The sequence below is a fragment of the Rhinolophus hipposideros genome (genome assembly GCF_964194185.1).
Source record: "Rhinolophus hipposideros genome assembly, chromosome: 17".
Classification (NCBI taxonomy): Eukaryota; Metazoa; Chordata; class Mammalia; order Chiroptera; family Rhinolophidae; genus Rhinolophus; species Rhinolophus hipposideros.
The window spans coordinates 7,000,707-7,072,795 of NC_138063.1; positions in this window are offsets into that span (position 1 = coordinate 7,000,707).

Genomic DNA, 72,089 nt, shown 5'->3' on the forward strand with positions numbered 1-72,089 from the left:
GAAAGATAATGTGTCTCTCCTTTTTGGGATAATTTCACTGGTTCTATTATATTTATAGGAGGTCTCAAGCTTTATTAAAATTTGTACACATTTCTTTCCAGGTTCATAGTTATAGGTTTGTTTCAATTGAGCCTATGGCTGAGAGTATTTCCTGGAATGAGCTCCATAAACAAGTTATGCCTTGAAAAATAAATAATAATACATTTTTTCTTCTAAATGTTTTTGAAAGCATGCGTGAGAAAATACCAAATATATTTAAACTGGATTTTTTTTTTGTTTGTTTTTTTTTGTTTGGATAATGTTTGTTTAGGAAATGATATACCTTACACAAGGATGCTAATTCTTAACATAAAAGTTTAACTGGTACTTCTGCACATTATATTTGATCTATGCATTCAGCAGGTACCAACTAAACACTGGCATAGGTTAAGTTTCTTAACCATTGCTATTGAACTCAGTGCAAAACATTGATGTTCATCTGATATATTTGGGTTCCCTGAGGTCAAGTACTACTGAGGTGTCAGGATACATCCCTTGGAGTGAATTCATGTAGGCTGGCACAAAAATGGAATCTCAGGAAATTTCTTTGAATGCATAACTATATGTATGGGGTGGAAATGGCTGGCCCTGAGATGAGAATGTAAGACCCCTGGGGCCCAAGTAATAGTTTCAGCAATCAAAAATACAAATTAGGGACCTTCAGAAACTCCCCCTGTGCCTTAACCTTATGAAGTTCATGAGACATTGCAGACCCAGTGAGATGCCCACACTTAATAGGACTCTCAGAAAGGCAGATGGGCTCTGACAGTCCTTGGTAGATTGTGGGATGGGACCTGGATTAGACATTTCTTCAACCTGGATATGAAGACAGCACATTGCATCAAGATAGCAAACTGAGGAAACTGTTTTGCAAAAGGTGAAATCAAAATTTGGTCAGAAACCGGAATCAAATGTCTAGACTTAAAACCCAAGTTCTAGTGCTAGGCCGAGCAGGGGAATCCATCTAGGAACTAACATTATGAGACTAGACACATAGACTAGAAGGTATGTTTGAAGAAAGGAGTAGGAAGAAATCTTGTTAAGTCTTTAGTTCAGACTCAAAGAATGATTTATGTTGATAAACAGATGAAGAACAACTTACAATGTATGGGATGGCAAGTTATAAATAAAAATTAATACAAATTCAAATGTGTTCATAGTTATCCCACCCTAATTCCCTTTTGTATCTCCTTCTCTCATTTTCTTCTCTCTCTTACCAGATACTCTGCATCTAATTTGGGGTCACTCAGCTTTGTCTCCCTTTCCCCTTAGACCTACCTCCATCCTTTTGGTGTCTTTCTCTTTGTTGAAGGATCAGCCACTGCTAACATGATCATGACTCAGACAAGCTTACAAAAGTTAACTCTCCGAGTCAAATAAGTTTATACTACAGAAGTGACTTACTAGAGTTCAAATGTATTGAATACATTTGGGAGATAATGATAAAGAAGGGATGATTTTCCTACCACCTGGCTTATGGCAGAAATACTGAGATTTACAGGAAATTCTTCAATAGTACATCAGAGATGCACAACTATGTAGCTTTAGAAAATTACAATAATAATAAGATAACAGGTCAGTATAGCATATTCATTTTCTTTTTCTTTTATGGACACAGGTACTATGTATTGAATTAATATGTCCCAGATATTCATTATGTTTACATAGTATAGCCCTCATGCTAAACAAAATATTTGCCCTCAAATGAATTCCGTTCAACTGCTATTTGACATTTTGACTTTGTTAATAATATATCATTGATGTCACCTTTATGCTGGCAATTAAATACAATTTTTTTTATTTTTATTAGTATATTGGAGTTTACTAGGGAGGGAATGGGAAAAATATCTTTTGTTATTTCTTGCTGTAGTCTACCCTTTCTTGTAAGAGGTTTTCAAAGCTATTGTCTAGTTGACTTATTCTTCACTTGGTAATACCAAATACATCATACATTTAGTATATTCCCTACGCTTTCAGAAATGTGTACACCAAAGAACAGGCTATTACTAATATATTGATGTGGCTTTTATATAGAGAGGTAAATAAAAATTCACAGGTTTGTTATGGTTGGATATGATTGCTATGGTTCTACTCTAAGATGATGGAATTTGGTAAAAACAAATTGAGGATTGGGCCTATTTGAATAATATGTTGCCCAGTGTTACGATTTTGCCTGGTTGATCTTCGTTTGGGAAAAGAATCAATAAAGCACATTTATGAATGAAGACACTATTTTAGTAAGGATACGTAACTGACGAATTAAAAAGGCCAATGGCTCATTACTTAACATTATAAAAGTCTATTTCTTACACCAATGCCAGTCCAGATCTGACAGCTTTCGAACTGGAACTGAGCTGAGAAATAAGGACTTACTCTGAGTTTTCCCTTGGTCAGGAAGAAGAATGAAGTCAGCTTGGGGTGAGTGGTTGGCAAGGAAAAGGTCAGAAAACTGTAACCTATTCTTTCTCTGTTTCTGAGAAACCTAGAAAGAAGGAGTCAGATATTGTTATAATCATTCTCGTAAGCGGACCTTCTAAAAAACTCATAAATGGTATGAGTTTATTACCATTTATAAACTCATGATATATATTTTGACAAAAGTATTTCCTTTTGTCAAAATATGTCAGGTCTGTTTTGGTTATTTATTTGGTTAATTCTTTGGTTATTTGGTTAAATTTGGTTATTTATTTGGATTTATGGTTATAACTGGCTGGGAATCAGGGTATAGTCACATAAGTCATGTAATTAATATGATGAAAGATGAAGATGGTCCTATCAACACAGCAGTCATTGAGCATTCATTGCTCAGAATAGCCCTTGCAGATAGGCTAAACCAGAATGCATGTGGAAGCCAGAGGGAAATGACTGTACTGTGCCCATGTTTCAGATAATCTGAGTGTTTCCAAGAGAATAATTTGGTGTGTCCTATATTGCTTGTATCCTTTGATTCACTAGGAGAATGAATGAAAGCTTTGTTACCGAATAAAGTCTACGATTCCCATGAGTCTGATTTGACAATTCAATACTCTAGGTCATCACAGTGGTATAACATGAGTGAAGAAGAGAAAATGTAGAGCTAATACATATCTAAATTATCTTCCTCTTCTTTGTGGGAAAAATAGCCATACGTAAAAATTGGATCAAAAGTTGAGGTGATAATATCCAAGTTTAGTCAGAAAATGGCAAGTGACTATATAGATTTTCTACATGAATTGCTGTCTTTTGGTCTCAGTAAGTGTATCAGTTAGGGTTCCACTTGGCTGCAAGTAACATGTTTTAACCATATATGTATATATATATATATACACACACTCACACACACATATATATACATATATATGTATATATACATACCACATATACATATTTTAAACCATTCTTGAGAAGAAATCAGAAAGAAGACATCAGATCTGCTTCCAAGTGTTCAAGGATGCCACTAAAGTTCCAGCTTCCCACACTTTGCCATCTGGGTAACTCTCAGCAGGTGGCTTCACCCTCATGGCCACAAGATGGCATCAAACCTTTGCCCCCTTTGGAGGAAGATGAAGACGGGGAGAGGAAGATGCAGTGAGCAAAATAAATACAGAAATTACTAGCCAGCTTTCATTATGTCTCATTGACTAGGACTTTGTCACATGACTACCCTTGGTGAAATAATGTCTGTGAAGTTAATTAGTTTAAGCTGTGCATATTGCCACATCAGATGAAATTACAGACCTCTTATTAACAGAGGAGGAAAGGGTAGCATTTGGAAAAGCAATTATCGGAGTTTACACTGTCAAAATACAAAAAAATAAGTTTTTTCTAGACAATACCATGGAATCACAGTGGATAAAATTGCATTGTTATCACAAGTAGTTTTTGAAAGCAGTTAAATATAGATTGCAGACTAGAAGATTGTGGATGTTTCACAAAGGTTTTTGGATCTAAAGGGTGACATGATATGATCACTAATGTACCTCCCAATGCTGAGATTTGATGAGCCTATTGTTTTCCTTTTGTGCATCTCTCCATCAATATTGTTTCATTCCAATCAAAAATGAAAGTGAGTTTCTTTTCATTTAGACTCATCATAAGTTCATTAATTTGAAATGAACTTATGACGAACCATTTCAAATAAGTACCCTGCATGACTTCTAATCGGCTATTATAGACACACTAAATTAGAATTTATGAAGTCTATAAATTTGAAGACTTTGAAAGTTGTCTTTGATTAAAATAGGCAGCTAGTACTGGAAATTGTGTCTCCTGTTGTAATGACCTTTCCATTTGTCTCTCTTTTTCTTGACTCTTTATTAGGTTACTCAGTGTTCTTCAATCTACCTCTTATTTTCCTGACTCTGTCATTGTGTGTGTGTGTGTGTGTGTTTCCCTGTTTTTCAGTATGATGGCTCCCAATAATCCACCAACCGGTTTTTATTCTGTTTCTTATTTCAAGGTTCCCTTAGTGGCCATCTCATTCAGGAATATTTCTTGTTTCTTCCAGTTAGTAATATTTCCTGCTTTGAACATAAATACTATTTTTTTGTGTATATTTTGTCTTGAAATACTGTGTCTTTTAGTAAAATTTTGAAATATCACAATCTTATTTTTTTATTTTTTTGCCTTTGGACATTTTAGGAAAAGAACTTTCATACTGAGTGTAATATAAATTCAATAAAGGATTGCTGATTTTTTCAGAAAAGGAACCTGAAAGATAATCAGAGAAAAGGAAAATTGAAATTTATAGACGATTTCAAATAAGTTATATTCATTATTAGGCTATGCTTATTGTTGTTATAAGTCACATCCCATTGAGATGAATGTGTGCTATATAATTTGTAACAAAGTAAGTATATTTTGTATGTTTATATTTTCTTATCAAAAAAGCATATGATTAAAGTCCAAATACTAGTATACTTTTTAATGAAGTTTTATATATATATAAATCACTTTTGACCCTCAAACCAGCGTCTGCTTCCCCTCACCGTCTCAATGTGTGTTTGTGTGTCTGTGTGTACACGTGTTTGTGCATGTAAATAGCTACATAGCTAAATAGATGTATACATACACACAACATTTTATTGCCTAATTGTGATGCATTGTGTAATATAATATTTCATGCTATATGTTCATGTTGTGAGCTCTTTTATAAAAAGGCATTTTCCTTTTGAATTTAGCGTAGTCATTAGAAAAATGTAAGTAGAAGAGCTCAATGTCAAAAGGAACATTCACAGTTGTAATGATCATAATGGATGGAAAGAGAGCCTTGGAAATGAAAAGCATTGTCAGCTTTCACAATTTTTTTTTCCATTCGCATTTTTTTTCTGTGTCTGAGGTCTGAGATAAGTGTAAATTAAGAAATCCAAAATGACACTAAGCTTGATGATTAACTACTGGGATGTAAAGTAATCAGTATGCAAAATCAGTGGGGCTGAACAAAATATATTTTCAACCTTCAAGAGTATTGTTTTGTTATCATAACCCTAGCAAAATGAAAATGTGCAATAGAAAAAGGATTTGTACTGTATAATTAATGAAAACCTTGGATACCAATTGTAAAGATAAAATGACAGAACTCTTCTGAGTGAACTGAAATACAAGTAGAGAGCCTCTCCATTTGGTCCCCAAGAGAAAGCTGAAAACATATGTGAAATTGTAGATTGTAGCAGTGCCCCTGCCAAGTTTCCCACTGGACATGCTTTACTGGTGTCTTTTCTTAGGTGCATTCTACTTTCCCTTTCACAGTTTTCAGTAAAGAAACTGGAAAAGCCCTGGGTCTTTTGGTCATCTCCCTTTCTGCCTCCCCCCTTAAATCAGTTCTCAATAGGGTTCCATGGAAATGTATCTGAAATTCAACACATTAACACTTTTCTCAACTCTTTATTGCCTCCTAAAACCTAAATTCCTTGACAAGTCTAAAAGGGTCCTCTGTAATCTGCCCTGCATCCTCTCTAGTGTCACCTCTTCAAGCTGTTTCTTGCAAGTGTTTTCTAGCACCTCCTTGGAAACAACTGCTTGTGGTTCTCTCCCCATCTACATGCAGTTCTCTCTAATGCACATCCTTACATTCCAACTCTATGTGGCCACCCCCACCCCTTTAAAACTCATTTCAGGCATTACTTCCTCCAGGAAGCTTTTTCAGCCACCAAGACTTGGTCAGGTGTCTCTCTTCTGTGCCTTCATAATATCACATTTTAAAGTAACCTTTTTATTGAAGCATAACATGTATACAGAGAAAGGCAAGCCCTACTAAGTGCATGCCTTGATGATGTTAACCGTTGTAACCAGTATTCAGGATAATTGTCTGTGCCCTAGAAGCCTACTTAGCCACCTGCAGTCACGGCTTCACTCAAAGACAGTTACTATCCTCACTTCTTGCACCATATGTTAGTTCCATCTTTTTTGAATAATATAATGTATATGATTTTGTGTAGTGAGCAAAATTTACCTTTACATAAGGATCTTATCTTTGTATAGCTTAGTTAAGTGATGAATGAGTGTATCTCATCTTTCCCCCAAGACAGACAGATTTTCTCTATATAAATAAATTGAAGTAGTTTAACATACTGTAATACATTTTAATATGTAGCAATAGGAAGACTTATGGTTGTCTACAGTACTGATAATGTTTTTCTATGTTACTTACGCTACATTCTTTATGTTTCTAAAACACATTTTGCATACCGAAGCCTCCAAGTTTAGTTTACTTAACTGTACATTTCCATAAAGTATACTGTTCTTGTAAGAAAAAAAAATAGATATTAAAGACAAAGTATTAGATAACTCTGCATGCATTGATTTAGATGGTATTAGAATGATAGTGTGCAAAAGGACAGGATTAATGTCATCTGCCTTAAAAATGTAAAGAAATGTAGGTAGGAAACATAAGTTATGTGTGGATCAGGTTATAGTGGTCGTCAAGAACTATTGAGAGTATGAAATTTAGCTTTAGTTGCAAACTATGAAGTCAGCCTCCACAGTTTCATGGATGCTGACAGAAGACACGAGACTTGATCAGAGACAAAGGACTTCATTATTCTCAGGAACAATAGCCAGAGTGTCAGCATTTTCTTACACTGGTTCCCGGAGCTCAGTTATGGCAGTGTTATAAGAAGAGGGCCAGCTGAAATCTGCACACACAGTAGATGGCACTGCAGGAGGAGAATTTGGAGCTCAAGGAACCCAATTTTTTTGTGATGGACATTCAACATGACCTCTGCTTCAGGGTAAGGTACTGTCTCCATCCTCTGTGACATTTAGCAGACCTGCACTTTGCTGTAGAGGGACCCACTCTCTCTATCTTTCAAGTATTTTGTTACACCAACATCCTAGAAAAGATATTCTGGAACAAAGGCCATCAGTGCCTCTGCTTACAAGACATGGAGAAATGTGAAAAAGCCGTAGGTAATTTTCTCCCCAACATATCTATCCCTAGTTTGTGCATTGTTTTGGATTCTGGAGAATTTCCCCCACAAGAGCACCACCCTGCCAACCATTCTGATTAATCTGAAAGAGGCCAGAACCACATCTGTTTGTTGTGTCTCATACAGAATTTACTAAGACTGCTGCCAACACAGTGCCAAGCTGTAGGATGGGGCCAAACTCTGGTACTGATTTCAACCATGACCCCCAGGGTCCATGACCCAGGCAGCTGACAAACCCCTTTAACCACTAAGGTCTGTCTTAGAAAGTCAAATAGCTTTCTCAGCTATTTGACTTCAGCTACTGAAGTTTCCACTTGACCTGAGGAATGAACCAAGTCCAGCAGGAAGTTTTAGCGATTTCAGAGCTCCTCGATGGCCCCTAAGTGGAAGTCTAGGGCCATTCTATCATCTATGATGACACTGGCTAATGAGTTCAAGCTGGCCTGTTCCCCTTCAGAGGTGGTGTCATTGATAACTGCAGACAAAATCAGGGGCATAATTCATACCACCTTTTATCACTGATGACTCTGATTATAAGTGTAACTACACACAGGGAAGCTCTCGGCTGTAACCAAGAGGAGTTTCATTTTGGGGAGATCACTGCAGTCAGCTGAGGTTTTACATGATCCACTAGCGGTATTTCCCTGATAGTGAAAGGTCTCTTAGGACCTTACAGACAATGCAGTTCACTGTGTTTTGGGAAGGGAAGCTGCTACATTTAAAGTCCCCGATTTCTTGGAAAGTATTTTTCATAATTTTGAGGGGCTCCTTTGAGTGTACAGGTTTACAGTGCCTCCCACAGATCCTCTCAGCTGGCTAATAAGCCTGGGGGTTCCAGGTCAGTGTCAATAATTAAGGCGGTTCCTTGTTTTGAGAGAGATTTCCTGATCCCCTCTGTCCTCACCACCAGCCAGGTGGCATTCCTGCCTCCTAGTGAATAACTGAATGAAGACTAAGGCAGTGGGAGTGAGGAGACCTGTGGAGGGATGGACAGAATGTTTTGCATGGGATGTCCAGGAACTGGAGCCAACCTTGGCTGTTTCAGATGGAGAGAGACCACTTGGTAAAATAGAAGCAATGGTGGTGAAATGATGCTCAGAGCCTGAAATTTGGCCGGAAATGCCAGATCCAGTAGTCCATTAAATTTAAGGCATTTGCAACCATTTGGGAGAGCTGTAGCTCTCCCAAGGAACTTTTCCTTCCTTATAAAGGTTGCACTGAGACGCTCTGAAGGAGAAACGGTTATTAATGTTCTACTTTCACCTGTACTTCCCGGAATTGAAGTTGTGCTCCCTGTAGATGGTGGGGTTATTGTTCTTTCCCTCCAACCACAAAATCAGTGGGACACATTCTAATAGGAAATGCTTACCCTCTGTTCTGTTCCTTTCCGACCCACGGCCAGATCTTTTGATCAGAAAATCATGTGCGATAAGGACACAGGATATACTTATCAAATGTGATCAAACTTTGGATTGGATGTCCCAGGCCCTGTTTTGGCCAGACTGCCACCTGGAGGGTGTGTCTTTGGTTTTTAACAGTTTGTCTATGATTTGTCTATGTGTGGTTTTTATTTTTATATCCTCCTTGGGGTTTATTGTTTATCTTATATCAATAATTTAGTCTTCCATGAGCGGGAAGGATTTGGACATTATTTTTTCAAATATTTCTTCTGTCCCTTTTCTCTCTTCTCTCTTGTGACTCCATTTACATATGGTTGGATCTCATGATATTGTCCCACAGTCCTATGAGGCTTTGTTAAATTTTTTAAAACAAATTCTTCAATGAATTGTTTGATAATTTAAACATTTACATGTTTGGGTTTCCTACTTAATAGCTTTATTGGCAAAATTGTCAAAATAGTGTTCTTTTAGGAGTACTGTTTGAACATTTTTAATCTTTCTATGTAGCCCTGTAAGTTCTTCCACAGCCCAGTTATGTATAGACCGTTATCCTATAGGGAGGGATTCCTCACACCCCTTTACAGGGCCATTTCCAAAGAGCCCAAGTGCTTTGTTCTGACACAGCTTTTCTTCTTACAAAGAGGAAAACCACCTGTTTGACTTCTCATTTTCTCCGTTACTACTCACTTTCTTTAGTTACTACATCTTGTCACACTTAATACCATAATCCCTTCCTTTGTTTAGAGTTATCCTAAGGGCCCATTTTCTTTTTCAGGAAAAAAACAAAATAGGTTAATGAAATCAAAATATTTACACTCTTTTGAGTCCTTTCAGAGGTGAAATGATTTACAAGCTAATGAATATTACTTTAAAAAAGCAAAATATTTTTTTTTCCAAATCTGAATGTTTTGGGTTTATGTATTAGTAAGCACAAGTCTCTTGGCAAATTATTTCAGTGTTTATCTAGCATTGCGCCCCCCAGAAAAGATGCAATCTGTTTGAATTGTCTATATTTGTCCAAGTATAGTTTTGTCGATAGCGATTTTATACATAAATATGGGAGAGGTGGATTAAGAATATTGAGCTGTTATGCTATACAGATTTAGCCAGCTGAACTCAACAGGATTTGTGTGGGGTGGGGGAGGAGGAGCTAAGGTTTTGATCACATGATAGAAATCGTTTCTAGTCCTTCCTACTAGTTGAAAATGAAAACTGATCTAATATAATACTTGTTACCTTACAGTTTTTATTTCCATTTCTTTTCAATTTTTTTTCAGATATAATAGATTTTAGTCTTAAGGACATGGGTTCACACTCGTATATAAGACATACTTTTTTAAATGTTTCATTATTTTTTTCTGAGTCTTCCAATAAAACTCCACTCTTAAACCCATTGACATATCTATAATGCTTTTAAGACTGACATTTAGAGTTTCATTATTGTTTAATTTTCCCTACTTCTTGCCTCTTTTTTGAGAGAATGCATGTTTTTATTCAGTGTGTTCATTACATAAATTGTCTTTGTTTATGAAAGTGTAATTATTTGGAAATAAAAATTGGATTTAAAATATAAGTGCTAAAAACTCACAATGGTCAAGTTTATAATTAACAGCACTTTTGTATTATGTACCCCAAAAAATCTGTTTGCCATTTTATTTAAATATTCTTTTCTTGTTTGTGTCCTAGAGTCTTCCTGTCAGATAGCCATAATTAAAAAAATTGATTCTGTGAAAAGATCCAGCAGTGTAATGCTTAACAGTCCATATCAAAAAGGTCAGACACCAATTACTGTAATTTTGCATAAAATGAAATAAAAAAAGCTTCCCCTTTCACTCCAAGTGAAAAATGTTAGAATATAATCAGAATTCTCACGAGGCTTTTTCAATCAATAAGTGCTTCAGTGAGCGACTGCAGCCCCCAAACTGAAAGACCATTCTATTCAGGCCTACAATTATGGTCACACAGAATATAAGTCCTTGGGAAGGACTTTTTTTCTGCTTGAAAAGATTGATTTTGGTTGTCCATAATCCTCATGTTTTCTCTGGCACTGTGTTTTGTATGTGTTCTGTGGTCAGTCTCTTTTGTGAATGTTTGCATTCACTGATTGACTTCTTCCTGAAATGCTTGTGACTCTTTCCAGCAAGGGTACCTTTTCTATTTAGACTTTCTGGGCTATAACAATGAGACGTAAAAATTTTAGGGGAATGTATTACTGCAACCTTGAGGATACTTCTAAACTCAGCATACAGAAAACATCATTCACATTAAAACAGCTCTTTGAGTCTGCATAAATCCATTTTTTTTCCCCAGTAGAATATCATTGCTTTTTTTCTTGTGGAGCTGACTACTCAGAAGCTAAGTTAGAAAGAAAATATTTAAAGGGTAATTTTTTTAGGTGAAAAATGAGAACTTCCAATAAATACATAATGTACATGAATAAGTAAATGTTAGTGGGGGACATTTTGTTGGGTGCTTAAGGCACAAGACCTGCCTCTAGAGATCGCTCTCCTCATCCAAATACTCTTGTTGGAAATGGTAAAGCACAGAACTAAGTTGGCATAAGAAATTTATTTAAGGTATGGAGTAAGAATGTATAGAATATGAAAGTATGGAATAAGAAGATTTATTCAAGGTAAGGCAAAATAGCTTATTGTGTTCACCTGCTGACAGTTTCTTTTCAACATTCCATTTCACTCGGGTCTACAATAGGAAAGTGTAAGTTGTTAGAGAATAACATAACACTTTATGTTGGGGAAATAATTGTGCTAGAATTGTGGATTCATCCAGAATCATTTCAGATGGGTCCAGGAGGAAAAAATAAGTTACCTTATACAGAAGTCCAGGTGTCGACAGGATTGCTGGTTCCAGAGACGGTGAAGGAGTGTAAGGCCTCTTCCAGCTTCTGGTGGTTGCCTGCACTCCTTGGTGTCCTTTGGCTCATACCTGTGTCTGTGCCTCTGATGTCACATGGCTTTCTTCACTGTCTCTCTGTGTCTCTTCTTCTTTTCCTGTGAGTGTATCTGTTTAATTGGATTTAGGCCCCATGCTAATCTAGTATACATTGATTCTGAGATCAATTCCAGTATAGGGGAGGTGGCCATTCTCAGACACCAGTAGATAATATCAGACTCCACAGGTTGTGTTCAATCCTACAAGACTGCCCCCCAACCCCACTTCAGATGGCATTTGCAAATCCAGCTTGTCATCTGTGCTTCTGACCCAGCAGCTATAGATCGAAGGTTCCAATGACTCCCTCTTGGGTTTGATGAATTTGCTAGAGCAGTTCACCGAACTCAGAGAAATGTTTTACTTACTAGATGACTGGTTGATTGCAAAAGGCTAGAACTCAGGAAGAGCTAGTTGGAAGAGCTGCATAGAGCAAGGTGTGGGAAAAGGACCGCAGTTTCCATGCTCACTCCAGGTTTGTCACTGTCCCATCTCCACCTGTGCACCAACTCGGAAGCTCTCTTAACCTTTTCCTTTTGGGTTGTTATGGAGGCTTTTTTACATAGACTTGATTGATTAATTCATTGGCTATCGGTGATGATTCAACCTCCAGCCCTTCTCCCTTCCCCATTACCTGGAGGTCAGGGTACGGGACTGAAAGATATAACCCTCTCATCACAAGTTCGGGTCCAATGGCAAGCAGCCCCCATCGTCTGGTGCTTTCCAAGGCTCTTTATTAACATAGCAAAAAAACACATTTCTCACTCTCAATACTTGGAAAATTCCAAGGATTCTGGGAGCTGTCAGCCAGAAACTGGGAATGAGGAACAAATATGTATGAGAAATTTGTTTTGGTCATCTGAATGACCAAATGTGTATTTTTTATACATCACCATGTTGCAAGTACTATGCCTCATCTTAACTTGATTACATCTGCAAAGACACTATCACCAGATGTTGCATTCACAGTCTCCGAGTGGACATGACATTTTAGGGCATACTCTTCAATCCAGTGCACTATAAATAAATACATAAATAAATAAACAAATAAATAAATAAAAATAACTGTAAAAAAAAACCCTCATGTGCCCTGGGTGACCCAGCCAGTAAGTGAAATAGATAAAATTAAACTTTGATCTGTTTGGTACCACACATAGTTATCAAGCTACTTTCACCTGAGTATGTATTTTATACTTTATGAAGAGCTCAAAGCTACTCAAAGCTCTGTATTCCCAACACCAAACTTCTAACCCAGACATGTACACCAACGCTCTTTAATTTCAAGGCAACATGTTCTGATATGGGTAGAGCACATAAACATAGTGCGTTTGATATTTTCGACACATAAAAAAGGAATATAGAATATGTAGTGGGGCTGACTGTATCTGGGTCTGAAGTTTATTAAGGGCATTCTCTCCTTTTCTGCATGCTTTCAATTGAATTGGGTACTGCAGGATTCAGAGGCCCAGTTCCACAGGGAGCCCTTTAAGAACTGGAAGCCTGGTCGCTGTGCCAAGAGCTTCCCCAGGGCATTACTAGGAATGCAAATCCTCATGCCCAGCAAATTGGTATTTTGATAAGCCTTGTGGTGACCGTGAAGGACACTAACGTGTAAGAACTATTGTTTTAGTAAGAATGAACTTTTCCTCTCCTCTTGGGCATCTGTTAGAAGAGTGAGACAAATTCTTGTTGTCTCACCTGGGCAAGTTATATTTACCAGGGTCAGGAACTGGAACTGCATTTGTCCTTGAGGCTCAGCCAATGACACAAAAGTTTGTGGTCTTGCTTTGTCTCCTCTACATCTATCTGCAACACCCTGGTTAGGTGGTGTTGTCCCTTTAGGGAGTGCTTGGGTTGTGAAATCACAAAGAACTTTATAGATCATACTCCACATACATCTTCATTTCAGTTCTACTTCATAGTGTAGATATTTGGTACATGCTTTATCTTTCTTATTTGAATATAAACTCTTCTAGGACAGTGAGATACACTGCTATGCTTCCACCCTTCCACAGTGCCAACAAATGATAAACTTGCCTTGTACAGAGTGACACTCAATACATTTTTTGAAGGGGAGGGGAATTGAATTAAACAAATAATCTTAGAAAATGTAATTCACAAAGCAATTTTTATGCCTTACATAGTTAATCATATTGACATTTCATAGTATTTATCTGTACATTTCAAAGCTAATGTCTTTCAATGGAAACAGGATAAAATTATCCACTAAATCCATTTCTATAGTGGGGGAGAAAAAAAAGCAACATGAATCAAAATGCCCTTTTGAATACAAAGTACAGTGACAGTAATAATTGAAGTTCCTAGCAGCAGTGTAGCTGTAATGAGCTCCTGCCACAGCTGTCATACACTTACTTATTAAACACAGAGGAGCTTCGTATGCTGCTGTGGATAAAAAGAGCTGGACTCCTTGATCATTTGCTTAACTCGCTTTAGATAAAGTCTTTAGAAAATAATCTTCCATTAAGGAGAATTCTTTAAAACTACTTAAGGGTCCCCACCTTCTATTGAATGTTTAAGATGTTAAATGAGTATGCTTTTTTAGGAAGTTCTACGGCTAATTCATTTCTATAGAATATGCTATACTTCTACCTCACAGAAAAAGATACAGCATTCTTGCCCCATCATGTAACTTAAAAGGTGTCTTTTTCCCCCTCTAAATTAACACACACACACACACACACACACATTTCTAATTCCATTCTATTTTTGCTTATCTAAATTCATCCTTAAAAGTAGTAATTCTTTTAAATGCTAGATATTATCTTTGTTTAAATAGTAGCATATTTTGGAAATTATTTAGACTATAATATCCAAGAAACTAGAATTTAGAATTTTGTTCATGTATTGGGTACCAGACTAGAACATGGGCACTTGGTAAATATTCAAAAAATTAAATGAATCCATTTTACTATGGAATCAAATTTCAATTTGAAATACCCTGTCCGAAAGGTAATGTAGTCTGGAAATGTGCAGTGCAGAAGAGCATAGCTCTGTCTTAGAACCTGACTGAGTCCGAATATCCAATACCAGATGTGTGGAGGGAAAGCTACCCAGTAATTGTACAGTGTCTCTGGGTAGGTGGATGTGGTTGAAGGGACGTCAATAATTTATTATAAATCTAGTCACTTTGGGGTTGATAACTGAGAATTGCCATAGAGTATTATGGAATTTTAAAAAAGCTGTTATAAACAATAACAGGCAATGTCAATATGTGATGATGGAAAAAAAAATGCTACTGGCTTTCTAGAGAGTAACTTTTATCCCAAAAAGCAGAGTAAGCTATTTATGCTGATAATTCATGCATAATTTATACTTTTCTCATTCTTAGAAGTCATCTGATTCTTCAGGTTATCAACTGCCAAAAGCAGGTATAATGTAGTTCATTTAGGGCCGAACTGAAGGAAATCACCCAAAAGACATGGAAACAACTTCTGGGCATAAAAAGATGCTTATCTTCTGATACGTCTGCTGAACAGCGATTCAGCCAGAGTGAAGGATACCTTGATTACGAGTACCTCATGCGTACACACTGGCTTGTTGGGTTCTTATTCTCTTTTCCTCAGTCCACCAGGCTGAGGATTTTCTTCTTATTCCTTCCCTCTTCCCTCTTATCTCATCTACTGTGACAGTTAATCAGAGTAGAGTGAACAGTTCCTCCTGGGCAGCAGACATGTTGTGTGAACTAATGATTTACTTACCACCGATTTCATTCATTTTCAGATAATCAATTATCCCTCACTTTATTGTGCCCCAATCTTGTCTTACATTTTGTCAAACTTTTACTCATGAATACTTTGTTCGAAGTCCATTCTTCACAAACTTACCCTACTTCCTACTTCAGAAATCTCTCTCCTTTTCACGTTCTCCCTTCTTTCTATATGTGGGCCAAAATTGACCAAATCATGACTAAGTATAGGAAATGTGCTAGAGACATACCTGAATTGATAAAAATAGAATATATTTTGAAGAGAAATTGGATTTAAGAGAGAATGATTGTCATCCATCAGTAAAGTCCTTGACGTGTCACAGAATTCTTCAAAACAAGCACATTTTTTGTCTCCTTACAATCTAAATAACTTTGATCTTCTTTGAACTATCACTTGATTAACTGAAAACATGCTTAATTCCTAGTATTATCAAATTTTCGGCATTTTCCTGTAACATTGTTGTCCTGCATATTTCATTAAAAATGGTACAGAACATTCTGGAGATTCGGTTTGGGAAGCAACCATTCTTTATATTCCACTGTTCTCACAGGAAAACACATCCCCAGATTAGGCAAATAAATTGCAAATGGAAGATAGGAGTATCAGCAAGTGACTGCTATTTGAGGAGTATTTGCTGATTCTGAATAGCTACTCAGAAATCTTTTTGTACAAGAAATACTTTTATTGTATTCACAGACTTTCTTAAGGTATATTTGTAAGCCATTTAGGAAGGAAGGAAGAAGGTGTGAAAATTATGGCCCAGGCTACCTAGTCATTCAGAGTGGGCAGTGGGTCCCAGCGTTTGTACGTCACCATCAGCAAAAGGTTTGTTACTAGTACACAGGTAGCTGAACCCCATCCCGGAATTTATTGTCAGTTGTCACTGGTTGAGTTTATTTATAAAGTGTATTATGTGGAAATCTGTTTCTGCATATAAAATAATACGCACCATAATTTAATTGAGTCGTAACATGTTTTCATAAGGAAATTCAAATTCTCAACATCACTACTTTGAGTGCTACACCTTCCCAACACTATGGTGCTAAATATTGTCCTCTGGATTTTTGATTTTTAACCCATTCTTAGAAGTCCTTTGTTAAAATCATTCTGCCTTGTATGCCTGAGTATAAAGACTATATGGGAAAATAGAAAACAAAGGCAGGAATGTTTATGACTTAAATAGACATTACATGCCGCTTATAACTTAAAGAAAGCAGTCTGGAAGTAGGTTGTAGTGGGGCTCAGTAGAGCATTACTTATAGCAGAAATTTGGGAAATCAATTGTATTTTACCTACAGAGCTCTGGCCTCAATGAATATCTCATCAAAATGAGTCCGATTTCATTGATCAGATTAAATTGTCCCCCCTCCACTTCTCTATGCCAGCCATAAAGGATTAACGGGGGAATGGGGACATTTTGGGAATGGTTCTATATCTAATTCCTTCCTCGGTTCTCTCATTCATCTGCCTGTCCTCTTTCTACCATGCTCTCTACGTCCTGTCTCTTCCCACTTGGATGAATCCCTTATGTGTCATCATCTTTTTATTCTGGACTCAGCTTCATGTAACCCGTTTAGGAAAGCATCTCTGTCCTTATTCAGAGGTGAGTTCTCCTGTCTCATCTGCAGTAAACAGCATAAGTGTCCTTCCCAACATTTGTGCTCTTCTAGTGTTTAATTAACAGTTTAGTTAACATCCTGGTTATAATATCCTAGGTTATAAGCTCTGTGTGGGCAGACAATCTGTTACAGTCAGCACTGTAACTTTAGTATTTAACAAAAGTGCTACTGTGTTTATACGTGCTCAGTACATAGTAGGCATTAAGTGTCTTCATAGATTGAAAGTTATTTTACCACCAAGTATGCAATTGTAATTAAATGTAAACATCTCTACTGCATTTATAATGGAGACTATCAGATCAGTCAATTAATTCATTAAACAATGATATGGAATTCTTGATTTAATGGAGACCTGTATCCATTGATCCAATGGAGACCTGTAGTTAATTACAAATACATTCTACATTAAGAACCACAATGTTTTCCAGCAAAAGAGGACATAGAGATATGAACAGGCTTTGGAGGTAAATAAGTTTGAGTTTGAATTACAGCTTTTCCAGTTTCGTATATGAGGCAAGTTATTTGAATTGTATAAACCTTGGTTTTCTCATATATAAAGTGTGGTTAGTGTTATTCACTTGGAAAAATTCTGACTATTTTAAAAATCATAAAATATTTGTTACGTAATTGGTACTACTTATTTTATGCATGCTAAGTTAAATCATGAAAAACAAAAACATTTCATCAAAAAGAACATTTTTATTTTATTTTTAAATTAATTAAAAACAACAAAAAATATTTATCCAGTTCTTTCTATATGCCAAGCAATAAACACACAATTTGCCTAATAATTGCCTCTAGCTCTTAGGATGTACAATACCTTGTCACTTAAAATTTCCCTGTACATTAGATACAGTTTCAGTTTGAGCAATATTTTAATTCATTCTATAAGGAAACATTGAATAACTCTGTGAAATTATATTAAGCTAAGTGAATAGAGTAAATCATTGTACAGTGCAACACTACTATGTCAATCCCTTAGATCAATGTATTAATACTTAATGTTATGGTATTAAGAAAGGATTCATATGAGGCCTGCAGCAACTGTGCTGTAGTGAAAGGTGATCTTCAGGTCTCAAAAGTAGCTTCATGGTTTTACCAGTCTTCAGACCGCAGAAATGACCCCTACAATTCCTGTGTGGACTGAGCGCATGTATCTAATTGTATTCTCTCCCGGAACCCCAGTGAAAGGTATTTCATTTTTCTTTTTATGGTTGGTTGTTGCTGTTTTAAGAAACGAAGTTACCAAGTCAGAGAGAATTAGAGAGGAAGGAACAGCAACAGAGAGTCGGGAATAGAGTAAAAGATGGATAATGAACTTAGCTGAATCCCAAACACAGTGAAGAGTAGTGGAAAACCAAGAATCAACATATTTACAGCGAAGACGACTCAAAAGAATCACAAAAACTGGTGGTAACTATTACCTTTGTAAAAGGGTGGTCAAGAGGAGTGTCTCAAATAGGGAGGATGAGACACAGTCATCGGAGTCGGTTGGAGCTCCAGCACCTCCCTTATACCAGACATCTGGAAGCCAGTCCTTCCACCCTTACTTCAGACCTTTGGAGATCTGGTCTCTGGAGGGAATAAAAAACAAAGTTTCTAGACTGAGGGATTTCAAACATAGTTGCAAGAGTGAGAGCCACACCAAAAAAGGCAAGATTGAGGAACCATGATCTTTTAATTCTGAGACCATTTTGTCTAAGTCACTTCTAGAAGGCCAACGACCCTTCAATTAGGAGATTCAATGACCTAAAGAGACTGACAGTTGAGATTCCCCAAGAGATTGCCCACATTAGGTTTGTGATGGCTTTTTGACATCCAAATCGAACTTGACTGTTCTAGTCTGAAGGTCAGTGACAGGGTTAGGAAGGATATATTCATTTAAGAGTCATTTGTGTACAGGAATCAGAAAAAGCAGCCGATGCAGACTTCCCAGAACATGTGGTTTGTTGGATATCATATCAAGATAAAAATATATTCAAAAGAGAAAAGTTGATCAATTGTATCACAAATTGTTGAAAGATCAAGTAAATTAGAACTGAAGGTAGATCATTGGATTTCAAGATGTGAAGATTAGGAGAGATACGAGGTAATATGGAGAGAGTAGACTAAAATAATATTTGAGAAGTTTTTCTGTAAACGACAATAACACAATGTGGTGGTTTGCTGTAAAGGAAAGATGAGGTGGCAGTTATTATTTTGTTTATTTTTTTATAGACTTGTGTGCTAGCTTAAGGGAAGATATTGTAAAGATGAGAGAGTGATAATAATTCTTCGCTAAAATTATCCTTGACAACGTGAGGAAAAAATAATCAGGACACATAAATGGAGGGTTTAATTTTCATTGGGGTGCTCATAATTTATTAACAGTAATAGCAGAAAAGCAAACACAGAGATCCGGGTGTAATTTTTGACATTGAGATCTTGTGAAATATTCTTCAATCTTATTTCTCCATGTAAGGGCACTTGGAGGAAAACTTTGGTGTTGGGATTACAGTTGTTTTGAGGTTAATGCTAATAACAAAGTGTAAGGTATAGTTATGGAAGTGACTGGTTAAGGAGGACTGAGGCAAAAAAAAAAAAAAAGCGTACATGCCAGGGTTTGGAAAGATCACGGAAATGTATATGAAAGAATTAAAAAGCACTTGTATTATTGAGGAATCCAATGAGCAGGGAGATAAAGATTCAAGGGAAAAAGGGGGTGAAGCTGGGTCAGTGAGATCTGCAACCAGAAGGGGTGTCCTCCTGAGATGAGACTCAAAGCTGAGGTATTTTAGTGAGAGAGAATGCTCTAGAAGAAGCAATACAAAGGAAGTCACTAGTCACTGTCAAACCAAGATGTATGAGAAGTGTGGGGAAAAAAACATACTTGTATAGGCTGCTGGGAAAGCAGCGTCCTTAGGGGACATTCCGGTTTCAATTAGAGCAAGAAGGTAGAGAGCACCCTGAGAAACAGATCATGCTAGAAAGACTCTGTTTGATTTCTCAGGAATTGCTCTCACTACACATTACACAATAATTTCTTAACTCATTCATGTTTGGAGAAAATAAAATGTGATCAATTTCAAGGAAAATGAAATTTTAGATTTTCAAGATATACTTTATAAATACATAACATGACTATTCAACAATATGTTGTAAGCAGAAGAACTGGCTGATATAAAAGTATATATTATATATAATATATATACAAGGGGTGCCAAACATGTATACACATTTTAGGAAAGGAAGAAACTGTACTAAAATTGTACTACTCAATATATACCGATAGCAAAGGATAAATACAAGTCACGTCTGACTTCTGCAATTACAAGAGATGCTCAAAGCGGTTACCATCAGTGTCCAGACACTTCTAACTCTGGCAAACAACTGTTTGAGCAACGCTGACCAAAGTATCCACTTGTATACATTTTTTGGCACCCCATTATATGATATGCCTCTAATTTTACGTTTATATATAATATGTATAACACATCACAGATCCCCTAAATGTTCCTATACACTTTCATCTGATGTGGCAAACTACTGCATTCAATTAGTTACTTAATGATTAGAAAATATTATATTTTGAGGAAGTTCAGAGTCTCCCAGTCTTTGATATAATTTTTAAAAGACTTCTCTAAGGCGTTAATCACTTGATCGTTCTAAGTTCAGTAACTTCCTTTTCCACTATTCTTCATCATGTTTCAAATTGGTTGTGAGGTGATTCAAAATGTAAGAGCTTATGGCTGTGTAAAAATAACAATAGTATTTACCTAAAGGAAGAACTTTCTCCCACTCACCATTGCCAGGCCTAAGTAACCGCTGCAGTTATCAGGATCTGTGGTTCTTTTGAATAATCACTGCAGTGAGGTCTGTAATAGCTCTTTCCTCCAGGCTGTACCAACAACGTAAAACAGAATACCCACAAGCTATCACATGCAACCATGTCCTTTAAATACTCATCAGAAATAGAACAGTCCTTGGCAACTTAACACTCTAGGAATGACTTCAATTTCCATGAAACAGCTAAACATTAAACTATGAGCGAATACTATTTCCTAGACACTAGCAAATGCGTGGCAAGAAAAAGAATCACAATAAACAAGCAAAACATATTCCTCAAAATCTGTTGGTAAGTTCTGAAACTAATGGTTTTTCCCAAGTACTAGTGTCTGGTTGTCAATCAAATCGAGAAGTAGGTTTTTCAATGCCTTTGTTTATTTATTTTTTAAATCTACATAGCAGTATTTTACTCCTCTTTCTGAACAAGGAGAATTGTTCTAGCTCAGCTCTAATCACTTTATAAATTAAAAAAAAAAAGATATTCTATATTAGAAAAACATTAAGTAAATAAAAGAAGTTGAAACAAATACATTTCAAAGGATATTCAGGTGAATCTAACATCAGTTTTTATCTTTAAGTGTAAATGTATATTTGCAAACATTAATATGTAAAAAAGTACGTTAATGTCTACCTGAGTTAAATTTTATCCTAAAATGTAAAGGAAAAGTAGTATATATTTTTGAATTGCCTTAGAGAAAATAAGTTGGATAATATAGAAAATGAGAAATAGTAGGTGAAAAATTAAAGCTGTTTCTTCATCCCAACCAAACTTCTGCTCCTTCTAATGACCTATCTTTTATATTACTGGCAAAAGTGTAAGCTTTTTCCTAATGGGTGTGAATTCGCAGTTATCACTGGTCTAAAAATGTCCCTGAGAGTCTATTTACTTAAATTCTCCTTTGCTATAATGACATTGGTTGAGACATTATGCCCACAGAACCCCCTAGAAGGTGTTAAATGTGTTATTGGAGTTCGCCATGACCATTATATCATTTCCTAACGTAGTTCCATGAGCGTTATTATACATATGAGTATTATTTAAACTTCGAAAAATTTTAATAAGCCAGGCCTTATTCAATATCCAAAGAGAATTTAACAAGCAGGGCCTTTAAAAAAAGTAAACTTTTACACAACAGATGCAATTAGAGATACACCGATTTGATTAATGGAAGAAACCATGAACCTCATCAACTGTCTTTCTCTTATCCAACAGCCTCCCAGGGACGCTTGAACCAATTCCTGGAGAGGGATGAAATAAGGTTTGCCAACTACTAGATTAGCTATTTGGATTAGATGGTTGTTACTTACAGCTCAGCAGACCCGTCTAGGGACATTGGAGACATAAACCGTGCCTTGTCTGAGATTCTTGTTAAACGTGGGCCTTAACAGTCCTCCTGAGAGACAGAGCGCTCTCAGGACATTTGGGAGAAATGTGTTTGCAGTTCTTCTGACCTAGACAGCGGCTGACTCTTTTTGCCATTTGCTTTCCAGCCAACCTCTTGTTGACATAAGAAATGCCAAAAGCTGTAGAGAATTTTCCTAAGAGTTTATCTGAACCAAACTGACAACATATGCTGGGGAGCAAGACCTCAGATGCTCCACAGAATAAGTTTTGTGGCTTCTTTTATACATTTGAGGTTAAGGAGGGAATGTAAAGAATATTGCTTGGAGGTGGGAGAGAGCAAGGCAGAGATTAGATTAAAGGATAGTGAACAAAATTCTATGCTTTCTTGAGAGTAGTTATTTCAAAGATGTGAACCTAGATGCATAGAAACAATGGACAGGGCTTGCTTAAGGCAAAGAAAAATATTTTACTAACAATTTATATGGCTGGGATGTGACCACCCAACATGACCTACCTGGGTAGGAATTTATGGCCAGATCACCCTGTAAGGTTACTTTCCATAGAACCCCTTTTTAGTCCACTCTCCTCCTCCTGTCCACTCCAAATCGTGCTCAGTTATAAAGAGAGGATCTTCAGAGAATTAGCCACATAATCTTTTTGACTGCATAGTAGGACTGGGTTAGAAGACTGCCTTTAACTAAGGAAAAGTATATTGCAGAAAAAATGCAATATAGTTGTGTAGTATGTATGGACTTTATATAAAATTATCCCATGTAGATAAATAATGCGTTTTTAAATTTTCCCTAAATCGTAATTATATTTTTGACCTCCTGCCACCCATACTTGCATACTTCAATGGAAGGACATTTAATATCAGTTTTATTGGGGCTAGGCTCCACCTCATGGACAGATTTACAAACCCAATTCTTAAATGAAATCAAGAAACCATTACATGGGTTTAGTCCTTGGTCTATAGAGATTGTTGTCTTCAGATTTGCTCCTTTAGACTCAAGATGTTGCTGTTGAAACTTGTGCTCTGCATGTCCGTAGGGGATTCGACTGGGAGAACTCAAGAAGCCCTTATGGTGGGCCATCCACTTATTGCAATGATTTCACAGAGTCCCACATGCATCTGTCCTGAAAATGCATTGATGTTAACTTCATGGTGTGCAGGGTGCATGTCTCTCTCTAATCTGTGCACCAAACCTACTTCTTGAGGACTTGTTAACACACAGATTCCTAGGACCTAGCCCCAAATATTCAAATTCGGTAGGATGGAGCAAGACCTGAGATGGCATTTCTAACAATCTCCCAATAGTTCTGATGCTGTGGGTGTGTGGACCATATTCTGAGCAGGCCTGCTCTAGAAGGTTCCTCCTATACTTCTCCATCTCGGATGAGGCATGAAGGTAGGATAGGGTTTCCTCCATGTGTGAAACCTTTTCTTTGGTGTTTTCTTGATCTCCATCACTCCAGTATATTCTCGTCTTCGAACACCAAGCAGTCAACATCATCTCCTTGAATTTTAAAATGTACCCCCTGTTCCGTCAACTTAATCCTCCTAGATGGTCTGAAACACAGTTCTTTATCTGTTCATGGATGAGGAGTTTTAAGGACCTTTAGAAATAAATTTCTGAGCTCATGTTTCTGTAATGTGAGTAGAAAAAGGATATGGTGACATTAACTAAATGTTCCTTAATAAGCAAAACTGTGGGATATAGAAAATGTAAAACTTGCGTGGAAGTCAAAGTTGGAATTTGAAAAACAAAGTGCAGGAAAAAGAATTTCTCTTGACATAAAACTTTATATAAATTTATCTAAAACTGTAGGGCATTAAAGAGATGGTATGAGGACAGAAAAAGTAAATCATTTCAGAAATGTGAAATAGTTTATAAGAAGTAATATGTAGGATCAATATTTTTTGAAGAAAATGACTATATATACATACATATATATATATATATATATATATATATATATATATATATATATATATATATATCATGAAAGAAGTAAAGTATGGAATACACTGGAATAGAATAAAGAAATAAAACTGATAAAGAAATTAACCATAAGTTCAACAAATATTTTGTGTAACAACTATTCTAATAAAGAACACAGTGAAAATTCATCATGAACTAAATATGATTATTTTTATATAGAAGAAAAAAATCATGAACACAGCTATATTGTTCATTCTTCCAATAAAACAGACTGAGTTCCTAATATTAAAAATAAAAACTAAACTTTTAGTAAAAAACAGCTGTACCTTAACATTTATCAAAGCAGAATAAATACGTTTCCTAAAGGAGGTGGAAAATGAGACTGGCCACAGAATTCTCATAATACCAGATGACAGAAGATAGGCGTAATGGAAATTTTTCCAGAGTTTTAAAGGCGAATAATATGTTTAAAATTCTCTACTTAGCCAGGATATCATCCAAGTTAAAAGGAGAAAAATACTGTCCATACACACACACACACAAGCACTGAGGATTTATATATAATATTCACTACTTGAAAATTTTACTCGAATCTGTGCTTTAGGAAACAACTGCGTTGAAATAAAAATTTATGAGTTAAGTAATCATGAAAGAGCTGGCTACTCTTTTAAACAACATTTTCTTTAAATAGTTGTGCCAATTACACTTACAAACTGAGGCCTAAAGTCCATTAAGTCAATGGTAGGAAATACATGTTTTAAAAATCATACCTATGAAAATGCACTGAAGAGTACAGAGCACTTATTGAAACAACCATATTTATTCTTATGAAAATCCATACATTAACTGGAAGAGAAACCGTTACATCTTCTCCCTGGAGCCTATGAGAAACTATTTAAGTAAACCATCATTTTAACCTACATGAGTCAATTTGAACTTCTTGATTAAAACCAGAAGAGTTTTAACAAGACACATGGACTTTAGGGTACCTGAGGGCTTGGTAAATAACACCCTATTTCTATTTTTTTTCCTTCCAATTTTGAATTGAGTTACAGATTGTAAAAGTAGCCATAGTTATTCCTTTCCTCATACTCAGCCTGTTGCAGGGCGACTGCAGTTCCTGTAAATAAATGGAGTCTGTTTCCTCACTCCTGGACTCTCACTGGCCTCGTGGCCTCCTTTGGCACATAGAGCTCATCAGAAGAGATCCTATGTCAGTCTCAAGCCTGTGCTTCAAGATGCCTTAACCAGTCCCTTATTCCCTTACAATCTTGCAGAGCCACTCTGGGAACGAGCCCCAGCCACACCGATTGAAAGATGAGATAACACATACAGGAGAGATAACCAGTCCCTGAGAAGGCCATCTCAGGCCAACCAGCCCCAGGTGACAGGACCCTACCCCTAGACACATATGCAAGCAGAGCTGAGGTCCGTCAAACTGAACACAGACCAGAAGAACATTTCCCAATTCCAGTTCAAATTTCCAACCGACAGTTGTGAGTTAAATGACTTGTTTTGATCCACTAGATATGGAGATGTTTGCACAGTTGATTCAATGGTTATCTGGCTTGCCAGCTTTGAAATCACATTTACCTCTGTGTCTTTACTATGGCCATCTGCGAGCCATGCTGACTCTTTATATTGGGGCTTTGCTCACAGAGTGTCTTTCCCAAACATGATTGAAATATCCTTTCATTATGCTTTCTCTACCCAATCTCTTTTTCTTCTTCAAGGTAAACATAGTCTGTGGTGATTTTCTCTGACCTCAGGTCATAAACACCTATGAGGTTTTGTGCAGAGATCTGAAAGATCAAAAGAAGCAAATAAGAAAAAACAAAAAAGGAGGGGTAGTTGGATAAGAAATCTTCTAGCAGAGAAAAACAATGAATCCGACATCCCAGGGGCTTGGACACAGTTGCTGGCTGCAGCAGAATGAGCCTCAGGCAAGTGATAGTTCAGAAAGTTGGGCTAAATCATGAAGGCCTTGGTGCACCATGGTTAAAGCTTTGCATTTATTCTCTAATTGCAACTAAAAGATTTCAGATATGGCATAGGCGTGACCTGATATATATTTCAAAGATATAACTGTGGTACTTGTATGGGAAGTGAATTTTAAGTAGAAGTGGAGGAAAAGTAAATACCTGGTCTGGTAGTTAGGAGAAAGAATTTGATGACCTGGGTGAAATTTTGCCAATGGCTGCAAAATAACACTAAGATGTATTTTTGGAGATAGAATTGGAAAGCCTTGTTGGTGGATTGAATTTATGGAATAAGAGAAAGGAACAAAAGAATGAATTCAGATTTTGAGCTTAAGCAAGTAGGTAGGTGCTACTACTCATACTTCAAGAAGAGGTGTGGAAGAAGGAAGGATAGTCGCACATTAATAAGTTGCAGGAACAAGGGACCATCAAGTGGACACATCTGCAGTGTGCTCTGTGATGAATCAGATTAGTAGTGCAGTCATTTGGGCTCAGTCATCTATGAAGCTGTATTACGGTGGAAATGCCTCTATGGATAGTACAAATTATGTAATAGGTAATATGCTCCATGACTGGAAACTCTAAGGGCAGATCTCATATCTCCTTTATTTCTTATACCGAGCACAGTGCTTTGAATGTAATAGCTGATTATCTGTTATCTCCGAATGAAGGAAAATAAGTGAGAAGTGTGTGGATAAATAGGTAGATAGACAGACAGACAGACAGATACTGTGTTTCCCCGAAAATAAGACCGAGCCATACCATCAGCTCTAATGCGTCTTTTGGAGCAAAAATTAATATAAGACCAGGTCTTATATAAGTCAGGTCTTATATAAGAACGGTTATTGATTTGGTGATAGGCCTTGTGGTCAGAGAGATGTCACACAGCCTGTATGCAAAAGCATTGCATTGTGGGAAAATGGCTCATTCTCAATAAACCTGTCAAAAAAAAAAAAGAACGGTTATAATATAAATATAATGTAATATAATATAATATAATATAATATAATATAATATAATATAATATAATATAATACCAGGTCTTATATTGATTTTTGCTCCAATGATGCATTAGGGCTGATTGTCTGGCTATGTCTTATTTTCGGGGAAACATGGTAAATAGATAGTTATTTTTAACTGAAAGAGTGAAATATTTGTCCTATTTTGTTTTGTTTTGTTTTAACTTGAGCAAGTTTGCAAAAATTTCTCTGCTATAAATGATACAGTTCTTTTCAAAAAAACGTTTATGCTGGTACTTTAAAACCAATAATCCAATTGAGTTGAACTCAAAGCAGCAGATTTCTGTCTGCTGACATGAGAGCTGGCTGTGGGAAACAACAATGTAGAGTGAGACACTGCTGAAGCAAGAACAAATAAAGAGGAAACCGATGGTACCCAACTTCTACTATCTGTAGTTCTCTAATCTGGGTGGATGAATGTAATCATCACACATAGCAGTGGTTGCTAATTGTCAGAGTATGTATTAGAGACCATTTTAAGACAGCTTCTGGAACTATTTCCTTCTAAGACAGCAGTTAATGGTGAGCAGTTACAATATCCTTTACTGGATGTAAGTCCTTCCAAACCTGCTGTATAGTAATAGAATCTTCATTATGAAATATTTGAAATCACTTTCTAATAGGTCATGAAAGTTTGTGTTAATATATTTGCTTATCTGTGTATTTTTAACTTCATTGATATACTATTTAATTCCAGGTCAAATTTATGTGGGCATTCTTTGAAAAATTCACATATGAAGAAAAAGATAGTTTTTTAAGTATGGTTAAAATTTACTTTTGGTAAGATAAGGCAAAGGAATTAGTTAAGAGTTTTATTCCTTTAACAAAAGAGTTTTATTCTTTAGAATAGAATATGATTCTGAGGGAAATCTGCATCGTTAATCTTGCTCTGAATCTACCATAAAATATAATTTTACAGTCTACATGATAAGAAACGTGTATACAACACACATATGTATAAGTGGCAAATATTTTCCATACGTTTTTCTCTTTCTATGAAATCTGTGATGAAATTATTTCTGAATGTTCAGTAACTATTTTCAGTTTAAAAAAAATCAAAGCTTATTCATTTAATAGACAGCTATAAATCAAAACAAATAGTACAAAATTTTAACAAAGATAAAGTGGTAGAACACAAGGAATATTTTATATGAATTATTTCTTTTCTTAAATTATTTAATTGGAAAATTCTAAAATAACTATGAGAGAAAAAATGCAATATACATCTATTTGTTGTAAGGCTTATTTTTCAAAGAAACCTTTTAAGGATGTATTCATCAAATGAACTTCCCCCAAATTTTTATATATTAGTTGCTTGTTTCAACTTCCCTTAGATTTTGTTGGTTGTATTCTGTTTTGACATATATTCTAATTTTCTTGACATAATTATTTCTTTTTTATTGATGTGATTGTTTAAAATTATACATTGTCTTCTCAGCATAGTTTAGCCACATCCCATAGCTTACCCTGTGTAACGTTTAGCCTTCATTATTTTGTAGGTGATTTAGGCTTTAGTTTTCCATTGAACCAAGAGTTGATTAAAAAAAGTGTTGGTGTTGTTTTTTTAATTCTAAAGCATTCACATTAATTTTTGAATAAATCTTAAAAGTTGGTTTATTTTCTATTTATGTTAATTAATTAATTTAGTCTTTTACTTTCTTGTGCAGAGAATAAAACTAGAGAAAAATGCTATTTCTGCTTTTGTGAAATTTTGAGATTGCCTTTTTTGTTAGCTTAATCAGTAGGCAAATTTTGTAATTGTTTTATGGAGATTAAATATCAGAATTGTAATTTTAATATTTATAAGATAATTATAATAAAGCTTTGCCTATATAAACTGATGTCATTCAAATTAGAACAATTCATACCTTAGCATTTTTCATTATTAAACAAGAAAGGATGACAGTAATGATTTATATCTCCAACACGAAGAGCTAAAGAGCTAAAATCTAAGCAAAGTCAAATAAAAACAAGTATTCAGATAAATTCATATATCAATGAATTAAAATAAAAATAAAATACATATAATTAATACCACTTTTCAATTATGATCTATTACTTGCTACTTCAATATTATTTTTCTTTTCCATATCATGCCACTGTCTTGTTAACTTGCTGTTTGAACTTTTATAGGTCATTTTTCTGCCCTCTCTCTGTGTCTCTCGCTGTCTTAGTCACCCCAGCTCTACCTCTTCTCTCTCACTCAAGGGCACATTTTACTCAGAGGTAATCTTTCTATTTTCTTGGCTTAGACACTTCCTCATGCTTGGGTACCCAAGCGTGGTGAAGCAGTTAAAATGTGTCCCCAAAGAGTCCAATTGTGTGTGTTCCTGTTTCCGCATCAAAGGAATTCATACACGTGTGATGTTAGTGAGACGAAATGTCGGTGTCGGAGTCCGTGCTTGTGGAAAGGGGGGGCCAAATCTAAACCGGTGTTTCCTTTCCCATGACGAGGGCTACAAGTGTGGGACCCTTCAGCACTCTGAAAGCCTTGCACAATACAAGGGCCATGTGTCCTTTGTCACTGGGGAGGATTGGTTGGATGTGTTTGTTTTGTGAGAAGGTTTATGGATCCCTCAGGTGGGCTTGTTTCTTCCAGATAGACACCTGGTGAAGGGCTGCTGCCTAGGTGTTGGCAGTGCTCATTTCTCTGTGGTCTTCACTGGCGAATTTACGAGTATCCTTGGTTGTGTGTGGACGTGGTCATTATCGGCGTTTGTCGAAACATATCTTCTTTTTTTATTTTTATTTTTTTTATTCTAACCAGAATGGCCTCAGCTCTGCAGAACTATACAGTATAAACATTGTTATTCTGAGACAGACAGTATCTAGTCAGAGCTATTGATCTTTTCCTCCTTTCCATCTCTCACATCTTGGTGCTAAAGTAGAGCTGTCATGAATTCCAAGCCTTTCTCAGACTCAAGGCCCCTCCTTTTATACTCAAAGAGTTCAGGAGAATAGGGTTTGGGCAAATACCCTTTACCAGTTATTCATGACATGATTCTGTTTCAAATATAAAACAAGAAAACTGGATTTGTCTTAACACTTTTAATTGGCTATAACAGTTACATAGTTTGGACATATTTCTTTTTTCTCCCAACATCATAAAAGAGTCATCATTTTTAAAAGTCCCCATATTTAAGTCAATTTGCCTGATTTTGCTTTGTTTTACATCTCCTTTGATGGTCTGACTAGTTGATATTTTCTTCACCTGCTTTTGCCTCCCATTTGCTTACTAATCCTGAGATTTTGCATCAGACTTCTCTTTGTTTATAACTGAGTGTGGAATGTTGAAGTACTCATTTCCCAGGACCCATTTCTTATGCTTCCTCTGGTTAGTGTCTGTCTGCATTTTAGCTAATCCAGTTTTCCCTCAGGAGAGACATCATCCCCTCCCTGCCCCCATTACTTTACAACTGCAGGGAAGTTAGTGTCTTTTGCACGCCAACTGTTCTGTAATTAGAATTATTTTAAAATCAACAGCAAAGATTTTATATCTAGCCATTTATATCTTGATATTTAACAAGATACTAGTTATTCACTAAGTGATTTGGGACAAATCTGCTCATATTCCATATGATATTCAGGCAGCTACATTGAGTAAACCTTTACATATAAGGTGCCCAGTCTGTTGCAAAGCTTAATTTATAAGGTCACACAAGAGCTCTTCCTAACATAAAAACCCCGTGAGATCCTGAGAAACTCAGAGATCCTGATTCTGTAGGCCTTGGATGAAGCAGGAATTTTGCAATTGTTTTTTAAAAAATTAAATTATCCAGGTAATGTGTATGTGGATGGTTTAAAACCATACCCTGTACATACCTGATGCGTATCATTGCTCTTACCCAAATCCCAAATTCAACTTGATTTCAATAGTGCAAGGTTATATTCAGGTGCTCCTGCCATGATATCATAGAGATCTTACACACTCTAATTCTCCCATATGCAAATGTGCCAGTAGATGGAGGACATGGTTCAATATTAATTGTCCTGTAGCACCTTGAAACTCAGAGTCTGGACATTTGCAGGATGATTTACGGGATCTGTAAATTATCTCTTTATTACTGCAGCAAAATACTACTTCTCAGTACTTTTAAAGACAAGTTAAAACTACAGATTAGCTTCCTGCAATAGGAGCGGAATGAACATTTTCTGGAAATAAAATTACGGAAAGTCTAGGTGGATGTATGGTAGGCAGAATAACAGTTCTCAGAGATGTCCATGCTTTAATCCTCAGCATTTATAAATATGTTACATTACATGGCAAACGAGTGTTTGCAGAAGTGAGGAAGATGAGTGTCCCTGACCAGGGGAGACTGTCATGTATTAGCTGGGTAGTCACATGAGTCTCTAAACGTGGAAAAGGAAGGTAGAAACGTGGGTCAGAGAGATGAGATAGAAGAAAAGGCAGAAGAGAGATGAGGGACTCAACCCACCATGGCTGGCTGGCTTTGTAGATGGAGGTTAAGTGACTGTGAACCAAGGAATGCAGCAAACTCTAGAAGCTTGGGATGACCATCAGCTGATAGCCAGCAAGGAAGTTGGGACCTCAGTCCACAGCCACAAAAAAAATGAGTTCTGCCAACAATTTGAATGAGCCCAGAAGTCGATTCTCCCCCAGAGCCTCTAGATAAGAAAGTAGACCTGCCAACCCCTGATTATAACCTAGTAAGACCTGAACTGGAGTTCTGACTTACAGAACTGGGAGACAATTGATTGGTGTTGCACCAACTAGTAAATCTGCCATATTTTTAATGGCAGAAATAGAAACCAAATACAGTGGAGAAAAAGGAATATATCAGAATACTTATATAACAAAGATGATTTTGTCTTGAGTGAAATCTTTGTAACGTATTTGACAACTTAATATCAAATGCTCAGATTCCATTTTTACAAGGAACCGATTTCCATATAGCTATTCTCTTTTTTTCCCTCATGTTGCTGTTCATCAAGTTTCAATTTAGTCATTGTGGAATAAGTTAGGAAAATATCTTTATACTAGCATTTGGAAGCCTTTATAGTATTGCATACAAAGTGTTTCATACATGTTTACAAAAATTAAGCCAATTCCTTGTGTGTGTGTGTGTAGTGCGGGTGCTGAAGTTCTGAATTGGACTATGTGGAGCTGGAGCCTGTAGGAAATTACATTCCGATTGCATTTCAGTGCATCATTTTTATTTTACTTTTCTGGAAGTCAAAGTAGCTAACATACTCTCTAAACAACGCAATTTTTCCTGTGTATATTGTGCTTTGATTGCTAAGTTTATTCTTCACAAGTGAAATAATTTAGAGAATTGTGTTACATGGAGAAATTGATTTTTTTTTCTGTTTGTAAATGTTGAATCATTCTCTCTCAGTTAGTTGAGTAGAATTATTTATCAAGTTTTTGTTTGTTTGTTTGTTTGTTTTTCATCTCTGCGTAACTCTGGGACTCACACTTCAGTATCTCTATTCTATTGTATATAAATGACATACTGCTCTTTGTGCTATAACTGAATATATATTATATATATATATGTGTATATATATGAATATAGAAGTGAATATTATTGTGCTTGCTACTAGTTAGAAACCGACTGGTATGATCAATAAATTGAAAGTAGACAATTTGAGAAGGGACAAATACATTTTATTTCTTGGCATTGCTTATTTCTTGGCATTATTGTTTTGTCTGAAAACTGATATGCATTAATTGATTATTTCAGTAATAAATGCAGTTTTATATCAGCTATAATTATTATGCATTATGCACATATTATTATGCATACATAACTGTGTTAAATAAATGAGTTAACAGGCTAAAAAATTAGTTAGGGATGTTTTAAGAACTTAAATTACACCACTTTTTTGCTTTTCTTTTTTTGAATAATTTTGACTATTTTCAGGATATTTCAAAATGAAATTATTTCATTTTTAAACATTTATTTTACTTTTATTTGATAGAGAATGGAACAGGGTGCTCTCTCACCATTTCTATTCATTATGATAACCGAGTCTCTGGCAAGTACAATAAGGCAAGAAAAGAAGTGAACGAGATAATAAAAACTGGAAAAGAAACAAAACTTCCATTACTCACTAATGCCATGATTGTCTACATGGAAAGTTCAAAAGTGTCTCTGGATGAACTTTTAGAAATAATAAATAAATTTATCAGTCATTCTAAATACCAGGTGAACATGTACAAGTCAACCATATTTGTACATGCTAGCAGCAAATAAATAAGAAACAAAATATAACAGTATCCCACTTAGATTTCATTGATTGATATCAAACAGAAATAAATCCAACAAAAGATCTCAAAACCTCCATATTGAAAAATCACAAAACATTAGTAAAAAAAATTAAAGAAAACTTAACCAAAGGAAGAAAAAAATATATATTGGAAGATTGGGAGACTAAATATTTTAAAGCTGCAAATTCTCCAGAAATTAATCAATAGATTCAAAATAATCTCAATCAAAATCCTGAGTTCTTTTTGGGACAAGGGTCACAAACTAAAAACAACAATAACAACAACTCCAAAATACTTATAGAAAAGCTTATGTTCAAGAGTAGCTGTGACAATTCTGAAGAAGGAAACTGGAACATTTATACTATGTTCCTAAGCCCTATCGACATTAATATCCATCAAACAGATTTAGTACAAGAACAGACTAAATGATCAAGAGAAAACAAGAGTCTAAAAGCACACACATCCCATTAGACGAACTATGAGGGAGGTAACACTGCAGTGCAGTGGGGAAAGTATGATAATGTCAATATCTGATGACGGATCAATTTTCCAAATGGATCTTGACCCCTAGTTGACACCATATATAAAAATACATTCCAGATGAGCTGGAGATCCAAGTGTGCTGTCAGTACTCAATATTATCAGAACATTATATTGTAGACATTCAAATGAGTGTTTAATGGCATTTCATTTTAGCATTAATTTTATTTTTCCATAGTGACAAATTGTATTTAAATCTTTTCATGTGCTCATTTGCTATTCACGTATGTTCCTTTGTGGTATCTTATAAAAATTTACCAGTTCTTTTCTTTTTTTTTTTTAATTGAATTGTGTGTTTTCTTATTTTTGTGGCTAAATAATGATTTTTACATTCTGGACACAAGTCCTTTCTAAGGTATATGATATATATATATATATATTTTATTTTTTTCCATCTGTAACTTGACTTTTCCTTCTTTAAACAGTATCTTACACAAAGCAAAACTTTTAATTGTGCTAAAGTCAAATGTATAGTTTTATTTCTTTTACAGATCATGCTTAGTGTCATTTATCTGCCTAAGCCAATATCATGAAGATTTTCTTCTATCTATTCTTTTTAAATATTTCATCTTTACATTTTATGTTCAGCTCTATTTTTCATTTGAGTTAATGTTTTTGCATAAGGTGTGAGGAATATCCCGAGGTTCATTTTATTCCATCTAATGTCCAATTTTCCCAGCACCAGCTGAAAAAACTATCTTTTGTCCATTGAATTGTTTTTGCATTTTCCCAAAAATCAGTTGGCCATATTTGTGTGGGTCTGATTTTGGAAGCTATATTCTTTTTCCTTTATTTATTTGTGTATCCTTTCACCAAAATAACAAAGTCTTGATTGCTGTAACTTATAATAAGAATTGAAATTGGGTAACGTGAGCTCTGATTATGTTCTTTTTAAGAGTTGGTTTGGTTCTTCCAATATGTTTGTCTCTCATAATATAAGTTTCAGAATCAGCTTATTGATATCTCCAAACAGCTGCTGGGGTTTTTATTGGAATTGTACTTAGTCTAGAGATCAAATCTGGGAGAATTGACATCTCACCAATATTTAGTTATCTAACTCATAAACACAGTAGGTGTGCTTCTTCATTTATTTAGATTTTTAAAATTTATTTCATCAACATTTTCTAGTTCCTTGAATATGGATCTGACATATATCTTGCTAGATTTATACATAAGTACTTTATTTTTTTGAAGATAATATAAATTGTACTTGTTTTTAACGTCACATTCCATTTCTTCAATGCTGGCCTATAAGAATGAAGTAGATTTTCATATATTAACCTTGTGCCTCGGGCATTGCCAAATTCCTTAGCAGTTTCCAGAACAATTTTGTAGAGTCTTTGGAATTTTCTAAATAGGCAGTCATGATATCTACAACTAGACAGTTTTATTTCTTTCTATATGACTTTAAGAAATTATTTTCCTTATCTTATTCCAATAGCTAAGACTTTCAGTAGTGTTGACTGGGAATAGTGAGAGAAGGCATTTGTGAGAGAAAAGCATTTAGATTCTCAGCATTATGCATGATGTTAGTTGTAGGTTTTTTCATAAATGTACTTTATTAGATCAAGAAAGTGCTCTTCTATTCCTAGGTTGTTGGTTTGTTTTGAGATTTTACCAAATGTGAATTTTGTTGAATATCTTTACCCATGTGTTAATATAAGTATTTGTTTTTTTCTTGTTTAGTCTTTTGATGTGGTGATGTGCTTTGATAGATTTTTTTCAATGTTGAATCGGCTTTGCATTTATGATGTATTATCCTTTTTAGTATTGCTAGATTCTAATTATACTATTTTGTTAAGGATTTTTTTTTCATCTGTGTTCCTGAGAGATATTAGTTGGTAGTTAAATTTAAAATATATATATTTACTTCATGAAACGTCTTTGTCTTATTATAAGGTAATGTCGGTCTCATAAAATGAGCTGGGGAGAATTTCCTGCTTCTCTCTTCTCCGGATGAGATTGCATAGAACAGGTACTATTCCTTCCTTCAGTGTCAGGTAGAATTCTTATGTGGAACCCCTGGGCTGGAAGTTTTCTTTATACGTTCAATGTTTTGATGCCCTCGGAGAGCCCTGGCTGCTGTGGTAGCGGTCGCCCCCTGTCCCAGGTGCTGCATCGCCCCTCTGCATTCAAGATGGGCTGAGAAAGAAGTGGGTCTTGCTGTAAGTGAGCGGCTCCACGTGGAGATAGGAGGAGGGGCTCCCTCGCGCGCTCTCACTGTCCCCCATGCCAGAAACCGTGGGGCAAGAAGGACCCTCTTGGCATCGAGTTGTGCCACCTTGCGGAAAGGATGACGCAGATAGAATGAAACTATCCCCTTACGCTCTCTGATGCCTCCTCGTTGGGATTTGTCTTGCTCCTACAGTGTTCTAGGACTTCTCTGCTGGACTCCTGGATTTCCACAAACGCACTCTCATCTGTGGGTGATAGTCGAAATCCCTGTTCTTTAGGGGAAAATGGAAGAAAACTATTGTGTCATTTTGCTGACATCACTACCCCATTACACCTCACTGAGCAGATACCAGAGATTTGTCACCAGGCCGCCCTCAGTAAGGGGCATGGGGCTGTTTGCAATTTTCCACCAAAAGGAAGACTGAAGATGGGGGGAATCCCCAGACTAACTGGGCTTCGGTTACCTGTCAGTGCAATGGGAACAATTATATTACTCCTAGGGGATCCTGGTGGTGGAAGCCAACTTAACAAATGTCAGAATTTGCAATGTTGCTTCTTTTGGTACTGGCCCCGACCCCCAGCATGGAGCACAAGAGTAGGTTCTCCGGAAATGTTCTCCTTTAATTTCTACGTCATTCCCACTGTAGTCTGAAAACTTGCTTTTGTAATACCTGTCCTTTCACCTTTGTTAAGGATATTTCATGCTCAGAAGGGGAGCTAACTTGAGGAGTGTTCCTTCGGAGCTCTGTTATTACTGGATGGAATATTCTGTAAATGTCAATTAGATTGAGTTGATTAGTAGTGCTGTTCAGTTCGTCTCTATCCTTATGATTTTCGGGCTGCTTTTATGTATCAGATACTGACAGAGGGCTTTTGAAATCTTCATTACAGAGGATTTGTTTATTTCTCCTTTTATTTTTCTCCCTTCTAGCCTCATATATTTTGTCTCTGTGTTGTTAGGTTCAGGTATATTTAGGATTGTTATGCTTTTAGAGAATTGACCCTTTTATCTTTATGTAATATCCTCTTTATCCCTGGTAATCTTTCTTGTTCTGAAGTTGGCTTTGTCTGAAATGAATGTAGTGATCCACTTTCTGTTTGGTTGGTGTTAGCATAGTGCAGTTTTCTCTACCATTTACTTTCAAGGTATCAGTGTCTTTATATCGGAGTGAGTTTCTTTTAAGTAGCATATAGTTGGGCTCTGTTTCTTATCTACTTGGACAATTTCTGTCTTTTAATTGGTCTATTTAGAGCATCTATATTTAAAATGATAATTTATGTATTTGGATTACTAACAACCACGTAACTGGTTTCTATTCATTGCTAGTCTTCTCTAGTTTTAACTGCAGGTTTTCATATGATTGCTTTTAATCTCTTCTTTTAGCATATCAGTTCACTTCTATAAAAAATAGTGGTTGCCCTTGAGTTTATAATGTACATTTTTAAGTAATCTGTATTCATTATTGAATAACACTATTCAGCTTCATGTGTGATGCAAGTTCCAGTGGCAGAGTATTCCCAATTCCACCTTTTCTCCTTTATTATATTTTGTCAATCATTTCACGTATCCATATTTATAACAATCCAGTGCATTATTACCATTTCTACTTTAAACAGTTCCTTTTTTTAGGATAATTAAGGATAAAAAAAGCTATTTTAATTCCCATTTATTCCTCTTCTGATGCTCTTCCTTTTTTACATAGGACCATGTTTCTGACCTATATGATTTTCCTTCTCCTTGGTGAAAAATCTTTTAACATTTCTTGCAGGGCAGGTCTTCTGGTGATTAATTCCATCAGTTTTTATTTGTATAGAAAGTCTTTATTTCTCCTTTATTTTTGAAGGAAATTTCATTTGATATGGAACGCTAGGTTGGTATTTTATTTTTTCAACATTTTAAAAACCTCATGTCACTGTTTTCTTGCTTGCACAGTTTCTGCTGAAAAGTTTGCTGTAATTCTTACTCTTCTTCTTTGGGTAAGGTGTCTTTCCACTTTCAAAAATATCTTTGCCTTTTAAAATTAATTAGTTAATTAATCAATTAATTTATTTAGCAGTTTTGTTATGTGCTTAGGTACAACTTTTACAGGACTTTTTTTCTGCTTGATGTTCTCAGAGCTTCCTAGATCTATGTTTCTTGTCTGCCATTAATTTTTGAACATTCTTGGCCATTATTACTTCAGATATTTCTTCTGTTCCATTTGCTCTTTCTTTTTCTAGTATTCTAATTACACATGCACTCATCTTTTCAATTTGTCCCATAGTTTTTGGATGTTTTGTTCTTTTTAAAAATTACTGTTTTTTTCTTGCATTGCAGTTTGAGAAATTTCCATTGATCTATCTTAACCCTTGCTGATTCTTTTATCAGTTGGGTCAAATATACTCATGAGCCCACAGAAGATATTCTTCATTTCTGTTACAATATTTTTGATTTCTAGCATTTCTTTTGATTAGTTCTTAGAGTTTCCATTTCTCTGCTTAGCTTTTCTGTTCTTTCTTGTAGTTTGTCTATTTTTCCTATTAGGACCCTTAACATATTAGTCATAGTTATTTTAAATTCACTGTCTGATAATTCCAACCTTTTGCCATATCAGAGTCTGGTTTTGATACTTTGTCTCTTCAGACTGTGCTTTTTCTGGTTTTTGGTGTATCTTGTAATTTTGTTGCTGTTGTTGAAAGTCATGATGTTGTATTGGGTAATAAAAACTGAAGTAAATAGGCCTCTCATGTCAGGATTTGTGCTAATCTGGCTAGGAGCTGTGTTTCATTTAGTGATTGCTACAGCTCTGGGTGCCAGAGCTGTCAAATTTCTCTAATGTTCTTGTTTTTACCTCCTCCCTTTGGGCTTTTTTAGGTCCTTCTCTTCAGAGAGAGTCTGTGTCTTGCAGTCATTTCATCTGTATCAATTATTATTATTATTATCCTGGGTCTCTGTTGTATCAGGGCTCCAGGATGAAAAAGGTGTCAGAGAGGATACCAGTTAAATTTCAGTCACTCAGTGGATCTGTGTCTCTGGTCTATGACCGTCACAGTGATTTTTCCCATATAGCTCTCCTCTTACCCTTGATCTAAGTCAGGAATGCTAGAATGGGCTGGGGTAGGAAGAATGCTCTCCCCCTTCAGTTCGGGAACAAGACTCTTGATTGCCTTTCTCCCTTGTAACAGAGATGTTTTAGGACATTTTAAAATGGGGAACACTCTACTCCCTAGTGTGTTTCATAAAGATTATTCTTCTCTTCTACTTGCCATGGCCAAGAGGTCGTCTTTTGGGGGTCTTCACTGTGAAAACCCACTGGGGTTTCTGGAGGTAAAGCCCGTGAATGTGTGGGGTACCACCTAAAACTGTGTATCCCAGGAGTGTCTTACTCTCATGCTAGCTTACAGTCATTCTCCATCAATTAGTCAAAATTACCGTTTAAATGTTATTATCAGTGTATGACTCCTGTAGCTTCTATTCCAGTTAAGCATATCTTGGATATGTCTTTCTGAATTTGATTGTCTTTCCAGATTCCTAACAGTAGTTTGTCCTGCAAACCAAATTCTCTGGTGGGTCCAAGAAAAGCCATTGATTTTCAGTATGTCTAGATGTTTCTTGTTTTATGGATGGGACTGATGACTTCTGAGCCCTTTACACTCCTGAGCTGTGATCTGAAATCCTCATAGCCCTCTTACTTAAGTTGTAGTTCATGGTAGGCTAACTACATAGAGTCTAAGCTAGTATACCAGATATTAGCCTATTTCAAGTATAATTTGTTACTTCAATTGTAGCACTAAGAGTGGCCTCTACCTTTTTCCAAGTGGACCCTAACCAGGTGGAAACTAAATGTTACAGCTGACTCACTACACATTGCATATGCCTATCTGCCCAAGTGAAAAAGCTGGTAGAATTTTAAAATTTGGGCTCAATGTAGATATCACAATATCAAAAGCATAAAGACATTTAAAAACTGGAAATTGAAGGGTAAAAATAGCTGGCAATTATTTGAATTTGTCATAAAAATCTATCACACTCATAGATTCAACTTAGCTTTTCAAAGTTATATCAAGCTCATTTGCATTTTCAACATTGCATCACCTTACTTGCAACTGAGATTTATAGGCTTCAAGAAATTTAGTGATTAATCTGATAAGCAAAAGGAGAACATATTTGTTTATAAGCCCAGGACCAAAAATGGACATTTCCCAATATCCTAATCAAAACAAACATGCATAAATTTTTGTACCAAAAATTTTGTTGGATCTATATCTATTATGAGTGTATTCTGTCCATTGCATTGAAAATATGTCTTCATTATATAATATAATTTTTTTGTGGATTCGAGCTTATTTCTGAGTGCTTCATTAATCTGAGTATCTACTTGCTCAGCAATTATGATTCACTCATTTTATAGCAGAGCAGGTCTTACCTTATTACTCATTTGTTTTCAAAACATTTCCTAGCCATATTCATTCATTTTGGGGGGCTAAACTTAAGAGGCATTATTCTTACTTCAAATTAAAAATTACACTGGGAGTATATTTATTATGGATTAATTAAAGGAGAATTATTGTTTTTATAATACTGGAACTTTCCATTCTGGAGAAATATACCGCTCTCTTAACTACAGTCTATTTTCAGGTTCTTTTGTGTATACACGTCCTGCATCTGTTTATTATGTTAGTTCTTGGTCTGTTTTTCTGATCAGATAAAGGTCCTCCTAATGTCACTGAGTAAATTCTTTAGACTAAAATTCAGAGCAACTACATTTTATTTATTTTGTGGAAATGTCCAAAGACTTCTCCAAAAGTGGCATATTTATACTCAGATTTAAAATAGAAATTTTAATGATATTTTTCCATTATGAGAGGCCTATATTAGTTTTATTGACCATTTACTATATAATACAGTATTTATGGCAGTTCTGTTTTGTCCTTTTTGATGTATTTTGCTCCACTTCTTCTAGGATTTGAAATCCATCAACAGTGGTCTGTCACTTTCATTTCCCTTGGTATTTTTCCCTGTGAATATCTCTTAATCCTCAGTTCTCACATTTTTTTCTCCTGTGGACTCAGACAAAAATCTCTCCAAATATGCCTATGTGGCTTTTTTCCCCCCTAAAAGATTTATCCGTTTCTTTCTGTGCTTTCTGATTGTATTTTTCTTTAATAAGAACACAATTTTGGGGGAGTTAGAAATGGTTTCAAATATTAGATCAATATCTAAGGCTCTTTACCTTAGGCAAATTTCCTAATCTTCCTCTTGATGTTTTTCCTACTTTTTCTTCTCCGTATTTATATTATAATCTGTAAGTTAATTACTTTACAATAACTACATATAATTTTACCTGTTACATTTCTATGAATACCAAATTAGGCAACAGTATTCTTCTCAGGAATGTTCTACCTTGTTAAAAAACTTTAGCTTTATGAAAAAAATGCTTCCAATCTTTTTTATACATTGTAATACCCAGGAAAATAAAATATTTGAATTCTGTTAATTTACAATGGTAACTAATAATCACTGGGTTTCTTTGTATAAGTTATTAAGTGGGCCTTTCTTTGCAAAAAGTGAATATGACACTGAGTGATAGTTAAACTTGCAATATAGGATAAGATCGTGACATTAAATCACACAATAACATGAATTCAGTTATCATTAATATATCAGAACTACTATAGTATATTTCATTATATTTTTTTACCAAGATAATGGAATAGTCAAATAATTGAGTCAAACAACTGATGATTCTCTAATTCTAAAATCATATTGTGACAAGCATATACTAGTCCACTAAATAGAAACATTGTTTTCATCATGCAATATGTTTTTACAATCTATTTATATTGTGCCCCATTTTATATTCTGCTCTGCTCATCTAATATCAGCACAACAGTGGTGGTGTCTAATTGTCAGTGCCCTGCCACAAGCAAGTGCCTCCAACCTCTTTCTTTTCTTCCTGAAGCAAAGGAAAGTCATCCAAGTAACACAAAATGGCAGCCTGAAAATCTTGGAAAATTAAGGCCCAGAGACAATGATAAATCAGGTGGGACGGGAGTTTGTGGATAAACCACTTCTTCTCCTATCAGCATCAAAATGCAGGGGCACATCCCTCATGGGTCCGCAGAGGACACACTGCAGGGATGGGCACCACTTCCCCACAGCAGTGGCTAGACGAGGAAGACGTGCTTTACCATCTTTCCCCTCTCCCTTATTGCACTCTCGCCATCTCCCCCCCAGTTCTTGAAATTACCTCCCAAATAATATGCTTGAAACTAAATCCTTGTTTCAAGCTCTGGTTTTGGGTGGAACCCCAAATAAGATATTGTAATGGAAATAGCCCAAGAAAGCAGTTTCTCAGAGTGGTATTCTGCCCTAGGTCACTCAGAAACTGCTGGACAAAAATAGACAATTTCCTGGTGGAAGCAAATGTGATGTGAGCTGGTGGCAACTTCTCAGTTCCTGTGGCTTCTCCCTGTACTGACGTGGGGGTAGGTACAGGGAGAGGTGGAAGCTTTGGCTTATGCAGTAGCTCTCACCTTGGAAATTTGTGAAGGTAGCAATAATTATAATTGTGGAGTTGGCTCTTTTATTAGCTGCCTTCAAAACCTTGAAAAACATGAATGTCAGGCTAAAGAGAATAACTGTCTATGCAGGGCACACTCTGAAAACCAGAAGGTCTCCAGAAAAGTGTTTATAGAGACACTTAACGCTCGCAAATGAAAAACAGTGATGAAGATTAGGACTAGGGTTTGATTATGATTTTGGAAGGATTTGAAGGCAAATACATGTGCAGTCTCAGAGAGTCTCCACCCTAAAGGTAAAGTCCCACCTTGAAATGAGAAGGAGCTTGAGAGCTACGATGGAGATAGACAGGTGAATAAATACGAGCATCTGGGAAAACCCTGGGAAAGCCTCTATGGATCTCTCCCCACTGTGATTGCAGAGGTGTTCCTTCATTGCCTGGAGACTTACATGCATACCTCACAGGGTAATAATTGTTTCCTCAAGATCCATGTTTGAATGTCACCGATTTCCAGATGAATAACTAGGGTTGGGTTTATGCATAGCCTCATCCAAGAAATACAGTCCCAGCTATGAAAGGAAATAGTTACCTACTGATAGATAGGCAAGATTTGGCTCCTATGTATGGACAGTCACCTTGAGGGTGTCAGACCAAGGTCCTGGGAGCAGTGTGGGTTGGAGCGCATTACAAGGCCGTGTATAGAAGAACAGATTGCTTTCCTATGCCCTTTCCTATGAATCAATGGCTTAATAGCCTGGGAAGGACACATGGAACAAGTCCTAATATGGCAATAGTGGAATTGTAAGGTAGAATCGTAAGGCCTTTGAGAAGCTCAGCGGTGGCTGCCCTCTGTAGGTCAGGCTCTCACCGTACCAGATGCTCGTAGGGAACTGGACTCCCGGAGTTCAATGAGATTGACAGAATTCTAAATGAGCAGAGTCCAGCTGGTGGCACTTATCTGCCAGGGGCAGAATTGACCTCATGACTGTCATGATCAGCAAAGTTGCAATGGCACTGAGTGTGGCCCGCAGAGATGTGTGACCACGTCTAACAGAACTCGCTTGGTATCCCTGTGAATCATGTAGCTGAGCAGCCAGGTAGGGTTTTCCTTTCCTCGTATAACCAGAAAATATTAAATGCCACTAAATAGAAGACATGCTGTCTACTAAAAAGGAAAATTGAGATCCCGTGCCCAGTTTCTCAACTGAACTAGTTCTCGGGTCCGTGGCCCATTGACTGTAGGTTGGTTGGTTCCCTCGGAGAAAGAACCCTAAAATACCAGTAAAATACAAACAATACTCTTCCAACTCTTACTCCAATTTATCTGTGCCCATTTGACAGCTTGACTGTCAGCACTGAGGAAAACGTAATGCAAGCTTTGTGAGAGCAGTTGACACTAATAAGAGGGGTCCCAGATGCCACACGGCCGTGCAGTTAGTGTAGAGGCAGATGGAGCTTATGTGTAGTAGAGTATTGGCTCGAGGCTGTCTCGCTGTGTGTCCTCTGTCATCGTTGCCCTGGTCCTCGAATACATAATCGGGATGAATATAGTTAGCAGCAGGGACAACTTTTTTTTTTTTTTTTTTTTTTTTTTTTACGGAGGGCACAGCTCACAGTGGCCCATGCAGTGATCGAACCGGCAACCTTGGTGCTACCAACACCACGCTCTAACCAACTGAGAAAGCAGCCACCCTGGTACAGCTCTAAAATTAATTTCCTTTCCTGTAGAGTATGAGCTATCACAGTAGAAAAAATGGTCAGAAACAGCAGGAACTGGCCTACCAAACCTAGCCATGATGACACAGCATAGCATTTCTTCACACCAGTGGAACTCCAGAGTGACAGCTTCAAAGGCCCTGTCAGAGCAATTCTGTGACCCCTGCAACTACCAAGTGGGTTTTGACATAAAACCGTGGACTCACGTAATCTTAAATGAGAGGTTGCTCAGATTGCAGATGTGGGGCAGGATATGTCTTCCCTCAATCAGATCATCAAGGTAACATGGCCAATGTGTTCTTTCCAAATCCCTTCTGAAAACAGAATGAATAGTCATTTGTTCTTACATGGGAGGCATGGCAAAGCTGTTTCAATTCCACCGTGTAGTCCAGGGGGACTCCAATTGTCTTGAAATTTAGAAGAACATTGTGAAATCCACCTAGGTGTACCCACTGAACAGGACAGGGAATGTATTCTGGATGTCCCAGTTGGACACATGCTGGTGCTGGTGTCCGAGGGAAATTTAATGAGGCGGATTCTGCAAGTCGTGGAAAAACCATACTTAACAGCTGTTAACGAAAGTAACTGCTGCTAGGTGTAAGCGTAGCCTGTTAAGTGGATGCCCATAGAACAGGGGGCCAATCTGACGCCACCCGGAAGCAGAGACAAGTAGGAAGTGCCTTCTTGCCCCTCCAGGCCTCTAGTCTCCTTTAGGCAGTCCTCTGGGCAGCGCCCCAAAGTGAGCCAGCTGGCAAGACAGAAGTGTGGACTGCTGAGCCCAGGTACAGAGAGCAAGACTGGCTGTGGAGCTGAGTGACAATGGTTTCATAACTGGCACAGCCACACTGGTGGCCTCTCAGTAATGTCCACGTTATTGGGTTTCTCTGCTTTACTGACTCACTGTCCCCTCTTCTCCTTTCTGGCTTCTTAGTGTCACCTCCCGATTAAACGATCTGTTCTCATGTCTTCGCTTTAGTTTGTTTACAGGATGGAACTTGGTACAGACTGAATGTTTGTGTCCTTTCAAAATGTGTATGTTGATATCCTAACCCCAGTGTGATGGTATTAGGGGGCGGAGCCTTTGGGAGGTGCTTACGTACTGAGAGGGGGACCCGTGACCAGGATGGCACCCTCATAAGAATAGTCACAGAACTTGTTCGCTGTCTCTCTGTGAGGATACAGCTAGATGGCAGCCATCTGCAAACCAGGAACATGCTCCCAAGAGACAGCTGATTGTCAGGCACCTTGGTCTTGCACTTCCTAGACTCCAGAATAGGGAGAAATAAATGTTGCTTAAAAACCAGTCGGTGGTATGTTTGTGATAGCAGTCTGAACTGACTAATATAGAGCTCGAACTGAACAAAAAACATCATAGCGATTCATATTTAATACACACTTTTCTTTTATAATCTCCAATCCATTAATTATGCCTTAAATCAATAGTCATCATTTAGTTCACTTTAGCTCTAGTTTGCCTACAGACATTTGCTGGATGTTGTTACATGATATTAAACTTGTCCCTGTTTAATTATGATTGACTTGATCAGTGATTTTATCAGTTTCAAGATGCACTGGAATGATGGTAACTATTAACCTTAGCATTATTGAGTGAGTGCCTAAATCTGAGCTCTGCAAAGCTTTATAGCAAAGCAGAAAACTACATCTGAACTTGGTCTTTTTCATATCATCCACCTTATAAAGAATCCATAAGAAATTCATTTACTGCCAAATTTCTAAAAATTAAAAGTATGGTTAAAAAGCAAAGATTATTGTCAGTGATAACACTTGATTCCACATTCTGATTACTTTTACTATCTATCACAAATGCCCACTGTCTTCTCTCTGAAGTTGTTACCCAATAGCTCAAAACTCTTAATGGAAAATAATCCTCTTTGGATTGACTTTAGCTTTTGGGTGTCTTGGACTGATTTTTTAATTATAGAGCTAAATGCCTATATTCTACAGTTATTATTGTTTTCCTATCTGAGTTCTAACAATTCAATTCAATTTAGTGAATTGAAATCCTCAGAGCTTATCATAGATTTACAAATGTGGCCTTCTCAAATTTTGAATGTACAGTTGAAAGTGGAGTGGTTACATTATTCAAACATTCAAAAATATTTATTGATGGCCTCTCTCTAAGGGCTCATATCCTAGGTCTAAAATCAAGAATTCTGCAGGGCCGTGTTCCTTCTTCAGACTCTAGAGGATAATCCGTTTCCTTCTTTTCTAGCTTCTAGATCTGGCCCCGTTTCCTTAGCTCCTGGCCCCAAATTCCATATTTAATGCCAGCAGCATAGCATCTTCCAGTCCCTCTCTCTGACTCTGAACCTCTGCCTCTCTTTATAAGGACGCTTGTACTTTCATTGTGCCCATGAGGATAATCGGGTTATTCTCCACATCTCAGTATACTGAACTTTACCATATCTGCAAGGTCCCTTGTGCCATATAAAATAACATGTTCAGCAAAGATTCCGGGAATTATGACACGGACATCTTTGGGTGGTCATTATTCATCCCATCACACCTGCGATAGATAGTTAGGGTGCTGTGTAATTAACAACTGTGTATTCAATGCATATTGATTGCTCAATTTTTAATCAGAAGTCTGTTTAACAGGATCAAAAAAGAGCAGTTTGGGGAATATCTGGTAATAGATATTTATGAATCTATTATGTACAGTGATTCACTTATTATTTATTGGCTCTAGTTGAGACAGTCCTTTAAGTGATTTTTCTGTTGATTCATCTGTGCTTGCTAATTCACCAATAGTCGTTGAAGAATGGTAAAAGGTCCTTACGCTATTACTGCCTGGTGGGTACAACCAGCCATTCTTCAGCTGTCCCTGTGGTGAGAGCAAAGGGCTCCAGATCAATTTCCTTCACCTTTTATTTCTCAATAGTTACTAGAGCTTAATCATATTGGGCCCCAGTTTTACGAGTGGCCAACATTAGGGGAAAGGGCGTGAATACTATACAGAAAAATCTCTGTCCTATTTTTGGAGTTCTTCTGTAAGTCTAACATTATTTCAAAATCAGAAGTCAAAATACATTAACTTATAGAGCCCTCAAAGTAAATATCAATACGTTTCCTTTTGATAAACAATGCTGAAATCTCAATGGAACTTCACATTGGCTAAGAAAGAGATCTAGTGCTCATCTGGAACACACTTACGACTGAAATTAAATCTGAAAACAAGCCTGGGTTAACCACACTGGCTTTTGGTGGGAGGGAACACAACTGAGTGCCAGAGAATCCCTGACCGGACTGGGCCGTGCTGGCTGCTCTCTGTCTTACTCTGCGCTTCCCCAATCAGCCCAGTCCTCACGTGACGGCGACTGCCTGGCTGGCTCTGGGGCGACCTTTTTTAACTTCTGCTCTACCAAGCGATTTCTCTTTACTATGCAAAAGGAAAAGAGATGATCTTGAATCAGTTCACTGGAGTTGGTGTAGCTTTCCTCACTGGTACACATAATTTAATGTTAACTTTCTGCCAGACGACTGTACTTCATCTGCTTTATCAGCTCTTGGGTAACTCATTGTAACAGATGGAGAATGTGGCCGAATTCAATTCATATTTCCTTGGTTAAAAATGTCTGTTAACAGCTCATTACATTTCTTTCCAAGTCCACACATCATATCTACATCCAATTTGAGGCAAACACATTTTTGTCAGAATTTCGACTGAATGTTCTACATTTGTCTAAAGCTGTAGCTGTTATAGTTAATTAGGTTGCACTTTTATTGGAAGAGCTAGAGCTTAAAATCAATTTATTCTGCTCATTTAAACCTTGACCTCCTTTGCTTATGAAATCAGACCAAAAAAATCCAACTTTGTATTTGATAACTTTGTCGTCATGTTAAATAGTAATAATGTGCATTATTGTGGCTTACAATGCTGAATGAGCTTATAATTGGTTGTAATTAATCAAATTTGCATAGTTCATGGAACATTAAAAAAAAAGAAAAACTACTTTCTCCTCTTCTCTTACATTATTTCAATATTATTTTACTGAAGAATCTAAAAATGATGGTCTTAATTTTTTTTTTTCCGTATTGATGAATCATAGTTGGCTAATTAGTTTAGCATAAACTAGGAGGAAACTATCATGGAAGGACCTGGCAATGCCATCCAAGGAGCCGTGGTGGTTTCCTGGTGTCAGTGCACTTTCTGGTGGCGCATTCAATACCAGTATTAATGCTTTGAGCAAGAGCTTTGGCGTCAAGCTCTGTGAATTACTGGTATGATTCTGCCCTCTCTCTACCCACCCACCCCACTGCTTTGGCTTCACCACCATAATTTGCCTAAGAGATTTTTCTGACTCATCCTGATGTTCCCCACCTTCCAAGAAGCACTAACCTGTCAGGTAATCTCTAATCTGTGCAGACACTCATCTCCATACAGCTCCATGCCCTTCCCAATATGAGACCACCCTCAAAAACATTCCTAACTGCCCACACATCCACTGTGTCTACAGGAAACTCAGTCCCTCCTTTGCTTTCCTTATCTTCTTCTACCTCCTACCCCAGCTGTCCTCAAGGTCACAGCCATCCCTGTCAACCTCTCAGGTGGTGCTGTTTTGTCTCCCACAGTTCAGATTTCAGACACTTGCAGATGGGAATGATGCTATTGATTGGCCTTGCTCTTGGTTGCCAATTTAATATTATTTTCTTTCTCCCTTTTCTATTATATGTTATCCTCCAATTTTCTAGCATTTCACAACCAAATCATTCACAAATCTTGTTGACCTTTCTTTAAAAAATAGCCATAATCTGGCCACTTGCCACCATTCACCATGGCATTCTTGTTTTACAAGATAAAAATTTGGAAATCAATTTTTAAATATTTAAATTATTTAGCCAGGTATTTTAGTTACATTCTGAGCTTTCTGGTACTTGGATCAGATACTATGAAATAATGTGTATGAGATTAGATAGACAGTAGATTTACTCATGCAACAACATTTACTGTGTGCTTACATCGTTGGACATAATGGGATTGACACAAATAGACTCTGGTGATATGATCCTATGTAAATCTTAGCCCTTGATCTCAGAGTACTCAGTGTTTCATGAGATTCATTAACTGATAGTTCAAGACGAGGTATTTTGAAATATATAGCTCTGTATTATTAGCAGAATGAAAAATATTTAAGCAAGTTATAAGACAGGGAGTTACACAAAAGTAAAAATCATATTATTTGAATTAAGCACTTATTTGCCATGATTTTACAATTAACAGTATTTGTAAGGTTCTGTGATGAGCTCTATGGCAGATGCAAAATATAAAGCACTCATAGATATTTCCAATTTAAGGAAACATGATATGGTTTCCTTAAAGTTGGTAAGACCTGATCACAAATTAGCAAATGCTATAAAAATGTTACTTCCGTAATCACAGGGTATTTCATGGAATTTGAAGAGTAAGTTGGAATTGGATGTGAAATGATCAGAGGCAACAGTGAGAGTCAAGTGTGAATTGAGAAAACTTAAGATAAATAAGAAAAAGCTTACTAAATTTCATTGACTTGAGCATAAAGTCTGAAGAAATGAATAAAAGAAGAACCTGTGATAAATTCGGTAGGGACAGGCCGTGGATGACCTTAAATATCAGTCATTGAAGAGCCACAAATGTTTTTCAGCAGAAAAGTGATTGAAAAAATACTGTTCTTTGGAAAATTAATCTGACACCATTTTGGAAAATAAATTAGTTTGGAAAGAATCTGGAAGTCAGATATGCTAGTAGAATGATATACGCTGCTGAAGTAAACAGAATTTGGCAAGAGATATAAATATAAAAGATATATTAATACTTAGTTTATATATAGAAAGTGCACAGTTTAACTGACTCTTCTACTTTTAATAGCGGTTTGACCTAAACTCAGATTTCCTATTTTTCTTTGGGAATTTTTTACAGAAAACCAACTTCCTTGCTAGTGTTTAGCTCCATGGCTTTGCAATTTAAAAATTCACACTGCATCTTATCTCCTCATCTGCTCAAATCTAAGGTTTTCCTGTAAAACAGAGAGTAAATTCCAGTGAATATGCCCCACTCCGCCCGTTGCTTGTTCCATACATTGATGTTATAAGCTGTGAGAGAAACTGTCCCTCAGATTGGCTGGGTTTCCCAGGTTTACCTGTGTGTACTAGCTCGGAGTTGGTCCTTGCATTTCCAAGAAGCTATTCAGAGAGAAACACTGAAAACTCGTCTCTTGATTATAGTCCTGATGTTTTTATATTCCTTACACTTGTGTGTAAAGGGTTGCTGATATTTCTACAGCCCTCCGCTTTTTGTTACCAACACTTGCCTTTTATCTTATTTTCTCATAAGATTTTGTCTCTCAAGATCTATGCCTCACTACCACTCAACGTTTTACTCTTCTTGACTCTGACATCTGGCTCTCTCTCCACTTCCTGGCCTTTGTCATGACAATTCTCCTATGAAAATTCATTGAGAGCTCCTAAGAGTTTCTTCAGTTTTGAAATAATCTTTTTTGTTATTTTTAATGTTATTTTATATGCTCCGCTGTGAGGTTTTCTGTTTTTTTTTTTTCCTTCCCCAAATCATTTGGGACAATTGTTGACATTTATTCAGCTTAGCTTTCTAACATACCCTATGCCTGATTACAATTTCCCAAAGAAGTCACTGTTTAAATCATTTAGTCAACAAATATAGGTTAAGTATCTTCAAAGCACATGAGGGTATGCCAAAGTGCTGAAGGGGATATAAAAATGATTACTATTTCATCAAATGCCTCAAGAATAATATTTAATAACCAAATTCAAAGTTTAAAAGAAAATATTTGAATACAAAATGATATTTGTGAAGCAATTAAATCTGTCGATGTTCATTAGGTAATTTATGTGGTCCTAATGTGCCAAAATCAGGGCAAATAAATATGAATTAGGTATAATCCGTTATCAAATGGAGTTCACATCTTACAGACGATACAGTGTATATGAATCCCATACTTTTAGATCAATGGTTCTGTTTTTCTATAATCTTAAACTTACATGATCTATGGAATATTTATAAGGAGGTTTTCTTTTTTTAAATTAAATTTATTGGGGTGATAATAGTAAAATTATATAGGTTTCAAGTGTACAATTCTATAATACATCATCTATCTATCACATTGTGTGTTCACCACCCAGAGTCAGTTCTCCTTCCATCACCGTACTATATGACCCCCTATAAGGAGTTTTTCGATATACTTAATGTGTTTTAAGATAAAACAACAAAATGAATGTTTAACTTGCACCATGCATTTTGAGTTTGCTTTACAATCATAGGTTTCTTATAATACCACAGAGACTTTTGACAACTAACTAGAATAAATCTCTCATAAAAGATTTTTCTTTTATTATAAATAAGTTTTGTAAAAATAACAACTTGTTAAAAGACACATATATATTTGTACATTTCGTGATAGTTTATTATATGCTATCTGTGTCAATGACACTTGGAAAATAAAAATTAATAATATAGTTTCTACTTTTAAAGTCATTAAATACTGGTATTAGCAACAGACAAGTAATCAAGTAATTACCCTAGATGTAAGTCTGATTGCCCTGCATTATGGAACCACATTTAAAATTATTTAACTCAGTTTTTCACAACGTCTCTGGCATACTAAAAGAAAAAAAAAATGTATTAGAAGAAGCGAGGAAAGCTTTCAGTGATGAAATAAATGTGGGAACATTAAAAGGAATTCTGTAACATCTTCAGGGCTACTAAATATTGTAATATATTAGTATAATTCCAAGACAGAGAGATGTGCTATATATAGAATCTTCCAGACTTATTTTACCACAGGGATAGTTCCTGGGGTTTACATTCCCGAGGACGTTAGCTGTGGCAAGTTGCAGTGGAGTGTCGTAGGGTATTCAGTGGGGTGCAAGGGGCCTGCAGACAGGATGCCGAATGCTGCCTCGGATCATTAGGGAATGATTCCCAGAGAAGGTGATTGGTCTCTAAGAGTCATCTTAATTAAAATAGTAAATTGTCTTTTTTTTCAGTATTAATTATTTCTATAGGAATAGATTTGCTGATAAGTGGATAAGAACTTATTTGAACAGAATGTAGCTTAATGGATTATTTAAACACAAAAATAGACATAAATGTGCTTTTTTTTCTGATCGTGAAGATTTTATGTAGAGCAAATCTATTCCTTTTGAAAGAATTAGTATTGAAAAGAGGCAATATATGGGACCATAACTATGAACCCATCATGTAACTAGAAGCACTTTAGAGTTGCCGCCTAAAGATCTGACATTGTTCCTACATGCTCTTCCAGATGGCCTGTTTGCTTATAATTTCAGGTGATGTTAACTTAAACACACTGAGGAGAATCAAGAAGATCCCTATTCTTGCTTTAACCTCTAAGTTTCCTGACCCTGAGGGGGGACGGGCTTTAGAAATACCACATGTGGTGAAGTGGCGTGCTCCCTGAACATATCCAGAGGAACAAAAAAGAGGCCTCTCTCAAAACTGGATGGACATGATGTCACTGAGGTGTTAGCAGAAGGCGAATAGAATAAAATCTGTGGCAGTTCCTGGTTCCCTGTAGCCAATTCTTATTGTATGTGGGTGTAAGAAGTTTGTACACCAAAGCATTTGGTGTTGAGAGGGCAGGCCTTCTGGTAGAGCCATAGAGTTGGAAAGAAGAACCTGTGCTATTTGGACACTCCAAGATCAGTAGGAAATGATAAGACCACAATCTCTAGCACTGAATGTCACCAGATGGTGTCTTCTTGCCTCCAAACGCCAGATATAATCTGTCAAACCTTTGTGGTCACCAGGCCATGGAGTCGACTAATGAAGAACTGACAGAATCTGTGAGTTGAGGACACATCCTGACCCCTCACCATGAGGTCACACCCGTATCCTGGAAGACCACCTTGAAGACAGACACTCAGGCACAGGGGACCCTGAAAACATGAGAATGTAGGCGAGTATTTCCGACAAGACTGAGACGGCTTCAGAGACTGGAAAATACTGGATCTGACTGAGATGGAGGGAGTGGAATAAACTCTTCTCCCTTTCTTTTCCCACTCTCCAGTGTTATGAGACTAACGAGGAAATCAGATCGTGAGGGAATTAAAAAATAAACACTAAATCCACAGGAGATAGAGTCTATCTGTTTCTTACACAAATGAAAATACCGTGAAAATATTTTGGCCTCTAAAAGAAAATTATGTTCTGCGTTTTTCTCCTTTACAGGGAATTAGGGAGAGTGCTTTTCTTACCCACACTTGAAGCTTGCATCAACCAATAGAATAGGTAACAAATACTCAATAAACTGTGTTTGCACGAAGCCTGTGTAGCAGGCAATGGGTATAAAATTTATCCAAATTTTACTTTTAATAAATTAATCTATAAAGAAAGCCAGCATTACCTAATAGAGAGTTATTTACGTTTTAAGCTGGGAATTTTTTTAACTGAATATTTTTTTATTTCAGTTAGGATGAAACATCACAATAACCTTTTTTTCTTTTTTGATATTGTTGAGCCATTTCTAGTAGTAAGCATTTTAAATCAGCATATTGTGTTTTTTAATTAAATTTATTGGGGTGACATTGGTTAGTAAAGTTACATAGGTTCCAAGTGTACAGTTCTATCATACATCACCATTTATTTGCTTCCCTTTTCCCTCCTCTACCACTCCCTCTCCGCTTACCCTCTCCGGTAACCAGCAAACTGTTGTCTGTGTCTATGAGTTTTTGTGTCTTTGTTTGTCTTGTTCCTTTGTTGCTTTCAGTTTATATCCCACATATGAGTGAAGTGATATGGTTCTCAACATTTTCTGTCTGACTTATTTTGTTTAGCATGATAATCTTAAGATCCATCCATGTTGTCGCAAATGGCACTATTTCATCTTATGGCAGTATTCCATTGTGTATATAGACCACATCTTCTTTATCCATTCATCTGTCAAAGGATACTGGCTATTTCCATGTCTTGGCCCCATGAATAAAGCTGCTTTGAACATTAGGGTATATATATCTGTACGGATAAATGTTTTCAGATATTTTGGGTAGATAATCAGAAGAAGGATTGCTGTCATATGGTAATTCTATTCTTAATTTTTTGAGGAACCTCCATACTGTTTTCCATAGCGGCTGCACCGATTTACTTTCCCACCATCAGTGTATGAGGGTTCCTTTCTCTCCACAACCTCTCCAACTTGAACAAAGGTTATATTTGCAATCTGCATGAGAAAGCAGACTTTTCCTGGTACTAAAGACATTGATATACAGTAGCGTATTTACACTGTCAAAGAGAAGACACCAATTATGTTGATTATAAAGGTCACTTAGGTTGTTCCCTAGTCAATTCAGGAAGCATAAGATTTCCTAACACCATTCTGTTTTACATTGTTAGTCTCGAAGTATTATAAATTTTATTTAATTTAAAATAGAACAGTATATTAAGAATGCCTTTGAACACAATGTGCATTTTTAAATGCATATTGAGATATATGCTGGGATTTCATCAACGATTCATAGGTATTAATTGTTAATGTCACTTGCAAATAAATTAGTATTCCTTTAAAATATAGTTATTCATGTTTATTTTTTCCCTTTTCTATTGAATGTTATCATACAGTCAATTGTTTAAGTAACCTAAAGAAATAGCTTGGATATATATATATATATATATATATATATATATATACACACAATAGAACAATTAAACTGATTTTAATAAAACCTTATTTCTTGATTATTTCAGGCTTAGAGTCATACATAGCATTGAGTATATCAACATGGCACCAGATATTATAAAGGGTTTTGGCAGTTAGCATCAAACTTTAAGTTGTAATTTTCCTCTTATAAGTGCTTAACTTTTACAGTACATTACCTCATTTTATGGAAACTGATGAAATTAAGTGAGTACTATATATTTCCATTAAGTGAGATAATGTGCCTTAAAATAATACTGTCAAATAGTTTTTCATAGTGTGATTTTTTTTTTACTGCCTTTTGTTTACAATCCCCTTTTAAGACTTTAAATAGGATTTGATTCTGTACTAATTTTATTCTTTTCAATTGGAAAACAACTTTTCCCCACCCTGTGTTTCTAATGGAGCTTGAAATTAACATAGTGCTTCTGTTGAAATTTACTTTTTATTATTGTGGGGCTGAAAATTGGAAAACGTTCATAGGGTTTTTAGAAAACATTGCAGTGTTCAAGTATGTCAACCAAAGGAGATTTTTTTTTAATGCCAAACACTGTGACAGATTGTGACATTGATTTGATCAAATTGTTATAATTGATTACTTCATAAATGAAATGTAAATAACAGCCAGAATGCCATGAAGGGGTTGGTCACTTCAATCTTTCCGTGAATCCCTCTTCACTAAAATGAAGAACACAGGCTCTCTTAAATTAAAAGGGAAATGGCCCATTCCCATCCTCTCTTCAGTCATTCTGCCTGTCTCTGGCAGAATTTGAACATTAGCCTCCAGAAGCTAATACTTGACACTGTCTGTGTTGACAGTGCTGTTTATGGGATTTGAATTAGTGTGTACTTAGTCTCTGCAGAGGAGAACAGACCAAACGTTACCGGGTGTTGGACACTAAATCTACTCCCCTTTCATTTCCTTTCACCTGTGCTGAAGCCTGTGATTCTTCAATCCCTTCAAGAGGCAGGAAAGGGAAATGAAACTCTCTGGTATGGAGGTTCTGCTTATTCTTGATGGTTTATTACTATGTTATAACATTTAAAACGCAATGGATAGAAAGTAAGAGGTTATAATGTCAATGGAGTATTTGTTCCAACTTCTAGTATGAAATGCAACGGGACCTCTGATGTTAGCCAAGGGTGTTAAGTCTAGTTTTCATCAGTGTAAAGAAGCTTCTTCAGTCGTGGGTGCACATTAAAACCACCTGATGCCTATGGCCAACTGACTAAAAATTCAATAGAATTCATCTGTGATAGGGTGAGCTATGGTGTATATTATATTCAGGTGTTATTACTATCACACAGAAAGTTTTGAGATTCTCCGTCATAAAATATCAATAGCCTTTCTTGGCATCTAAAGGATTCTTACTGAATGCTTGTCTGAATGTCTGTGGATCTTTGTGGTATAAGTACACAGCCCGCCGTCTTGCCCATGTTGGAAAATTTTGCCTACTCTTCTGGCCTTTTTAAAGTTGGAGTGGCCACAACTGTCCTTGACTTGAAATGGGTAGAGGATTTCTAGAGAATTGTGGTTAGATCCAGGACACTTTGGGGACTCATCAGTTGCCCAAAACTGGTCGACAACAGCTTCTGTTACACTGACAACACTCCCAGCAAGGCTGAGGACATGACTTTTGTCTTCTGATTGTATTTTGAACATTTACCCAGAGAGGACCTTGAGCTGAAGCACTTTGTACACTTTTAGAGAATCCATACATAATGCCCTTTAATGCATTAGATAAGGCCAATTTTTCAAGTAAATTTTGCCTAATGGTTTTAACAGCTGTCCATTCATTACTGACATGGTATATAAGTACAAGGAGGTGATGACCAATGAGGTAATCAGAGTAGAGGTGCAGTTTTAAAGTTAAAGTAGGTGTCTTGTCAAGACCCAAATTGTAGTTAATTATTCCTACCCATCTCAGTATGCTAAGTGAAAGTATAGCCAAGTGTCCTTGTTTTGCCTGTTAGCACGCCTGCAGGGTGATCTGGAGGGTTTCTAACAGCTGATGATGAAGAGTATTCAGGTCATTAGACAGAACATGAATATGCATATATGCTAAGGACACACTCACACTTTGTTTTTTGTTCATTAGAAATGCCCTCCTCGCTTGCCACCAGCTTTGCTTATCATTTTATGTTTTTCTTAACTATAGTAAGGATTCTTCACTTCTAGATAAATTTGTTAACCTTTCCAGCTACATTCTTTAATTCTAATTATTCTGGTAATTTTGGAAGGTCTTCATACAGAATAGCTCTATGTAATTCAAATATAAAGTACAATAATTTTTTTATTGTTAGTGTTTCATTTTTACAATGAAGAAGAATGACTATATCAAATATTGGTGAGGATGTAGAGTGATTGAAACTCTCATGGAAATAAACCCTTAAAATAATTCACAAGTAGGAAGAGTCTGATACAAGAATATTCTGTAATAGTTCCAAATTGAAACAACCCACATGTTTCTCAAGAGAATAATGAATATGTATATGAAGGCATATTCAGACACTGGAATGTTATACTTTAGTGGAAATGAAAATCATATATACTCGCAGCAACATGGAAAGCAAATAGCATAACTCAAAATATCTATAAAGTTCAAAATACAACGCAAATTAAACTGTAGTATTTACACATGCATACTTTGGTGGCAAAACTGCAAAGAAAAGCAAGATATGATTATTCTAAAAGTCAGGATAGCAATTACTTTTTGAGGGGAATGAAGGATTTGGGAAATTAGAGTGGGGATGGCAGCGCTTTGGAGGGCCTCATAATTAAATGAATATTTACTTTGCAATAAACATAGGAAGCATACCCTATTTGTATTAGTTTCCTAGGACTGCTAGAATAAATTGCCACAAACTGGGTGGCTTAAAACAACAGAAATATATCTTCTTCTTGTCCTAGAGACCAGAAGTCTGAAATCAAAATGTTGTCAGGACCATACCCCTTCTGAAGCCCCCAGGGGGACATCCCTCCTTTGGTGCCCCAGGCCTTCCTGGGGGCATAACTCCAGCCCCAATCTCTGCCTCCATCTACACCTGCCATCTTCCCACTGTGTCTGTGTCTCTTCTCTCCTTACAAGCACACCAGCCATAATGGATTGGTGCTCATCTATTCAGTAGGACCTCTTCTAATTTGATTATATCTGCAAAGACCCTATTTCCAAATAAGGTTTCTTTCACAGGTATCTGGGATTAAGACTTTAACACATCTTTTGGGGGACACAATTCAACCCTATGACACTATTTTTCTGTACTTTCTCATATGTATTTTTATAATAAAGTTTAAAAGTATTTGTTTATTGAAATGTATTATTTTTGATTGAAACAAATTTGAATTTTTAAATCAAATTTTAGACTATAATGAAACACAGAGATTTCTATACATGATGTTAAATAGTTATTAGCATTATGAGGTTAATAGTTTTGTTTTTATTCATTCTTCCTCAGGAGAACCATTCTGTACTTATGGAACAACTCATATTTCTAAAATATATTTTAATTTACATGGTATTTTCTTATTAACATAAAAAGAGTTTGACTGTATAGCCAATTAAGAAACACTGCTAATGTTTTATTTGGGCAAATTAATATTTTAGACATTTTTCTATAAATGGTACTACTTGAGAAAAGTCATTAAAATATGATTAGTAATTGATTTAATTTCAAACCTCTTCAAAAATATTCAACCATATATTTAAATATTATACATTAATCAGAATGATTCTAAATAAATACAAGTTTAAAAGTGTTTACTTATGGTATGTTTTTAGGTTTTAAATCTATGTAACAGAGAGAATATACATGCATTTGGAGGATTAATAAAATATGATGTCTCTTCAATATTAAAGATATGTGTATTTTATTAGTCTTTTGCTTATGATTTAAACCCTGTGTTTAACTGGTATCCTGTTTTGCCTACAAGCTATATTCCAGAAATTGAGTTTAAATATGTGCTTTTACATACCTTCTGGACAATATAAGAAAATATAAAGCCTGTGCAGCAGAGAGCATTAAAAAATTATTTCTCAGTGATTGAGAAGAATTTCTTTTAGGGTAAAAATATAGCATAGCATAAATTCTATGGGGCCCATAAGTATTCTAACAAAAATGTTTTACGTTCATGTTTATATTTTAATAATTGATATAATTTATCAAGTAGATAAAATGATACATGATAAAATGTTACGTTCACTAAGACCATGTAGTTCTATACTTGGAAGCACCTAATAGCATAACCTCAAAATATGTAAAGCAAACATGGATAAGACTCCAGAAAAGTTGACAAATCTTTCATGGCCTACCATTTTAGATATTCATGCAGTATCTATTTCCATTTTTTCCCCCAAAGTAATCAAATTGAAGCTGGATACGGGGCCTCTCCTCCTTGTAAGATATTGAGACCATGTGACAAACTTCTCGATAACTGAATGTGTGAAGAATTGATTTGTACTGCCTCCAGGCAAATCCAATCCCATCGTGCTTTTTCCACTTTCCTCGAGCCCCAACAAAACAGGCATGCCATAGTTTCTCTAAATCTGTTTGCTTGCCATAAATTCATTTTCTAATCCATTCTGCAGGAAGGCTCCTGGGTACAATACTCCTTGGAGTTTTGCATATTTATAACCGATTTTACTGTGCCCTTTATAATTGAAGGACAGGCTAGCTGAGTCTAAAATCCCTCAATTACATTTTCTCTCGTTGAGTAGTTTGTAAATGTTACTCTTTTGCTTTCTGGCATAACAAGTTGCTGTCAGATGTCTGATGGGCAGTGTAATTATCTTGCTTTTAGGAGGAATGGATGGGGAAGATTGTCTTTGAATATGATGAGTTGGAGTCTCATCTCTACAATGTGCCTTCCAATGTGTAGTCTTAATTTTTATTCTCAGGGACATTGTAGGTAGGTAATTATTCTTTGAAATACTTATTCTGTTATTTAAATTTTTTGTGTGCTTTTCTGCTTTGAGGACTCCATGTGAATATCAGGCCTAAGACCAACTTGCTGGACATACAGCCAATGCCACTGCACAGACAGCTGTGCTCAGAAGGACTTGCACTTGGAGTTTCAGTCTCAGTGGTGGCTGTCTTGCATCTCTCAAAAATGTTGTCTTTGAATTTGTATTTTGTGGGTGAAGCCTGATGGGTCAATGGAGCAGGTGTCCAAGGCATAGGGCCTGGTTTCTCCAGCGCCACCTGGCACAGACTCCCAGCCTCCCTGCCTCCTCAGGGGGTTTCTTGGCCACCAGTCCCTCCAGCCCTTGTACTGCACAGTGCAGGACAGCCTTCCAATGGCCCAGACTTTGGCAAGGGATGAGCAGGAGCAGGGAAAATCAGTGGCAGGCACACGCACGTCTGTGCGTCTTGGAGCATGGCAGAGCTGTGGTCGTTTCCATCCGGGCTGGAAGCCACATGGCACGTTGGGCAGGGGACCGCCTGGCTGGGTGAGTCTCCTGCCCATCCCTCCCAATTCTCTAGTGAGACTGGCAGAGGCTGCATACCCTAGGGCTCACATCTCTGCGGCAACTTAACACAGCTGGTCATGGGAGGAGGTGATTCCTGCATGGGGTTTGCCCACCTACCAGGCAGCTTGTTGGTCTAGCAGCTGGAACAGAGGAGCAGCATCAAAGAACACACGTGGTAAGGTGTAAGATGGGATACAGGGAGATGTGAGGGTCAGCAATTACCCTCCAAGCATCCCCCTGACCAAGGGCATGTGGCATTAGATAGCAAATAAAAAAATCACAGGCTGGGAGACTAAGGAAGACATTTTAAAGCTACATATTTCAATACCTTCATAGCAATTGTTTCCTCCTTTTTTAACAGGAGACCCCAGTATTTTCATTGTGTACTGGCCCCGCAAATCACGTAGCCTGTCCTAATATGATCACCTTTGCCTCCTTTGTTCTACATTATTCCTTTACCCTGAAGCTTTTTTAATTTCCTTTTTATGTTTATTTTCTTCACTTTTCTCTTTTCGATTCTGTTTTACTTATTGCCCTTTTTGTGGTGCCAGTCTGCTTGCTGTGTTCCTTCTAATTTAGTTTTTAGCCTGAAATGTCTTAAATGTTCATCGAGGTGCCCCCAAACTTCCCTCTAGTCTCCCCCTAATTGCCAATTGCTCCTGTGAAAGAAGTAAGCTGGAAAAGGAGATAAGAGAGAGGTTGAGTTCTGAACCACCTGATAATTTTGTTAGCCTTTGGTTCTCTCTTTGGCATATTTTGCCTGTTGGCATGGACTTTTAATACATATAGACCAAGAAACTCTTTTAGAACTTTGAAATACCATTTCAGTGATATCTTTGTTGTTGTTTTAAGTCTCTTATATTGCAATGGCAACAGATATGACAATTGCTTAAATCCCCCTAGTGAGTTCTTTAATTAGAAATACACTCAATTTAAAAAGGTAAATATTTTATTGCACATTTGCTATAAAATAAGAAAAGTTGAGACATTATCCTTTTGGAAGTATGGAGTGGAAATTTATTCTCAATTGCTTCAAACTTATTTTCATTTGTTTCAATAGCGATTTCAAGAGAATAGCAATCTATTCAGTCTTAAATTAACCATAGATGATGGAAAGAGAACTGACTCTGGGTGGTAAACATACAATGTGATATATTTCAGAATTGTACACCTGAAATCTATGTAACTTTCCTAACAATTGTCACCCCCCTAAACTTTAACTAAAAAAAAAAAAATTAACCATCGGAAATATAGGCAGATATGCTTGTATGCAACATACAGGACAGCAATATATGAATATAAGATAAATGATATTTATAGCAGGCTATTCTCAGTGTAAAAGACCCTTAATGATGTTTCTTTACATATGCAACAAATTGCCTTAAAGCACTATTTGGACATGACAGTTTTAGTCATTGCAAAAGCTTGTCAGCAAAGACTGCATGATAATTTTTCAAAGGCTCACAACAAACAAAATAAACAAGAAGTTGCCTGCGGGGCAAGGCTCTTAGTGGGTGAACATTGCATATGTTAGACTCCAGAGTAGAAATAGCATGACAACTCAGCATTTCAAAGCAGGTAGGACTATTACAACCGTGAGGCTGAATTTAGCTGAGGAAAACACAGCAATCTCTATGCTGCAATAATTTAGATTAAAATACATGGATATTTCTCTTGGTGAAATGATTTACGATAAATGCTAGGAATCTTGTGTTGATACTGTTATTTTATTTAATACCCACCACCAGTAAAAGGTGGCATGTTAAAAAAATTAGCATGTATAATACTACAATGTAATATTTTCTCTAATTTTTTAAAATAGTTACCTTAGAATTTGAATGTTTTGTAGATTGTTATACTGAGAGGTCTTTGTATTATGAACATAGAATTTTTAATTGTCATGTGAAAATAAAACCCTACTCCAAAATAGGAAACCTTAACTTCTTTTAGAGAAATAAAAAGAAAAAAAAAACACATTTAAATAAATGATTGTTCAGCCAAGAACCCCTGTTTATTAGCAATAGGTTATTGTGTGGGCTATCTGACAGATATAAAATGTGTTCCCTCCTTTGTTCAAAGAGCTAAAAATCTAGTTATTGAGCCTTATTACCTGAATTTACCATATTCTTTGAATAATGTGAAGGTCCTTAGGAAAAACGAATATTCTTTAACGGAATGATTATCCTAATCATTGCAACTCCCCAACACATTATGGTAAAGGATATACAACCATACAGCATATACTAATCTCACATCATCCATGTAAAGACATAATGTGGAATACATATTGTAAAGACATAATATAAAGACATACTGTGGAATATTTTAAGAATAAAATAATTATTAAAAAAGCAAAGAGCAAAATATCTTGATTTACAAGAAAACAACTTGGCTGGTGCAATAAGAAAAATGGAATTACAAATAATGCTTTGTAGAACCAAAGCCTTTTATAAAGTCCAAAATCAGTGGTTGAAAACCTATGGCCTGTGTACCAAATCTGGCCTGCCGCCTGGTTTTGCAAATAAAGTTTTATTGAAACACAGCCATGGTGCTCTATTCCTGGGTTGTGGTGGCTGATTTCATGCTGAAGCGGCAGAACTGGATGAGCAGAGAGAGCTTTGTTGCAGTGCCTAACATCGTCACTTATGTAAATCCATGTAGATACTGTAAACATACCATTTCCTTGGTAGACACTTTGTTCCTGTTAGTTCAATGATGAGACCTTGATTTAGGGCTGAGGAGGAGCTGGTGACCCAGAGGAACTGCAGATTGGAGGTATAGGCTTCCAACACTGTACTCCATGGTGACGGTGGAGACCACATACCTGGAATAGACGCTTTCCAGCAGCTGGCAAGGTTTGGTAGAAGGGGAATGTGCTCAGAGATGTGTAGGTTTATGATTTTTATCCAGCAGCATCAGACTAGAATGATGACGTATTAAAGCTAGCCTACTTATAGTGTTCACCATTTTCTTTTTCAGTGTTTATCTAGCATCAATTTAATAATTCTTCCTAGGATATCAGAAGATTGCCTCGAACTGGCCAGTTTGTACAATCTGAACTTCATCTTCTATGAAGTGAGCCTTTTATTCCTTATTAAAAATGAGGACATTTTCCCTCCTAACTTGTTTTCTGTAACCCTTCAAATTTTGAAAATATTTTTCAGTAATAGGGGCTTAAACAGCTCAAGCAATGACCTCATTTAAAAGGCCCTCTTTCTGCTGTTCCACCCACTAGGCCTTCGATCACATTCTGATTCCTTTGTCATTTGGATGTAATCATACTTTCTTCAGGAGACAGAAGCTATGGAGGAGATTATTGGCTCTGGCCCCGTCTCCCTACCAAGGAGTAGTTTTTTCTACTACTTTTTTCTTATTGTTTAAAGGAGAGTTAAAGTTTCTCTTTTACCTGTTGATTTTCCATAAATTGTATATTATTAGTTAAGCTTTAAAAAATTATCCCAGAATCTCTGTACCTTGCGATTGATTTTCGTCATCATTAATCCTTTTTTCCTATTTAGGTCAAGTCCTTTTAACACCACAGAGCTGTACTGTCACTGAGTACAGTAGTGTCACTGAGCATTTCCCATCCATTCCTCCTTCCTTCATTACAGAGATTACTTTGGCTTGTATTTTCTAAATTTACTTTTTATGCTATTTGTGATTGCATTTCCGGATCACTTATTCTGTTTTAAACAATATGACCAAAGCCACTCTCATTTGCTCTCTAAACTTTTGATACCTGCTTTTCCAAATTGAAGCAAAACATCTGGCTAGCTCTAGTGCTGTCTTTCTTATCTCCTATAAATCCTTCATCAAAAAAATCCATCAGCCACAAGATGTGATTTCTCTGCTTTGGGAGTGAGGCACTTACGATGCTTAGAGGCTGATTTCCTGTGTTTGCTTGTCCTGGCCTTCCACATGGCTGTTCGGCTGTTAAAGAGGGTACACTCCCTTCTGTCCACTCGGCCATGTCCTGCCATTTGCTGGCGACATTTCCATGGACTGATGGTCCAAGGAAATTAACCAGGTTTTCTTACAACAGGATTCCTGACAGGCTTTGATCTCTTAATGCGCAAAAGGAAGAGAGAGTGTGCGTTTCCAAATAGGTGAGAGGAACAGCTTTTTTTCTGAGAAAAGCAGATTCGGGGATTAGTGTTCATCAAATTACATTCTGAGAGAAGATCTAGGTGTTTTTCTGGAATGGTCCTTCTCCTATAGGTAATCTTTGCTGATAGGCTGAAATAAAAAATAAATAAATAAATAAGTAAATAAATAAACAAAAAACCAAAACAAACAAACGATGACTTAGAAAGCTTGTTTTATTTTTGGGTCATCTTTTAATAGTTATATTTTCATTCTTTCTTCATCATTGTGCTTTCTAATTTCTTGTGAAGGATTTGCATTACGTTTATAATCATGAAAAAGTAAAACTTACTCTAAGATCTTGAAAAAAAATGTTCTAAGGGAAACTTCTTCTTTTTGATTTCTTTGTTGGGCTTCTTTAAACATTTTTTCTTTTCACTTTGAAGGGCTTCATTCTTTCCACTCAACTTGAGTGTGGAGATGCATTCCTAAGTGATACTTCGCATTCTATCAGGAGGAGAAGATGGCATTTATAGGATACATAATAGTTGTGAGTTACTTCCACAATCCATGAATTCAGCTATTCACAATGTAGCTTTAAAAAGTATTTAAAAGGTCTGGATTATTTCAAAAGCCTCATTAGTTCCAGAAAGTAGAAAATGAATCTGGACATTTCAAGGTAAAATCTAATGAATTCATGCTTTTTTTTTTCTCTTCCTCCCTTCCTCTCTTTCTCTCTATCTTTTCTTTTCTTTCCTGAAAATTTAATTTAGTCAATTAGGAAATCTCCATAATTTTCCCTTCTCTGAATTGGTTCCAAGCTCCAAAGTCACATGGTTCCAAAGTCACAATCATTTTGTGAACTGTCTATGTAAGCGTCTGCTGAGATGGAAATCCATGACTTCTGAGATCTTTGGGTCTGCGGCCGTTTGGTCCCTGCCACCAGGACTAGGAGACTCTCTGCACACTCCATCTTTACACAAGTTAGGGTCTATCTCTAGTCTTTTGATTGTTAGAAATCCATGGGTCAGTGCTTTAGCAACAATATAATCTTGGATGCTCACACTTCTTAAAACTAGATCTTACATGTTGTCTGTACAAAAAACAAATGGTAATTATGTGACAGGATGAAAGTTTTAGCTAAAGCTAGGGTGGTAACCATATTGCATATATAAACGTATCAAATCAACAAGTTGTACCCCTTAAACTTACAAAATGTTGTATGTCAATTATAACTCAAAAATATGAGGAAACATAGTTGTTCACATCCTCCTTGAGACTAGTCTCATTTCTTCCTTCCTGTGACTCCATCTCTGGGCACCATGTCTTCTAGACATTGTGTGCCACCTGGTCGTCATCATTGCTTCTGGGGATAAAAGTTCTGGATTATTGTTTGGGAACTCCCAGATTGCCATTTCCTCTGTGCCAACACTTTTCCTTTTGATGGAGGTATACCCATTTGTTTACCTTTTCTCCTTTGGTTTGCCCATTTTACATTCCACGCCATTAACTCATTGAGAGCCTGACCTTGCAAACAGACAGTGCCGGAGCCTGTATAACACCTGAACTCAGACCCTCAGTCTCTGCCGCAAGTAGCTGGGGAGCCGAACCACAACTTCTGGCTGCAGAAGTCAACGCCCAATTATCAGGACTTGATCAGAGATAGCTGGCTTCCTTCAATTTTGTCCCCACTTCCAACTGAGCACCAACAAGAAAAAATAAGTATGTACCCATAAACCATCACGTAAGTTGATCAATCCGCTTCCAGTTAACCCATTTCCAGCTTCCCCACACCAACAGCCTGACACATAGGTTTCACTTGTTCCCATTTGGGTGGTCTTTGTTTAATCCCACCTCACAGTTACAACCCAGCCCCTCATAGGCTGTGATGCTAGTAATGGGGACAGCCCAGGTCTGGGGACAGGGACTGCACATCAGCTCCGCTTTAATCTTCCTAACTGAGTGGTTTAGTTCTTGCCTTACTTCCCTGTGGCCCAACTCTTGCTTCAGAGCACAGTTTTAGAAAGTCTGTCTCGATATGGAAAGATTTGTATCTGGTTCTCTTTTTCCCTTGTTACTTCAGGACTGGGGTATTGTTTTGCCTCCTGATAATGACAAAGCCTGGAATTCAGCCTGAGCTCCCCTTCCAGAGACCATATTCCACAGCCAGACCTCCCTGAATCTAGCTTCCTGATCACTCTTGATTTAGGAAATGACTTTTCTTTTGGAAACTTCTCTACAATGTCCCTCTTATTTGGGAGCTTTGGCTTCACTGTGGACTTTCAGAACACCTGCTTTTCCTTTAAATATCTGTATACTTCTGCACTGATTTAATAACTGACACTTTAGGGTTTGTTCTTTGTCATTTCCATTTATAGCTTCTGATTTAGGTTCTCAGGCTACTCTGAATACCTGTTAGCTGCACAATGATATTTTCTTGTCATTCCTCACTCCACAAATATTATCTGTCTACTACATGGTTTGAACTTGACTTTAAAGTTTCTAAGATCCATTATTATTTTTTTTTCTGAGACTTGTTCGATTAGTTCTCTACTTTCCTGTTTTGTTACTCCATTACAAAAGTGTTCTGGATTCCTGTTTATCCTTTTATAAGACATGTCCTTATACCTTGATTCAATTGCTACTATCATAATACAAATGTTATATGTATTTAAAATATTTTTCAATTTCAAAATGCAGTGGCAGTCTCCCTGCCAGGTATCGATGACATTCCTTATTATTAAACTGAGTTTCTGGCTATGAGCTTCCTCTCCCTGAGTCAGTCACAGAAAAGCATTCTCCTCCTGAGAATCTATAAAGTAAATACCAAAAGGTTGTGGTTTTAACAAAGAAGTTAATAAAACAACATGATCTCTGCCATTTTTCCTTGCCAAGTGCTCGATATACATCTCTCTATCATGATCTAAACGTTTATAGAGATAAATCCATTGCTTTTGAACACTGAATGTTGACTCAGAAAAAAAATATCCCCTGTTTGACTCTTCAAATGTTCCTCTTGGCTGTAGTACACAGTTCATTAGTGCAAGACACAAAGTTTCTGTTGAATCTCTTTTCTCCTGATCTAGATTATAAAACATATGTAAATTCAACTTGGGGATCTGATATATGTTAATAGGCAAGTAACATTTATCATCTTAACCGAGTAACTACAGGCATGAAACAATAATAAAAATAATGAAAATAATGATTATTATTTTAATAATATTATTTCAAGTAGTGAGATGACGCCATCCTACGGTGATTGGGTCAATCCAGACAGTCCGCCAGTGCATGCAATATCAGGAAGGAATTTCTATGAAAACAACCACCCTTCTGATTCAGTGCTCCCTATCTTTTTTCAAAGGCGCCCATGTTCAGAAATCAGTCATCCCCGTCTTCTCTTTTTCTTCTGTATTCTAGCCATCTCAACATTATTAACACATGCCAAGACACCATGGAAAGAGGACTTAATGTATAGCTAGCTACTTCTTGACATATTGTCCACTACTAATAATATCACTTATAGAATGATGATAAGATATATTAAGTAATAGGCTGCTTCCTTGGGTCCTCTATGTGGCAGTGATGAGGGTGGGATGAAAAACTCCAGGAGTGTTCTCATAGCTGTAATCATTATGAGTGCATCTTTCAAAGACAGTTTGAATTTGTAAATCATTATTGTTGACTGTCAATTCAAAATCAGATTCTTGGTAGTACATAATAAAAAAAACATGTGCATATGCATGCTAGTATGGTCTTTTTTAAATGGTTGGTTGTATGTGTAGGACTGTGTAATTTCATGTCTTTAGACATGTATGTATAGTTTTTATTGTCAATCAGTTCAAAATGTCATAACACACAAATCTTTGTAATTATAAATCTTGTTAAAATTCATCACCAAATAATTCTGCAATACTTTTCGTTGGCTCCTTTGGACCAAACAATTCTTCTCTATCTGACTGGCAAAATTAGTGATTTCTCTGTAAAAGTTTTCTCAAATGATACGAATATCCTCAACTCTAGGAAATTATGGATTCATATAAATTGCTGTCTGAAATTTCCCATTCTTTTGTTTCCATAAGAAAATTTCAAACTTTAAAAATAGCATAATTTGAAGTGTCTCTACTCTTTTTTTTAGAGTCACACATGTTTCTTGCTACCACACAAATACTCACCTACCTTCAAAACACACTGTTTTTCCTGGTCCATCATGGTGAAGCACCCTCACACACACTTACTGAGCTACATGGGTTTTCTTTCCCTTTTAAAATAAACGAGAAGCTTTATCATAACATATTCTGACCAAGGCACAGGGCATGACACAGCAAGCTCTAAGGAAATGTCTAAGCAATAGAACAAGCGGCTATACTCTAAAAATAATGCCAGTGATATGCTTTCTATGTTGTTAATCGTATACGATGAACTGTTTCCCATATTAACAAAGACTACCTATTGTTTTTTTTCTATTTACTTATATTTACTGATATGTATAACTGTGTTTAATGAGTATATATAAATAATTGGTTTAAAAAATAAGAGCATACAAGGAGAAGTTTCATTCAGGAAATACATATTAACTTTGACTGTAACTTGGAAATTGCATAGTAGATTTTGCTAAGAATATTTTATTTTTATTTTTTCCTACTCTTGTGAATTTGTTTTTATTGGGATATATGAGCTGAGTTGGGAAATGTCACTGTGGGTGGTTATATGCCACTAGTGTACTGTCAATTCTAATCTTCCTGGGATAGCTTTTAAGAACAGTATTTTAAACAAAACTTGGTTTAAGAAAATAAGTAGCAGTGGTTTATTATGGAAGCCACATATAAAGGTATCATCTTCAAAGGAAATTTGAGCTTATTATTATTATACTAGAAACTAGAACACTGGAGGTGACGGGGAGGTGGGGGGAGAGAGAAGAGAGAAAACTCCATAGTGGTATCATAGATTAATCTCCTTGAGATTTGATTCAGATTTGTCCAAACTTGACAGAGCTATTCATTTTTTGATAATAAATTTTAGACCTTAAAGAGTGATATAAGATTAATTAATAATAATTTTTACTTTACTTTTATGTATTCTGCCTTTAAAAACCTCTAGGAAAATAAGGAAAAATATGTTTTGAGCCTTAATTTCCTAAAGATTGGTAAGCACAAAGTTTGGGAAGAGAACCCAGATTGGGAACAATATGAAATAACAATAACTAGATGTGGTGGGGATTCAAAATATGCAAAGTATGGAGACAGTTTTATGTAGGGAGAAAATGCAAGTGACAAGACACTGAAGAAAGTGACACTATGGAGCAAAAAACCCAAACTCCTTATGTTTAGTGATGAGATTTATGAGAAAGTTACCAATGACCTCTTCACTTTGTGGTGGACATATACAAATGAAGTCACTCTGAGAAAACAGATCTTTTCTAAAATTAACTAGAGTTCCTCTGGTGTAATTTAGTTTTTGGTAGAATATTCTACATCCACCTCATTAAGTGACAAAATGTCCTGATTTAATTGGGTAGAAGACAGGTAGGGAAGCTCCCTTTCCCTCCCTCCCTTCCTTTCTTCTCTTCTTTCCTTTCTTCCCTCTTTCCCTGCACTCAATTATACAAAAGTCGTTTGGGTTAAAGTGCACACATAGGATCACAGAACATGGACTACAGAGCAACTAAAATTTAGAAAAGGCCTGTGGGGAAGTTTAGAATACCAGAGTAACCAAAGCTTAGACATTTGGCTCAGGATTTTCACCCTTTTCATCAGTGCCTTGAAGTGATGGTTTCTTTCTTTCATCTTTCTTTTATCATGTGCTGGCTTGTGGCTTTAGGTGCTTGCTGTGTACACACGGTCTCTTTCCGGATCATTGGTGGATCCCAGAGCCATTAAGTTGTGTCTGTAACACATCAGGGTTATTAGGGAATACTGCATGCAAACCATTTTCCAGGGTTTCATGAGGAATATAAAGAAGAAGGAGACTGTGAAATTGTTGCCTTTGAACTGTTTTGAATTTAGTGAAGAAGATGGAATGACTCATATAGCAGTAGCTGGGGAATCTTGGGAATTCAACAATTCCCTTTTGTCTCAAGTACTCTGAGAAATCTCATTGTACTACAGAAGTACCCAAAAAAGCCAACATTGCTGTGCTGTGTATTTATAAAAAAATTATAGAATTAGCTGTCAGCATAAATCTCTAGGTCGCAAAGCTTTTTGCAAAGAGCCAATTTAAGGAAAGTACTTTAACTTTGATTGAAACCCAGCGCATTATGATACTAACTTCTCCTTTTGTGTTCTGTGGATTCAAACCCTGAGATCTGAGTGACAGAAAAGTACCACTTGCTCCTGTAATTGCTTTTCAGAAAACAAAGAATTCATTTAAAAACATATGTCAAGAGCTAGAGCTAAATGGTTTTTTTTACGTGCAGCTCAGATTAAAATGGCTTTGAATGTAATAAAAACTCCTTTAATACTATATATTTCTGTGCATTACTCCAAAGTAATGAACAAACATCACACACACACAGACAATAAAGGAACATAGATGGTGGAAGAACAGCAACAGTATTATACCCCGGCGTCGGGCTTCGAGAAAACATAAAGTAGAAAACATAGGCATGCGTTATTTAGGAAATTTAAAAATAAGTTTTATAACATCATCAGAATTTTAAAAATTGAATCTTCAATATTTGGATCATTTTAATTGTTATGTATCTAATCTCTGTAAATCTATTTGCAATGCAATAAAATGAATTAGGTACAAATAAAGAGGGATATTAAAGAGTGGTACCAGTAAATTTTGAATCTTTATTTTGCTAAGTAACAAAATTACCTAAGGTCATCAGGTGTCCAGAATATACACATTTATATTAATTTTTCTTTCATTACCAGTTGCATTACAATCTCCTATTTATGGTTCAGCTTTTACATTAATGTTTCCCCCCCATGAGATTAGGCATCTAGAAACAAATAGAAGAATGGAAAGTCAGTGATTTATAGCAAAAACAAAAACAATGTTTATATTTGACATTTATTTTCCTTTGAAGTTTTGGTTTTGGAACTTAAAATCATGTGAGGTGGATACTCTGAAATAATGGAATGGATCACATAGTTCATCTTTTAAGAGATTTCAGAAGTGAGTTTAGACACCTGGTATTTCAGAGAATTGAAGTTTCATGTTACTTTTTTACATGTTGAAGGTTATCTCAGCACTATCCTAATATCCATTCGTTCGACAAATATTTATTGAGCACGTAATTGGTAGCAGGAGCATCTGGGTGATGGACTCTGTTTGTATGTTGCTTATGTCTCTTAAGAAAGAGGCAATGCAACAATGAGTATAACCGTGTTTTCCCCAAAATAAGACATAGACAGACAATCAGCTGTAATGCGTCTATTGGAGCAAAAATAATATAAGACCCGGTCTTATTTTACTATAAGACCCGGTCTTA